Source organism: Myodes glareolus, chromosome 17 (genome assembly GCF_982192425.1).
Source record: "Myodes glareolus chromosome 17, mMyoGla1.1, whole genome shotgun sequence".
In the NCBI taxonomy this organism is placed as follows: Eukaryota; Metazoa; Chordata; class Mammalia; order Rodentia; family Cricetidae; genus Myodes; species Myodes glareolus.
This window is the reverse complement of record NC_142042.1, coordinates 58,862,786-58,933,612: the sequence shown is the minus strand read 5'-3', so window position 1 is coordinate 58,933,612 and position 70,827 is coordinate 58,862,786. Positions and strand designations below refer to the sequence as shown.

Genomic DNA, 70,827 nt, shown 5'->3' with positions numbered 1-70,827 from the left:
TGTTTCAGTGGAAAGTACTGCCTGCCTGGGAGACATTGCTTTGAATCAGTAGTCCTGGCCTCTTCGGGTAAATGTGTTTCATGGTTGTTTGTAAGGATTGTGGCTTTCTGCTGAAGAAGAAATGCTGGCCTCACATGGGCTGAAAGGGCTCATCGAGAAACCTGAGATTCTTATTTATAACTTGCTCATGAACCAATGCGGGTGGCAGAATTGCGTAAAACATAAACACTCCTTGTGCAAGACTTCATCTTTGATAATTGATTTTTCTTTTAATGTTTCTCTAACACTTAACAGAGATCCTCCATGGATTCTACTTTTTGCAGACTCTGAAAGACTGAAGGATCCAAATCCCAAAGAAAAGTGAAAATGTCTGGTCTTCTTTACGAAGTATTCAGAGTCTTCTAAAAAGACATAAAAGTGCAAAGCAAGTCTGGGAGAGGTGCTGGGACAGGGGGATTGTAGGATGGTCAAGATTATGTGCCTGGGAAAACCCAGGGAAACCCCTTGATTTGAATAATTAACATTAAAATTACTGTAACAAAAATGAGCATGAAACTTGGGCTCAAGCCTAAGGAGATGACTCTTTGGGAGAGAGCTCTTGCTGTCCAGACAGGAGGACCTGAGTTCAAATCTCCAGCACCCTTGTAAAAAAGTATGCCTATAACCCAACACTGTGAGGAGCAGGGATTGGGAGGTTATTGGAGCTCACTTGCTGCCAGCTTCGATCCGGGTTCAGTGAGAGACTGTGTCTCAAGGGAATACTGTGGGGAAGCGATAGAGTGAGACACTCCACTCTTCTACTGCCTTCCAAATGTATACCCCCCCATGATACATACCACACACGTACCACACATGCACATCCACACGCTCTCACACCCCAAAAGAGTGGGTTCACTTAGGTATTGGGAAAATGGAGTCCTTTGGGGTCATGCTCGTGATCCGGTCCTTTCGACAATGTGGGCAACTGATAGACAAGTCATTTACTCAATTGTACTTGAGTACTTGACTCAACAAGGTTCCTTTCACTGTGGAAATTACCACGTGATGGGGTCTGGCTGTGATTTCCTCCCATTTTTACTTTTCTTAGTACACTTCTGTACATTTTAGCAATCTCAAAGGACCAGTTAATCTAAGAAGTGGCATCCCAGGACACTGATGCATGTGTCTCATATAACTTGATCTGGGGAAGTGTGGTCACCCCAGACAGGGCAACACTGGCAAATCAAGAAAATTCCACTCATGTCTGGCTTGGAGGAGTAATAGGTTTCTTAAAGTTATCTACAGACACAGGAGTAACTCAGAGGCAGCTGCATCACTGAAAAGCCCCCTCCAGCATGGGTGACGATAACCAAAGCTGCATTCCTGTGCTTGGGTAACAATAAAGGCCCATTAAGGGAAACCCTATGGTTAAGAGAACAGACTCTCTGGCCTGGGTGGAAACCTAGTATTCCAGTTGGAGGGGTTGATCCTGGCCAAGGAACCACCTCTCAGGAAGGGGGATAACCCCTAGGAAAGTGGACCCACATCAAAGAGATAGGTGGAATAATTACTGCTTTAATGGGATGTTGTGCACTTCCTTCCCAGAATTTCTACCCTGTAGTGCAATTATTCACAGAGGGCAGCCGTACTGTTTTGTAATGTCGCCTGCTTTTCTGAAATACTCAGAATAATGAGCCTTCTCCTTTTCTTTCTATTTCTTCTCTAAGCATGTTTTTCCTCACTCCTCGGGTGTCACTCTTTCTTTAACACCCCTTGAAACCATGCGGGTGACCTCCAGGTCAAGTGGCAAGTCCCTTCTACTCTCCTCATTCATGGTGGGAACTCAAGGAGGGACCTGGGAGCAGAAACTGGAATAGCAGCCATGGAGAAATGCTGCTTTATTGACTTGTTCTCTATGACTCACCCAATCTGCTTTCTTATAGTGGTCTAGACCAGCTGGCTAGGGGTGACACTATTCACAAAGAGATAGACCCTTCCACATCAATTGTCACTCAAGAAAATGTACCACATGCTGATGTGAGAATTTACAAAAGTCTTTATTATTATTCAAAGGGAAATACAGACTCACAAAATACAGGATAAGGTGGAAGTTGCTGTGTAGGTCCAGCCGCCGGTGTCCTGCTGCTCTGCCCAGGGGAGATGTGAGCAGTCACACAAGCTTGCTTCTACTTTGACCTCCCAAGAGAGTGAGCTAGACCCCTCTTCTTCCTTATAAGAGATCATGGGTCATATCTGCATGTAGAAGCCATATCACATCTGCACACAGAAGCCCTGCCCTAAGGCCCTATTGGCAGAAATGAATTCCCACAACACTTCTCCCTTTTGTCTAAATGAGAAGGTTCAGGTTCTAAACTTGATACAAAGTTATAAATAATAAGAACAATTATCAAGTATTAACCAGGAGAAAGGGTAATAGTGCACACCAAAATAGAACTACAACCAAGAACAACATCAAGCAAGAAGCAGAGACACTCCTTCCTGTGGTGAGCTCTGAATGCAGGCATCTGCCTCTCCACATAATAGAAATGTGTGTAGCTATTGCCTCTGAACATTTCCTCCTGGAAGGTGAGAGGCTTGGAGACTCAGGAAGCTAATAAAACTCACAAGGCTCAGAAAGTCCAGAAATTTACAAGGCTCGTAAGACTCCCAGGCTTTAAGAGTGGGAGAAACTGGCTGCAAAGAGGAAGTGCCTATGCACGTTGTAGAGTGAGTCCCAGGTGATGTCAGGGAAATCCACAACGTCCTTTCTTGGGGTCTTTAGTCTTATTAATAAAACCAGACTCAGATGAAAACTTGAAGACTGTGCTAGGTAGTTTTATGTCAACTTGACTCAAGTTAGAATAATTTTGGATGAGGGAACCTTAACCTAGAAAATGCCCCCAAATATAAGTGACTAAGGCCCAGGAAAACAGATTTAGGTGTGTGCAAAAGGGTAACAGTTTTAGTCAATGTATTTTCTTTTTATGATTAAAAAAATTATTTTGTGTAAGAGTGTTGTGCCTGCACGTTTGTATGCACACCAGATGAGTTTCGTGTGCCCACAGTGGTCAAGAAGAGGACATTAGATCCCCTGGAACTGGAGTTATGGGTGGCTATGAGCCACCATGTTGGTGCTGGGAACTAAGCCTGGGTCCTCTGTGAGAGTAATAAGTGCTCTTAACCACTGAGCATCTCTCCAGCATCAAGAAATAAAGGAATAAAGGAGGAAAGGAAGGGAGAAGGAGAGGATGGAGGAATGAACAGAAAATTTCTATAATAATAGAATAAATTAGATTAAAAATTGAAACACTTTTTCAAATGCATTGGTAGAAACATCAGGTAATCAGGTTGCCATAGAGAGGGGACCTCTCTGGTACAGGCTTCAGATGCTACTTGCTGATATTCCTTATTCTCCTCTCTCTGTCTCTCTCTGTGTGTATATGTGTGTGTGCATGCATGTGCACACATGCCACAATGCCCATGTAGAGGTCAGAGGGCAACCTCAGGCTTCAGTCTTCACCTTGTTTGACATAGGTCTACCTTGTTCAGTGCTGCACATACCAGGCTTGCTTGCTAGCCAGCTTCCGGAGCCCCCACCCCCGCCCCCCCACACCTCCCAGTGAGGTGTGCTGGGTTTGCAGAGTCTGGCACAATTGTATCAGCTTTTATGTAGGTTCTGGGGAATCTGAACTCAGATTGCCAGTCTTGTGTGACAGGAACCTAATCCACTGAGTGATCTCTTGGCCCCATTTTTAGTTTTCAGTTTGGTGAAAGGTGCTGTGTGTAAAGACATATTTTAAAGTTTTTGACAGCCATATGGGTATCAGAACAGACAGAGAGCTGGGCAATAAGTGGTTTTCAAGGAATTGTCCTGAGATGATTGAACTCTGATCTACAACATTTCAACTTTATAACCACCAAGTTCAGTCATCCGGACTTGTGGAGTACTTTATCCTTTGTTCTTAGTATGCATTGATTATACCAAAATGAGTTTCATTATATTTTGATTATATTTACTCCTTGATACCATCCTGTGCCTCCCCCTCACATACACACACAATCCAATGAGTTCCCCGCCTCTCTCTCTCTCTCTCTCTCTCTCTCTCTCTCTCTCTCTCTCTCTCTCTCACATACACACACACACACATACTAGTGAGTTTCTTCATTAGAGTTGCTTACTCTACCACTAAAGAAAATATCTCTCCCTGCCCCATTAACCACTAACTGCAAGGAGGAGTAGGGCCCCTGAACCTTCCCACTTTCATGATGGCATATTAAGAAACCAATCTTGTACAACCTTGTACAGATAATCACACCTTCTGTGAGTTCAAGAGTGCAAAGGCCATGTCACATCTGGAATCAGGACTTCCCATCTTTTCCCTGGGATCTTCCTTTCCTCCCGTCCCCCTCCCACCATGTCCCCCAGCCATGGAGGGGTAATATTGATGTACCCTTGCTGCTGAGCATTCAACAGTCGCTCATCCTCAGCACTGTGGCCAGTGACGGGTCTCTGCAGCTACTTCCCACTGTAAAGAGGAAGCCCGGAGATGATGGCAGTTTCATCTATGAGGGTAAGCATAGCGGTTTAGAGTGGTCTTGCTAGGAAAGTAGGGTGGCCTTTAGAATCTTGAAATCGGGTACAGCCAGTTCCCCTCTACCCAGGGAAGTCTAGCTTACATGCCCCATTCTCTAACAACCCTAACTCTGCTGGCCCACTTTTAAAGGGGCTACCTGCACCTCTGCTGGGCTCACCACTGACTCTATCCTTCTTCCCTATCGTCCTTCCCTTCTCCTACTCAGCTGGAATAATGGCACTGTGTCAGTGTAAATGCCTAGCTCTGTAGAGACACTTTGACGTTTGCTGAATCAGACCTATTGAACTTCTGACTGTGGCTGAACCCAACTTTTGATCCCCTTTATTAATTTTTTTTTTTACTTTCGGTTTTTCCAAGATAGGATCTCTCTGTGTAGTCCTGGCTGTCCTGGGACTCACTTTGTAGGCCAGGTTGGTCTTGAACTCTAAGATTCAAGTGCTGTTATTTAAAGTGTCTACAACCTCCTCCTGGCTATCCACCTTAGTCTTGCATCTGGGCAGCTAAGTCTGGTTAAAGGAAAATACAACTTAGTGCTGGATGTTTGACTTTGGGTTTTCAAACATGCATCTCCTGTGTGGAAGGAAGAGTGGCAAGTTCAGGAATGGCGTCATCGGCTTGCCATTAAGAAAGGACTTCAGTAGGAGAGAGGATCACGTGACCACGGGGAGCATTATGAAGAGGGATAGAACACCAAATCAGAGACCACATGATGGGGTCTTAAAGGGATGGAGAGACTTCCCTGTAAGGGAACAGGCTTAACACACAGTTTAAAGTAAAGGGATAATTGTCATGGAGAACACGATAGGGGAACCTGAGAGAGAGAGGAGGAGGAGAGGACAGGAAGAGAAAGGGAGGGAGGGGGAAATGAAGGGAAGGAGGGAAAGATGAAGGGAGGGGGAGAGAGAGAGACAGAGACACAGAGACACAGAGAAAATGTTCTCTGAACACCAGAAAGCTTTTATATTTTCCCAGGAGGTGGGGAGCCTGGCCACAGCTCAAACCCAGTTCCGGGTAAGCATCAGAGTTATTTGGAGAAGGAGCAGAGATAAGAAAGAACATTTGTTTACAAAATCCTTTTATATTTGTAGGAGGTGGAGCTGTGCTATATGGAAGGTGTGGCTTTATTTCACACACACACACACACACACACACACACACACACACACAAAGAGAGAGAGATCTAACAAAGCTGTATTTAAATTCTCAAATCCTTATTCCTAGCTGAACACTTTGTGTTTCCCCAAGAACACAGTAGCTATCCAAAAGAGCTGCTCCCCTCCCCCTCCACCCCTGCTCCACCCTCCTGTTACTGGAGAGGAAAGGTGCCTGCTTTGGGCTTCTGGCCAGTCACCACTTACACAGTGACTGTGCCACCTCTGTCCACACAAGGGCCGTTCCCCAGCTCTGCCCTCTCCCTCACATCCAGGTCCCATTTCCTACTGTGTTGTTCTGCTGCTGTACAACTCCACCTTCTGAACTCCCTTTGCAGGCCTCTGTGTTTTGCCGTTTGCCACCTACTCTATATCCTCCTCTGTAACAAATTCATTGTGCTACAATCTCTTTGGTCTTTTGTCCCTAGTCCACCATTGCTATTGAAATCTCTCTTATAGAGGTCCCAAGTGACTTCCTTGTCATCAAATCCAGTGGCAGGTCCTGAGCTTTCAGCATCCCAGACTGCTGGGGCAACAAAGGGCAAGGTCACTCTCCCTCCTTCTCAAGGAACTACCAAACCAGACAGTTCCACCTCCATCCTCTGGCTGCTTCTCACCCTCCAACCTCTGCATCTAGAGGAATCCAAGCAGTGATATCCTCCTGATGTCACTAAGATGGAAGAAGCTGAATGGGAACCTTGGGCTTTTATACAAACAGACAGGATTGCAAACACACAATGTAGTAATTTGATAAAACTAGGGAACATAAACATTCAATCTAACAGAGGTTTGGTTTGTGTTATCAAAAGAAACAGCTCTCACTTCAAAGGAATAAAGGACATGGTTTGTTCTGGAACAAAATTTAAATGACCCTGACCTGAGGACATACATTTAGGTCTCCCCAAATATAGCATCCGACATGGAGGTAGTTTCATTGACTTGGGTGGTAAGAGAACAAAGAAAGTTATAAATCAATGCATTTTTAAAATGCATTAGTAGAAACCTCAGAGAGAAAAGTTATAGTAAGGTGGGGGAGCTCTGCTATTGGCCTTGGATGCTGTCTTCAACACTCTTAATCCTTTGGTAAGTTAGTACATTCCAAAGGCTTCTTTCCTGCCAGATTTAGGTCTGGCTAGTAGCAGGGTGTTAGGTCTGACAAAGAGGGGCAAAGACGGGCTTATTAGGGTGCTAGAGACTACCCAGGATAAAGTGTTATGAGGCTCTGGGGCTGCAGCGTTCAACCCCGTCACATTACCCAAGTTTCAGTCGTCAACCTGTGTAGACAGATTCTGTCCTGGAATTCTCCTTCCTGTAAATGATGAATGAGGCACCGCCACAAACATTGCTACAATAAAGACAGATTGTTGCCTTCAACACCCTAAAGAGTCCCTTTACATTTTTTAGGGACGTACCTAGACTCAGGAAGACGTTGACTTCAACACAAGAAAGAATTTCTGGGCGAGTGAGCATGAAGCAGAATCGGGGCTAATCAAAGGACAACTGGTGTAGGTGGTTGGGGGGATGGCTCTGTTGGTAAAGTACAGACCAGAGTCCAGATCCCTGGCACCCACATAAATAGCTGGGTGTGCTGTATGTCTGCAACCACTGTGTTGAGGGTAGGAGGCAAGAGCATCCTTGAGGCTTGCTAAATAATCTGTTCAACTGAATCAGCGAGCTCCAACTCCAGGGAGAGATCCTGACTCAAAACAGAAAATAGAGAGTGACAGGAGGGGGAAAGATGCTACTTTGACCTCTGACCTCCACCTGTACTCCACCACACACATATATGCACATGCAGAAGAAATAAAGGGTTTTTTTTTATTTAACATAGATTTTTTTAAGCACAAGAATTCAGGGAAAGAAAGAAGTTTGGGAAGAAAATAAGACACAGCAAGGGCAATCAGTATGGGTTTCTCTAAGAGAGTGTTGCAGCTCATTGCCTTTAAAATAGTCACATATGCCACTTTGGTGAGGTTGCCAAGGAAACAGAATGAGATGACAGGTCAAAAGGACAGTTGGCATGACTTTGAACAGGAAACCTTCTAGCATTAAGGGATTCAGGAAGGTATCTTCACTGCATGGCAGAGTTTATAATAGTCTTGTTTGAGATTCCCACTTGGGATCTTGGAAAAGAAATGAGGCCCTTCTCTTGATGTAAAATGTCTGTACAGAGAAGGGATAGCGTCTCCTTGTCGGTAGTCCTGGTGCCAACACATCACAGCAAATGACAATGTGGAGAAAGCCTGATGCTCGGCTGGGACAGACTTTAACCAGAGTCAAGGGCAAGGACCTCTTTCCCTGCCCGTGGTTCTCCAGTCTTTGTGTCCTGCCTCAGAAAACACTAAGATTCCATCAGACTAATCAGCTTTGTTTCCCTCCCGCTTGTGAGCATGTACAGAGGAGTCTGTGTCTGCCAACTACTTGTGACAAGCATTTGTGAGTGTTATCGCAGTTAGTTTTAATAAGTATCTGAAGTTGGTTCTGCTGTTGTGTCCAAGTTACAAGTGTCTGAACAAGGTCCAGATTATGGCTGAGCTGGGAGACTGAAATCAAGAGGAAGGCAAGAGCCTGAACATGACAAATCTGTGGGAAGCCAGCATGAAGGCTGATACCGCTAACAATGTAGGAGGTACTAAGAGTAGAGAGGAAGCAGTGGTTCACGTGCTTAGATGCATTTGAGGGGAAGTGGAGCAAGACTCTTACGGGACTGAAAGAAATGGGAGACATTGGGTGGGCGATGGCTTGGACTTTAAGAAAGCAGGTTTTTGTTTATTTGCTTTGACTCAGGGTCTCATGTAGTCTGAGTTGAATACTTATCACGGGGTACTCAGGGACGCTTGATCCTCCTGCCGGGTGACAGAAATGTGCCACCACATTTGACTTGACACTAGGAGGCTTTGAAAGGATGCAGAATGTAAGTACTCAGTCCTAGAGGTATCAGTGAAGAACCAAGAGGCACATGCCTTGTTCCAAGTACTGAAGAGCCCTGGGTGTCTGTGCCAGAGGAGCGGCACGTGGAGAAAGAAAAAAATCCAAACCGCCTTTGGAGAGAGCCACGGGAATGCCAGCTGATTCATCCATTGGAATGCCCAGTTCTCAAACAATAAACAACGGACATTTCAGAGAAGAGAGGGCAATAAAGAAGTCTCTTGAGGACAGAACTTTGTAGAAGGTTCAGTGGACGAGCATGAGCACCAGGCAGAGACTGAGCTAGATGTGAGCCAAGATACATGTGGTGGGAGGGAAGACGGAACATTTGACTCCAGGGATTGGAAGGAATACAGAGGAGAAGCACATCCAGTTGAGGTGTAGGGATGCGGGAGGAGGCGTCTACTGCCACGGACGTCCTTGAGTCTGGCAACCTGAGTTCTGTAAACTTTGTGGGAGTGAGAGAAGCCCTTGTCGTTCTACAGCCTAGACCCCAGGGGGAGTGTGCTAAGAGCTTGGAGATCTATGGACAGGCTCTTGGTAGGGTTCTTGCCACAAGAAGACTGTTGCAGGTAGGTGCGGCCTGAGCGCAGTCTAGCTGGATTCAGCAGTATGGAGACAAGAACATAAAGGTGACCTAGGAGACTCAGATTTAGGAGATATCTAGAGCTTCTGGCTTCAGGGAAATAAATGAACCAGAACTACCCTGGTTCTTGTGACGCTTTCACAGAGTTGGATTAGATGTTCGGGTTAACGGCATCAACTGCTAAGTGAAGGCATGATCATTGCGAGGGATAGAACCTGGTGCCCCAAGAAGGGTGGGGCAGACACTCACCTAGAACCTCAGATTGTAGGAACTTCCGTCTTAAGTAGCAGAGGTGCTGGGGAGGGGGACTTGGGTTTGGGACCCCACACCTCTGGAAAAGCACACATCTGGAACCCCAGTTCTGGTGAGGCAGAGCCAGGTGGATCCCAGTGACTCTTTGTTCAGCTAATCTAGCCCAATAGGCAAGCTTCGGGTCCACAGAAAGACACACTCCATCTCAATACCTAAGGCGGAGAGCTGTAGAGGAAGTGACGTCAGCCTCTGGTGCAGTCATAGGTGTGTGCATGCGGCAGTGTACCTGCGTGCACAGGTGTAGTACACAAGGTCAAAGATACGGTGGGACCCCACTCTCCAACTTAGCAGAGCTTTCCCTGACAACTTAGCCCTGACAGTCTCCCGGCTCCCGCTAGCACCTCTCCTTTTTAGGAGAGCCTGAACTTCAAGACAATCTCCTTTTGAGGGACCCTGAAGCTCTCCCACAGCACCGGCTGCAGCCCTCTTGAAAGCCATGTAGAACTGTGTGAGCATATGGTGATATGTAATATGATATGATAAGCAATAAAGATAAGAAGAAAATAGCCGGCTCCACCGATCAAAGTCAGCCAGCCCCTCACATGTGAGACAACACCTATTCTCAGCTGCTGGAAAGGCCGGTATTAAAATATTTTACCTGTAATCACCGCCCTGTGGGTGGCTGAGGAAGAAAGACTGATTTCTAGTTTCAAGGCCAGCCTGGGCTACCTAGAAAGAATACGACTCAAAAAAAAAAAAAAAGTCACTCAGCAGGGAAGTGAGAGGCAGGGGGAGACCAGTTGGGGTGACTGTTAGTTAGGATCACGCTTCTATGTGTTTCCATGGCTGGGCTGACAGCGAAGGACATCTCAGAGCCAGCCAGCCAGAAAGCAGCCAGGAGCAGGGCAGCTATGTACTTGTTAGAGATGATGTTTTCCTTTGACTTGGTTCTGAGACCTTTGGCCTAGTTTTCCCGAAGCAGGCAGAGGCCTCGATAAGCTGAGGCGGAGCTTCCGGAGGCTGGAGTCCTAGAGACTTATAAAGCCCAGCCCACAAGTGCTGGGCATCTCTCCCAAGGTCCCCCGGACTGCTGCTGGCACTCTGCTGATACCCAAGCGATGCAGCGTCTTTTGGCTCCAGCCAGGAGGGTCCTCCAAGTGAGAAGAGTGTTACAGGAAGCTTCGCTTACACCTGCTCACCCGCTCTCAGCAGCCCAGCAGAGGTGAGTCGCCTGCGCTGAGGGTCAGACAAGCAGACAGAGGACCTGTCGGAGAAATCACTAGAATCCCAGGCAAAAGCTGGTGAGGCTTGCACTCAGCCCTAAGCACACAAGTTGGCTTCAAAGGCGCTCTGTTGCCTCTGCACTAGACAGCGCGGGCCAGCTGCTGAGCTGGAAACATCCGAACGTAAATCTCTGTTGCGGGTTTTTTTTAGGAAAAAAAGCATCCTTTCCTCTGCCATCTGCAGGAGGCAGCAGAACTCCTCGGGATCCCACGGCTGCAACCTTAGCTCAACTGCTCACTTTAGCTCAGGGCAGCAAGACCTAGAATGTACCAAAAAGAGAAAGCTGTGTTTCTCCATGCTTCAGTTTTATGAGGTGAAATATAGAAGTTGTGTGTGTGTTTGTGTGTATGTGTGTTTGTGTGTGTGTGTAGGGGGTACATGTGCTTGTGCAAGAAGAACACTCATGCCTCTATTCTTTGTAAACACCCTTTAGTCTGGTCCAAGTACTTGTGGGTGCCCAGAACTAATGGGATACAGCTGTGCTTCGTGCTTTGGGTTCCCAGCTGCCCCTGAATTGTTTTCTCCTTTGCTCGCCTCTCACTGAGATCATAGTGCCAAGGCTTCCTTTCACTTATACTCATGAACACGGAATATTTAGGAAAGCCCTTTGCTCTTGTGTCTTCCCTTGCCTGCTCTCCAGGGGGCCTGGTATAGGTGTGGAGGAGCGGGGACAACGCCCTTCACCTTTTTCTTTTCTTTATGACCCCGCCATCCTCTCCGCTCTCCCACCCCTTGCAAAACGACTGGATTTCAATAGAACATTCCAGTTCAGAATCTAGCTTGTTTCTGCATTTGTGAGGAAGTGGTAGATGTGATTTACTAATTTCAGGACTGAACAAAGGGTGACCATTCCATGGCCTCCCCTTTTTGAGACAGGATCTCTCTATATGGCCTTGACTGACCTAAAACTGACTAGATAAACCTTGACTGATCTAGAACTCACTATGTAGACCAGGCTGGTCTTGAACTCATAAAGATACATCTGCCCGTGCCTCCAGCGCACTGGGATTATAGGTATGTGCCACCAGCCACCACGCCTGGCACAGACTTTCCCTAAGCAACAGTGGACCACTACCCAAGCCTCCTTCCTCATCAACGCTCTGTGGTTCCTTGGTTCATACTCTGGAATCCTTATTCACATTTCCCCTTTGGTGGCCTCGTGTTTAACCCCAGTGCCCGCTGCCTGAACTACTAATGTCCTTCCAGGTCATCTTTGCTCTGTAGCTCACCTCTAATCCAACCAGAATCAGTTTTAAGTCCACCCCAGAATAACTGCCACCCCAGCATCCGCTTCCCTGCCCTGATATTAAACGCCCAGGTCTCCATGTTTCTCACCCATAATCACTACATACCTCCTCTGTGAAGGCTTCCTAGCCTGCTCACACAGCCCCACTGTGGCCACTGCCCCTTCACCCCCTCCTGTCCTTCACTGACAGAAAACCACTCTTCTGTCACTCAAGATTGACCTTGGGGGCTGGTGAGGTGGCTCCTCAGGTAAAGGTGCCAAATCAGAAGAGTTAAGGTCAATCCCCTGAATGTGCATGGCAGAAGGAGAGAACAAACCCCTGAAATTTGTCTTTGGACTGCCACACATGTGCTGTGGTACATGTAATCCCCCTGCTACACATGTAATCCCCTCCCCCCTCCCGTAACATTTAAAAAACATAAACAAAGGAAACAAGATTGACCTCAGATTTAGCCTCTCCCATGAAGCTCTCCTTATTTTGCCTCTCCAGAGAATCTCTGCTTCCCTTGTCTACATGATTTTTCCTGGATCCCTTTCATGGTCCGCATCCCCCTCGGGTCTTGGCAAGTGAACTATAGCCACCTCCTTCCTGCCCTGCCCTCTTCTCTGTGTAACGCCTTCACACAACACCGCCCTTCTCTGCATGATGCTGAGCATGGGTGACGAGCATGAGATAGTTAGCTCTGAACCCCCAGGGAAGCAGGAGGGATGAAGCGAGTTAGCGCTTGGTGCGGATTCTTGTGCTAGGCAGCAAGAACAAGCTACTTTAAATTCAATAATTATCATCCTCGGGGAAAGCATGGAATGGGGACTCTTAACCAAGTGCCTGGGTGCTCCTGGAAGCCTTTGTGCGGTACTTTGATCTCCAAGGGTCTGAAATTCACGTCCAGAAAAATCTCTACCAAGAAGGAGAGTTCCTGGTTCCCTGAACTTCTCCCTGGATCTTGTCTTTATGAGAAGCAAGGGAGGCAGTCAGCCCAGATAAGGCAGAAAAGAGACATGAACCTGAAGGGAAAGTAGCCACGCTGGCAGCTCCAAACACTAGCTAACCATTAGCTCTTGGTCCTGGGGACGCTCTCTCATAAATATTTGAAAGTTCAAACTCCAGTTATTTGGAGGGCACCAAATAATTAAGTTAGCTCCTACCCTCTTCCCGTCAGAGATCAATGAGGTGAATCGCTCTGCTTTGGTATCTCTTGACCATAGGATGCTCTTTTGTCTCACTGGGGTCCTTAAAAGTGACTCTCCTTGTGGGAGAATTTGGGGACCACAGAGGTGAGGTGGGGAGGAACACTCAATATGAGCCAGAGCCTCTGTGGTACAGAGAAAGCTTTGTAAGCCAGGTGCCCAAGGCAACAACTAGACAGTATTCCTAAGACAAGGAACACTGGGGAATTACTTCACCAGTGTTTATAGCGAAGAAGGGCACTGGCTTCCGATCCTGTAGGATGGGCGCTTGCAGCTCAGAAGGGAAACTGCACACTTTCACCAGAGGAGGGACACAGGAAAGAGAAAATCCCTCTTCCCTCTTCTGCTGAAACCCTGTACTCTCTGGTCTTCAGTTAGAATTGCACTTTTCATCCTCTGGGCTCCCACGGGTTGGCCTGCTCCGCTACACAAGGAGCTATAAAATGCCTGTCCCTCTGTGGGCACAAAGGGTGCCTGCCTTAGTCTCTGGTGAGTCAGCTCTGCATGGGGAGTGTCTGATACATACTGAAAAGTCCCAATCAGAAGAAAACAGACTGGAAGTTAGGGAAAAACTTCCTTTAAAAGTAGGAAAATGACCTGGGTGCATCGGCCCACATTTGCAATCTCAGCACTCCGGAGGCTGAGGCAAGAAGGTCATGAGTTCAAGGCCAGCTTGTGCTATGTGGTGAGACTTTGTCTCAAAACAAAACAAACACAGCAACAAGTGGGAAAAGGATTTGTGTGCTCATGTGTGGTTAAAAAAAAAAAGAAAAAAAGGAGAGAAGAAGACAGAGAGAGGTACACCATAAAAACAGGCAAGGCTTCTAGATTATTCCAAGAGCTTTTACCATATGTGAAAATAAAACATCAGATCATAACAGCTCAAAGGGATGGACACAGTAACAAAGCCGACCTCAGAAAGGGATTGCTCTCTTCTACAGGTAGTTGGGTGTACTCTTTTTATAGACACACAATAACTGTCCATACTTAGAGGTATGGTATGACATTTAAGTGCTCATGTGTACACACACACACACACACACACACAAAAAAAAAAAAATCTTGCAATGACCAGATCAGGGCAATTGACTTATTTATCTTTACGGACTTTTACTATCTCTTCAGGTTGTGAGTATTCAAAATCTTCTCTACTCACTACGTTGAAATAATTACTGTCAATCATGATGATTCTGCTTGTATCACAGGACACTGAAAGTTGCTTCTGGGACTGGAGAGATGGTTCAGTGGTTCAGAGCACTGGCTGCTCTTCCAGAGGCTTAGGGTTCAATTCCCAGCATCCATATGGCAGCTCACAGCTGTCTGTAACTCCAGTTCCAGTTCCAGAGGCTCTAATACCCTCATACAGACATATATGCAGGCAAAACACCAATGCACATTAAATAAACATAAATAAATTATTTTTTAAAAAGTTGCTTCTGGGCGAGGATGTGGTTCAATGTGTCCCAGCACCATGGAATAAAACATAACAAAAACTGAAACTTATTTCTCCCATGCAACTGCACCCCTGTGCATAGCAGCCATAGTGTCCCCATCCCTGTTTTCCCTTACACTACTCCAGGCCTTTGTATCTATGTTCTAGTCTCTACTGCTTTGAAGTCAAAGTCTTAGATACTACCTGTGAGCAAGAACATGCAATGTTTGACTTTCTCTGCCTAAAGAATGTCCCATCCATGTCGCTGCAGCAACAGAATTTAATCTTCATAGGTAAATCATATTCCAGCATGCATATATGTTTGTGCGCACTTTCATCTGTCAGCAGACAGTACAAAAGATTCTCTATTGTGGTTCTGGTCAATCGTTGCAAGTGTCTATTGTGTGTGACATGCAAGACATCTGTTCAGTTCAGCTCCTTTGGGTATGTACCCGGTGTTAAGATTCGTGGATTAGGTGGTAGTTCTCTTCTGGGTTTTAGTAGTAAAACAGTGCAGTTTCCGTGTGTCTGTATCAATTCACACTCTCATCATCTCTGTACGAAAGGTTTTCCTTTTAAAAAGAAATCGTGTGTGTGTGCAAGGCATGTGAGAAGGTGTGTGTACCACGGTACACATGTGGAGGTCAGAGGATGGCTTCCAGGGGTTGCCGTGTGGGTTACTGCCGAGACTGAACACTGTCTTCAGGGGAGAGGCAGAAAGGCGCCTCCCCCAACCGAGCCATCTCGCCAGCGCTGAGAGTTTCCTTTCTCTGCAGCCCTCCCTGCATTGGCTGCTCATTTCCTTATAGAGCCATTTTAACTGCAGCGAGGCTCCATCTTGGACCTTTGTTCCGCATCTCCTTGCTGAGGTGTGCTGTTGTGTGTGTTTGCATCTGTTCTCTATCTGTACATCCTCTCTTGAAAAACGTTGATTCCAGTGTTGGCCTATTTAAAAACAGAAATATTTGGATTTTTGTTGTCAAGTTGTTTCAATCCCTGATATGTCCCGAGAGTTGCGCCCTTCAGATGAACAGATTGGAGGATTTCCTCCCATAGGAGATTGTCTTTATTCTCATATCATTCCTTGTGCTGTTCAGAAGCATGTTCCACTTTAAATAACCACATTTGTCTTGCTCTGGGATGGGGGTTCTTAAGAAGTATTTGAAGGACTAGCGAGCTGGTTTGGCAGGAAAAGCTGATAGGTCTGATGACCTGACTTCCTTTCCCAAAGCCCACATTGCGGAAGGAGAGGACACCCACACACATACATAAGTAAATACATAAATAAATAGATAGGTCAGTAATATAAAAACAGGGAAATTGAAGTGAAGGATCATGAATTTGGGTTTGATCTAAGCAACCTAGTGACTCCAGTCCAGGCTCCAAAGTGAATTCACATCTCAAACAAATCAAATCAAAACAAGATAAATCTTTACCCACCTAGATTTGCATGTGTCCTGCATTTTCTTCCAGTAGATTCATGATTTTAAGTCCTACATTCGGGTCTCTCACTCATTTTCAATTTATTTTTGTATAGAGAAAGTCAGGGTCTAGTTCTACTGTGGGTGGATAGATCGTTTTCTCAGCAGCACTCATTGGAGAGGTTCATTTCTTCAAGGTGTATTCTTTTTTTTTTTTTTAAAGTATTTATTTATTTATTGTGTATACAATATTCTGTCTGTGTGTATGCCTGCAGGCCAGAAGAGGGCACCAGACCCCATTACAGATGGTTGTGAGCCACCATGTGGTTGCTGGGAATTGAACTCAGGACCTTTGGAAGAGCAGGCAATGCTCTTAACCTCTGAGCCATCTCTCCAGCCCCTTCAAGGTGTATTCTTGACGCCTTTTGAAAAACTCAGCTGGTTAGGAAAGTGTGAGTTTATTGATTCTGAGTTCTTTACTCTGCTCTGTTGGTTTATGTGTCTGTTTTTATTTCAGGGATGTGTAGTTTGAGCTATTATAACTTTGTAGTGTGTGGTTGTTGCTTTGTTTGAGAAGGGTTTTGCTATATAAGAATTGGCCGACCTGGACCTTGCTCGGTAGCCTAGGCTGGCTTCCTCTCAGTCGCCCATGTACTTGGATGGTGGGGTGCACATCAATGCCCAGGTTTGTACCTCTTGAAGTCAAGTCTCCTAACACCTATCACCTTTGTTCATATGCATATATATATGTGTGTGTGTGTGTGTGTGTGTATAGTAGGAGTACTCTTTTTTTTCTTTTTTAAAAATTTGTGAGTGTGTGAATTTAAATGCTCACATGTGCATGTGTGGATACGTGTGTGTGTGCACACATACCTTATAAAGGGGTCAGAGGTCAACACTGGGTGTCTTCCACAATCTCTCTCCATTTCAGTCTTTGAGACAGCATCTTTCACTGAACATGGAGCTTTCTAGTTCTAGCAAGTTGTCTAGCAAGTTGACTAGACTTGCTGGATAATGGGCCCCAATGCTGCTCCTGTACTCAACATGCTTAATTAATTGATTAATTAAGCTAATGGACTATCAGGATGATTTATTATTTCAGGGACTACTTCTATTTCATTGTTCCTTTCACTGTTTTATTTTCTATTTTGTTTATTTCTGCTCTGCTCCTTGTTATTTCTTTCCTTCTCGTACTTTTGAGTTGGTTCTTACTTTTCTTGTTCCTTGTATTGCATCATTAAGTTGTTTATTCATAATCAATTTGTTTGGCACAGCAGTGTTGCCATAAGCTTCCTTCTAAGTGTTGGTTTTGCTGTGTCTCATGGGCTTTGGAATGGAACAGTTTCACCTGTCTTGAGATTGTTGTCCAGAAACAACAGCTGTTAGGTGGAACGTGCTGCCAAGATTTGTTTCATTCGCTTGGTCTACAGCCCAGGTGAACTCTATTGTTTCTTTGTTGACTGTCTCCATGATCTGTCTATTGATGAAAGTGGTGGTGTGTGGGTTTCACCCGAATCTGTGCCTCCCTCCTTTCAGTACGGATTGTGCGCCTTCCGTACCTCACCACGAGCTTGGGGCAAGGGTCTGGAGGTTAAACAGAGACACAGAGAGAGAGAGAGATCTGGGTCATCCGCCAAGAAATAGCCGAATGCCAAATTTATTTAGCTTCCGCCAGGTTAATATACTCTTTTCCCCAGAAGAGAAAACTCCCTCCCAGCCAGATGTGAGAGCACAGAGCGAACAGCCTGGTGCCTGTGAGGAATTCCTCCGCAGGCAGGGGGTGCTAGCAAGAGGTAGTGACAGGCAGTTAAGAGAGGTTTAGGCGCCATGGGAACCCTTCTTTGCAGGTGGGAAATTACCATATCAAAGATAAAACGAGGCTCAAGGTTGATTAACCCGGCTGGTAGGCCAGCACAGAAGCTAGCAGGAAGCTTGGCTGGTTAGCATAAACAGTCCTTTTGCGTTTTGTGCCTCAAGGAGCAGGGGAAAATCCTGGGATCCAACATTGGTAGTGGTAAAATCCCAATTATATATTAGGATCTGTTTTTCCAGTTCTATCTGAAGTCTTACTTTATAGAATCCATGCCCCTGCACTGAATGTATATGTATTTACAGGTATTTCCTCTTGCTGAATTTATCTATTATTCATTTATTTATTCATCTATTTATTCCTCTTGCTGTCCATTTATCATTAGACACCAACCGTCTTCATCTCTTTCTATAGACTTTATTTACAGTCTATCTTATCTGACATGCATATAAGTACTCCTGTTTGCTTTGGGGGTTCTTTTTATGTATCTTTTCCATCCTGTCACTATTGGTTTGTAGAGAGTGTATCAATGGGACTTGGTTGTAGTCCAAAGCCAATTTATATCTTTTAGATGGGAGAATGGAGTCTTTTTTTTTTTTACATGTTTTGTATGGCCTGTGCTCCTTCCATTTCTTGTTCATCAATGTGGTTTGATGGTTTTCTATTCTGATAGATTTCTCTTCCTCCTTTTACATGTATCTGCTCTGCTATTGAGTTCTGCATTTTCAGATGTCTTCATAGTGTAGTTATTGTCTGTCACCTCAGTGACAGAATTTCCATAAGCATTCTTTTAGAAGTTATTGATCAGTGATGAATTCCCTGCTTTTCCTTATCTTGGAAAGACTTCATTTTTTCTTCATCTCTGAAGGATAGTCTTGCTGTGTATAATATTCTTGGCTAGTAGTTCTTTTCTTTCAGAACTTTGAAAATATCACCCCATTCTCTACTATCCTGCAAGGTTTCTGCCAAGAAATCTGCTCTTGATCTAATGAACCGTTCCTTATATATAACTTGAGCTATTTCTTTTGCTGCTTTTGGAATTTCTATCTTATACTTCTCCATTTATTTATTTGCTATGTGCACACACATGTATATGTGCATGCTATGGCTGTGTCTGTGCCGCAGTGTGTGGGAGGAGGTCACAGGACAATCTGGAGGAGTTGTTTCTCTCCTTCCATTATGTAGATCCTAGGTCTTGAATTCAGGTTACTGCACTGGGTTGACAGCAAGTGTCCCTACTTGCTAAGCCATTTTGCCAGGCCTGTCTTAACTCAGCTGTGCTTTGCTAAGTCTCATGGGCTTCCTTCATGCATTTTCATATCTTCTTTATTTTTTTTTCCACTGGATTAATTTTTAAGAAAGCATGCCTTCTTTATGCTCAGAAGCTGTCTCTTTTGCCTGCTCAGTTGTATTTTTATGACAGTTATTACTATTCTCCAAGCTGAAAAACATATAATAATTGCCACTCTCTAATGATCAAGCATTCAAATATATGAGCCTATGGGGGCCATTCTTATTCAAACCACTACCCCTGCAACCCCAATACTTAGGAGGTAGAGTCAGGAGAATCCAGAAAAACTAGCCTGCCTGGGGGTAAAATGAGAGATCCTGGCTCACAAATCTCAAATCCAAAACAACAACAAAGACACACACGTAAACAAAACAAAACAAGCTCCTAGAAGTTAAAATAATAAACAGAGAAAAGGTAGAAAGGCTTTTGCATTTGTTATTTTTTTCCTTTTGCTATGACAGGGTATCCTAACAGAAGCAACTTAAGGGAGGAAGCAGTTGTTTTGGTTCACAGTTTTAGGGTTCAGTTTACCATGGTGGGGAGGTCACAGTGACAGGAGCTTGAGACAGTCAGGGATCAGAGGGCACGGAGTAGCTATGCTCAGCTTGCTTCTCCCTCTTCATAAAGCCTAGGGCCCAACCCAGGAGAAAGTGCCCCACTCCTCCAGGGTGGGCTGTTGGAGCCTGCTCCAACAAAGTCAACTACGGTACATGGAAGCCGGTGTGAGGTTAAGGAAACGGCAGATTGAAAGAAATTGAGACAGAAAACATAGGATAGATTTGGGAGGTCGGTTTGGTAAACACCAGCCAGCCCAGAGTTTATTTTAGAACTTGCTCTTACACCAGTTAAAGGCAGAAGGCAGAACAAAGAGTGGTACAGTCAGTCAAACACCCCCTGCGCTGTCCTTGGAGAAAGCTCACACAGTTTTTACCAGCCTGTGTCTTGTTAGATAATGTGTTCTTTTTTTATGGGCAACATGCTCTTTCCCATGGGCTTAATCAAAACGTTTTTTACAATTCTCAAGGAGAGTGGAACAAGCAAACTTGAACTCAAAGACTTATAAGTCAGAAATAGACTCCAGATGGAAACTGAGTCACATGTGGGTTACCAGAGTGGGCCTTCCCATCTCAATTAAACCACCAAGATAATTCCTCATAGGCAGGCCTGAAAGCTAGCCTACTCTCAAAGATCCCTCACAGACGGGTCTGGAGGCTTGTCTTCTAGACAATCCCAGATCCTAACGACTTGATCATCAACACTGACGTTACACTCTGAGAGTCTAGACAGACTGCCCTTTGAAGAGCGATCACAGAACTAGCGTAGCTGTACGAGTAGGATTTAGGATGAGTTAAAGGATAAAAGGGTCAAGTCAACAGATACAACTACTAAATTTTCACTCCCTTGCTAACACAGCTTCAAAACATACTAAAACATGAATGAACTAATTACCCCATCATTGCTTTTGCAGCACCTGTCAAAAGGCCATTAGTGGATTTACGGTTGTTATTTTAACCACAGGTTTTTCACAATCCCTCCTGCTCCCCTGGCCAAAACAGACACTTGGCCGAAAGACGTGGGCATCCTTGCCCTGGAGGTCTACTTTCCAGCCCAATACGTGGACCAGACTGACCTGGAGAAGTTCAACAATGTGGAAGCAGGGAAGTATACAGTGGGCTTGGGCCAGACCCGGATGGGCTTCTGCTCGGTCCAGGAGGACATCAACTCCCTGTGTCTGACCGTGGTGCAGAGGCTGATGGAGCGCACGAAGCTGCCGTGGGATGCTGTGGGCCGCCTGGAAGTGGGCACGGAGACCATCATTGACAAATCCAAGGCTGTGAAGACGGTGCTCATGGAACTCTTCCAGGACTCAGGCAACACTGACATTGAGGGCATAGACACCACCAACGCCTGCTATGGTGGCACTGCCTCCCTCTTCAACGCTGCCAACTGGATGGAGTCCAGCTACTGGGATGGTATGTGTTTCTGGGAAGCCGGGTTCTTAGAGTAGAGGCTGGACACTCTGTTCTGCTTGTCAGCTCTCCGGAGGGCTTTATCCTGGGAAGGAAGGGAAAGGCAATTTATTTCCCCAGCTGCTGCTATTGCCCAACAAAAACAACGGGAACAACCAGGTAGATGTCCGTGTAGCGGCTCCTTTATTCTGTGCGTTATCCCGTGGCGAGAGTCCTGCACCTGATCACAGAGGAGAAAATGGAATGATCGGTGTCTTACTGCTTCAGTTACTTGTCTTGCGTCTGAGTTTCAGAGATTTTAGCTCATTGCCATCGTGGCAGGAAGCATGGCAGCATGCAAGCCGACGTGGTGCTGGAGATTTTGCTGAGTTCTGCGTCCAGATCTATAGGCAGAAGGAAGAAAGAGACTTGGGGCTTAGCTTGAGCTTTGGTAACCTCAAAGTTCACCCCCAAAGACTCTCTCCTCCCAAAAGGTCACATCTCCTAATCCCTTCAAATAGTGCCACTCCTTGGTGGCTAAGCATGCAAATACAGGGACCTATAGGGCCATTCTTAGTCAAACCAACACATTAACCTCCCAGCGCCTCCAAGTTCTTGTTTGCCTTTCTGCCTTTCTGGGCTGAGGGAAGGACTGAATGCAGTACTGACTGGGGTGTGAGGGATCTTGGAGGTCTCTGTAGTTACTGAGTTTGAAACTAAGCCAAAAAGCACGGAAAAACAAAGTGAATGCTAATTACAAAATTAATTTTAAGGTCCTGATGTGGCGATGGATCCCAGGGAATATGCAGCCCAGCATTCATTACTTTAAATAAAGAGACCAGGACTGCAGAGAGGGCTCACTGGTTAAAGTACTTTTAAAGTACCTTTAGGGCAAGCACAAGGATGGAGTTTGGATCCTGGATCCCAAGTTAAAGTTGGGTGGGCACACACGAAAAGAAAAGAGATCGAACAGTATAAAAATGAGGGGCTGGCCAGACGACTCTTTAGGTGAGGGTGCTTGATGCCAAGCCTGGTGGTCTGAGCTAGCCCCAGTCCCACGAGGTGGAAGGAGAGAATGCTATCGAGTTGTCCTCTTGTTTCCTTTTGGCATGACTTTTATAAAGGGAGGAAAATAGATTTTTGAAGAACTTAATCATAAAAAGAAGTCAGCATTAAAAGGCACACACTGAAATTAACCAAACTCAAAGGCTATTCAACTCGATGGAGTTCTCTATAGTTAGAAGAGCCACTCAGAACAGACTGCAGATTTTATACTTCCACAGTTGAAAGTATTTTTATGCATGTATCCACCACCAAAACCAGAAACTCCACGAGAGAGTTAGAACTGTAAAAAGAATTTGCTTTGTAACTCATGACCAGCACCTGCATTCAGTCCTTCTTCATCTGTTGCAGAACAACTGTTTTGCACACTGTGAATCTTTTAGCACATTTGTTTGCAAATAGACAAATATTATTAACTAAATTCCACATCTGAGAGAAAACTGAAAAGGTTTGCATCCCGATAAACCTCTCCACCAATGCAATAATCCAAATCAGACTAAACCAAACCAAATTAGAAAAAGCCCAGGTTTAATGGATGCCAGGGCTCCTGGGTTGCCTTCCAGCCCCAGAAAGGAGATGGGGAAGGAAGACCGGGAAACCACGTGCTTGTTCTCTGTGGGGACAGTTTAAATACCCTGTGGGAGTGGTCTTGAGCAACCCTGGGGAGGGGTCACCCTTTGGCAGACTTTCTTGGAGGCGGAGTCTGGACTGAGGCAACTCCCAGGGGAGGGGCTAGGGATGAAATTTTCACCCAAACATTCCAGACTCTTTGGATTTATTGATGCCAGGGGTTGGGGGTGACACTTCCAATCAAACAAAAACATGTGTCTTTTTCTTTCTGAAATTGTGTGACCTTGCTTAATATTATACATTTTAAGTCTATCCGTTTCCCTGTAAACGTAGAGATTTTGTTTTTCTTTTAGGCTGAATAATGTCCTATTTGGTATATAAAAATTTCCTTTATCCACTCAGCTATCGAGGACATTTAGGATGATTCTTCTTCTTTGCCACAGAGAAAAACGCAGCAGTAGACGTGGGGTGCAGATACCTCTGTGCGAGGGAGTGGAGTTCTCTGGGTATATGGTCAGGAGTGGAACACTTAGGTGATATGCTAGTTCTGTCTTTACTTTTTGAGAAGTCTCCAAACTTATTTCCACAGCAGCTGAATAAGTATTCCCCTCTCTCCACAATGTCTCCAGCATTTATTGATAGATTTATTGACGATGGGCACTATGACTGGGTGCTAAGGTGGCATCTCAAAGTCTACCTGATGACTAGGAATATCAAACACTTGAAACAACAATTGGCCACTTGGGCTCCTTTTTCACGTTTTTGAAAAGTGTCTATTCCGTTTATGTGCTCAGTTGTTGACTGGGACTTAATTTCCTTGGTATTTAATTTCTGTGTTTTTTGGTAAATTCTTGATAGTGGCCTACTGTCTGGAGTTTAGCTGGTAAAGATTTTCTTCCAGGCTGTGTGAATATTTTAGGTCATTTTTCTGTTACACAGCTTGTCTTTTTTAAACAAGACTTCTGTGATGAAGGGGAATAATTTTCTGTTGGTTATACGTATTGAAAATACTCCTCAGTTTGTCTTTTGATTTTGTCTCTCCCTAGAGATTTGGTTTTTACGGTTAAATTTAAAGGTCTTTTCCTTAATGATGTCTAAGTGCTTTTCTATAGTTTCTGAAATTTTCATATTGAGAGTGAAAAAAATAGATGCATACAAAAATGTTATTTTATTCTCCAGTGGCGCACATGTACAGTGTGAGGGAAAACCCTAATACTTTCTCTTGGGGTTGTTACAAGTAGTGAGAGGAGGCCCTTGGACTTCAAGGAGTTGGCCTCCTGATCCTCAAAACTTCATCTTACAGTTTAATATCTTAAGTTCTGTGGGCCTCGATTCCTTCCCTTTTTGAGGAGGCCATCACTAGGCTGTGTGACTCAGTAGGAGATGCTTGCTTGCCTAGCATGCTCAAAGACTTGGCTCAACCCGTAGCAGTGCCTAAACGCAAGGGGGAAATGGGTCCAGTCAGAACAGAGTTTAAGTTTCAAATTCCACATCCCCTAGGTCAATGGTTCTCAACCTTCCTAAGGCTGTGACCCTTTAATACAATTCCTCATGTTGTGATGACACCAACCATAAGATAATTTTTGTTGCTATTTTATAACTGTAATTTTGCTATTCTGTTATGAATCATAATGTAAATATCTGTGTTTTCCAGTGGTCTTAGGTTCATTTGTTTGCAAAGGGGTCGAGAACTGTGGCCTTAGCTGAACGCTCCAGATAAGTTTCTCAGGAGGCCGTGTCTTCAGGCAGACATGTTAGCCTACCCTCCTCCCTCCCGATGCCTTGTCCTTCTATGGTTTAGCAGACACATGAATATGTAGGTGCTATAAGTTGGTTGGTACAAACCCAAACTGTCTCCACAAGTGCCAATTAACAGAGCTTTGAGTGACTTTGAAAATGGAATCCTGGCCAGACATGGTGGCTCTTATTTGTCATCAGCCACTTACCAATGCAGGAGGATCTTGAATTTGATCCAACCTGGGGTATGCAATGAGACCATGTCTCAAAAACACTACAAAGAAGTATGGAGAATGAATGGCTCAGTAGTTAAGAGCACTTGTTATTGCAGAGGACCTGGGTTCAGTTCCCCGTCCCCACACAGAGCTTACAACTAACTACCTTTAACTCCAGTTTCAGAGCGTTCGACCACTTCTTCTGACCTCTGCGGCACACACAGAGTGCAGACACATGCATGCAGGCAAAACACTTATACACATAGACTAAATAAATCTAAAAAATAAAGCTTAAACTCTAAAAATAGAAACAAAATTTTGAAAAAATAAATAATCCTGGGGGCCAACAATATGGCTCGGTGGGAAAGGGGCTTGCCACCAAGCCTGATGACCTGAGTTCCTTCACCAGAACCCACGAAGGGAGACATGACTTGCACAAATTGTTCTCTGACTCCCACATATTTTTTGTGCTGTCTTGCATACATGCGAACATACATTCACTTAAAAATTACATCAAAAGTCTGGAGGTGGTAGCTCACGCCTTTAATCCCAACACTTCGGAGGCAGAGGCAGGTGGATCTCTGTGGGCTTGCGGTCAGCCTGGTCTACAAAGTGAATTCCAGAACTGTTACACAGAGAAACCCAGTCTTGAAAAACCAAAAAAAAATGCATAAAAATTTTAAATGTAATTCATATATATGATTCTGAGTGAGTGAGGATTCCATAGTGAGACTGTAGGGGCACTGAGCACCGAATTTATATTTCAAATGGACCGTGGTTTCACTAGAGTTTATGTGTGCTATTTTATTTTATTTTAGGTCTGGTTCCATCTATTTCCAGCATACGAAACCGTGCTCGGCACACAGCTGACCTCACTCTACTCTAGGTTTGGCGATGATGCCCTGATGTCTGTCTTTGCAGGTCGCTATGCCCTGGTGGTCTGTGGTGATATTGCCGTCTACCCAAATGGTAACGCCCGGCCGACAGGTGGCGCTGGAGCTGTGGCAATGCTGATTGGGCCCAAGGCTCCTCTAGTGCTGGAGCAAGGTGCGTAATGAACATTCCCATGAGGCTGCAGGCGGTACGTTCATATCATCGATCCTAATCCCAAACTGTCACACACACTCCTCAGGGCCGGGGGATGGTGGTGGCTCTCCTCTCAAAATCTGGCCTGGGGAGCAGCTGCTTAAGTGGGAGAGAGAAGCCAGAATCTGTGGTTTCATCATACCTGGCGGGGGCGCGGACCGTGTATGGAGTGGGCGTGCCAAGTGCGGGTTCAGAACCGTAGGGAACCATGGTGAAACTAGCAGTGAAAGACCTTCAGCCATAAAGTCGGGCTTGGAGAATTCTGGCATAGGCGACAACAAAGCCGGGAGTCTCTTTTCTCACGGTCTCTCCCACCCTTTCTGCTTGAGGCGGCCTGTGTGCGAATCTCTGAAACCGTCTGTGCCTTTGCAGGGCTGAGGGGAACCCACATGGAGAATGTCTATGACTTCTACAAACCAAACTTGGCCTCAGAATACCCATTGGTGGATGGGAAGCTTTCCATCCAGTGCTACATGCGGGCCTTGGATCGGTGCTACGCAGCCTACCGCAAGAAAATTCAGAACCAGTGGAAGCAAGGTACGGGGCTGGGAGGGCAGAAAACGGCCGCTGCTCATGGCCAGGAGTCTTCCTTCATCTTTCCCTGGAGGGAACACTTTGTAAGGCCTGTGGGACGAGTGAGACAATGTGTAGAGGAATGAATGAGAGAGCCTCACATGAGTCTGCTAGGAGTGGAACCCATTTCTTCAGGAAGCTGAGCCTCTGGGAGAGAGGATCTTCGTAGCTCATTGTCACACGGCCTCTCACCCCTCCACCTTCTTTTCTAGCTGGAAATAATCAGCCTTTCACCCTCGATGATGTGCAATATATGATCTTCCACACGCCCTTTTGCAAGATGGTCCAGAAATCCCTGGCTCGGCTGATGTTCAATGACTTCCTGTCATCCAGTGGTGACACGCAGAACAATTTATACAAGGGGCTGGAGGCCTTCAGGTGGGTCTTCTTTAAGTGGAAGGCTTGGGAAGTGTGAGCGAGGAGGCTCCCTCATTCCTCGGATGTGGACTTCCCTCCAGGAGAAGCAGCCGGCAGTCCTCCACAAAGCAGAAAGAATGCTAAGCCTTTCTTTCAATAGAGGGAAGGGATGGGGCAGCTCTGCAGGGGCTCTCCATGTATTAGGTGAGGAAAAGAAGATAAAAAGAAGGGTATGTGGTTATGGATTTGGTTTTTAGTTTTCTAATGAACTAGAAAGTGTGCATAGATGTCACAATGAAGTGTGTGTAGATGCTGTCTCGGTCGACAGGAAGGTGACTTTGAGCTCTACAGATGTTTAGTATTGTAATAAAAAACCATACACCCCAGAGCTTTCTCGCCTGCCATGTTCCTGGCCTTCTTGTCAACTCTCATGTGACATCTTGCTCTGCCTCACAGGGGTCTAAAACTGGAAGAAACCTACACCAACAAGGAGGTAGACAAGGCGATTTTGAAGGCCTCCCTGGACATGTTCAACAAGAAAACCAAGGCCTCGCTTTACCTGTCCACAAACAATGGGAACATGTACACCTCGTCCCTCTATGGGTGCCTGGCCTCCCTTCTCTCCCAGTGAGTACTGCCCCTCCCACCTGCTGTTTCCAGTTCGTAAGCTGCTAGGCCAACCAACGCTTGCTCCTTTCCATGGAAACATTTGGTTTGAGAGAGAAACTTTTACAATAAGGGGGGAGACAAAGGATGGATAGAAAGATTACAACTTGTCCCAGAGGTGGTTGGGGGGCAGGTTTGCTGTGTTGAACTTCTCCAGCGAGAACATGTATGCATACTGGGGAATATGCCAGATTTACCCAGGTGGATCTTTATCTCATCAATTTAAAAATCTCTATACTTAATACAGCACGGTGGATTGGAGGCTGGCTTCAGACCCCATAACTGGTTCAAGCCTGTTTACCACTTATCTTGAAAACTAACTCCCCGGACCTGTGTGAGCCTTACTTTCTGCACTTGTGAAATATCTATGTAACAATGGCTGCTTCCTACAGTTCGCTTTTATTCTTTAGATATTTCTTTTTTTTTACTTTTTATTTATTTATTTAAAATAATTTCTTGTTTTTTTTTTTAAAAAAGATTTGTTTATTTACCATGTATACAGTATTCTGCCTGCACGTATGCCTGCAGGCCTGAAGAGGGTCCCAGATCTCATTACAGATGGTTGTGAGCCACCATGTGGTTGCCGGGAATTGAACTCAGAACCTTTGGAAGAGCAGCCAGTGCTCTTAACCTCTGAGCCATCTCTCCAGCTCTTCTTTGGATATTTCTTGTAGTATAAAATGTACTTATGTTGTATCCACGCTCCATCATATACTGCAACTCCCCTTGGACCACCATTTAGCTACCTCTTTTTTATTTTTATATCACTCACTGAAGCCAGTTAGTGCTTCCTGTATCATATGGGGATAGGTTCATCCGCTGGGGCATAAGCAACCTACCAAGTGCCACACCCCGAAGAAACCGACTCCCCTCCGCAGCCGTCAGCTACCAACAGCTCTCCAGTTAGGAAGAGGCAGCATGAGCCGTCCGTCTCTACCCATGCAGAAATTTTGATAGGCTTGGCCGTCCGCAGGCAGCCAGAGTTGCTGTGTGTTCATGAGTGCAAAGGCCCTGCCATGTCCAGGAGGCATGATTTTGTAGCAGTCCAACCTGACTTCTAAATCTCACAATCTTTCTTCTCCCTTTTCTGTGATCGTCCCTGAGGGGTGTGTATGTGTGATACAGATGTATTCCCATCAGGACCATAGTGACCCAAATGTTATTGGAGTAACCAACAGCTTCCTAATTGGATTTAAGGTCAGCTCCGTAGGAGGGAACTCATGCCTGGTATTGTAAACCTGTCCAAGAACCCATGACTGGGTAGGTCCTAGGCCCTACATGAGAACCTACAACTACTTTGCTAAATAGACATGGTATCAAAGACTCTTCTAAATACCTATCCATATGCTCATATATTAGTGCAGCTCTCATCCCTGCCTCTTTTTGCAGTGGATCGTGATCAATATAGAGATTAACAGCTGGTCAAAGTATGGAGGATGACCGACTATGATATGCTTTCCAGTTTTCATGAAAATTGCCTTAAAACATTACGATGCTCAGAAAGCACTCAAATGCAGTTACCTGTACTGATTTTTCCTGTTTTGTGGTGTTTATAAGGAAACACTGCATATTATATAGAAAAGATGCCTAGAGGTGAACTTGATCGAATTACTGATGGGGGATGCTCAGAAAACTGAGTCATAGGAATGTGTGCTAGCAAATGCCTGCACTCCCAGAACTGTGGAGACCTGGGGAGAGGGAACGTAGGGTTCAAGGTCAGCCGGGGCTACGTAGGTACACACACACACACACACACACACACACAGCCAAATGATTGCAGTTAATTTGTGATCCCAGAGAGTAGATACATAGATCCACAACACACACACACACACACACACACACACACACACACACGCATGCACAAGCTGAACCATTGTAGTTAACTTGGGAGCCCTGAGGGTTAGTCCACTGGTCTGATCTGCTACACCCAGAAGCCTCTGCCCTCACAGTTCTGCCTTCACGCTTTGGGTTGTGGCCAATCCCATTTTGGCAAAGCTTCTTCTGGTCCTATATCTGGATCCCACCAAAGGTCCCTCTTTGTGCAGGGCACGTGGAGCATACTTCTAGCTGCATGAGGTGGGCAGTGGATGAGATAAGGCTGACACATAGAAGCTTTATATGAAATGCAGAATACAATGCTGATGTGGATTCTTCTTTTCACTTGCAGACACTCTGCCCAAGAATTGGCTGGCTCCAGGATTGGTGCCTTCTCCTACGGCTCAGGCTTAGCAGCAAGTTTCTTCTCTTTCCGAGTGGCCAAGGATGCGTCTCCAGGTGAGTCTCATCTTCTAGCAGGTACTCCCGAAACTGGGCCACCCTGTGCTTCACCCCACCTGAGGCTGCTGTCTTAACAGAGCTAAGCTGGGGTTAAGAGCAAAGAAAAGTCCTGCATAAGGTGAAATGCATGCAAGCACTTCCTCGGCAGCAGAGGGAGACACAAGGAAGCCTGTTAGACAAAGCAACAGGTCCTGGAGGGATGGACTGGAGGCCTAGAGAAAAGGTGATGGACCTGAAACAGCCAGTGTCAGCTGGCTGCGGTGTGATTGCTGTGACCTAGATCAGGCACCTAAGCACCATGATGGGGGGTCAACCCCCAGACCCTGGCTGCCTATTAGCACCAGTGACAATGACAACTGGATGTTTTAATATTGCTTCTGCTTCCCAGGTTCCCCTCTGGAGAAGCTGGTGTCTAGTGTGTCAGATCTGCCCAAGCGCCTAGACTCCCGGAGGCGCATGTCCCCTGAGGAATTCACAGACATAATGAACCAAAGGGAGCAATTCTACCACAAGGGTAAGAAAGGGGGCAGGAAAAGAGGAGAGCAATTCACCCCAGATTGCACATCAGTGCCTGGGAACCATACCAGGGAGGGGGGGGTTCATCAGACCTCCAGGATGTGATGGGCCAGGGTCACACTTTTTATGATGTGCTTATGAGGCAAGACCTTGAGCAACTAAGCCATCTTCGCAGACGGTCTCTAACAGCCACGCAGACCTCAGGGACCAGACCCAAATGGCAACTTCTCTGGTCCCTCTTCTGTATGATTCTACCTTCCATATGGTGTTCTAGGGGTGGTTTACAGCCCCGGCAGCTCAGTCCGGAGTGCTTCCCTTGCGACTGTGGGCATTCCTACTACTGCGCTCTCCGCTGCACGCCTGCGTGACTCTTTGTAAGTCCTACTTCTTCTGTGTCCCACAGTGAACTTCTCACCACCCGGAGACACAAACAACCTCTTCCCAGGGACTTGGTACCTGGAACGAGTGGATGAGATGCACCGCCGAAAGTATGCCCGGCGCCCCGTCTAGAGGAGGTGAGTGAGTTTGTCCGGCTGGTAGCCCAAAGGCCTGGGGTCTTCCTTTGGGTAACAGACGCTGTAAGTCTGGACTGTGAAAGTCAGACCTCTTCGAGTGTCTAAGTCTCCTAGAAGCTTGGTAAATCAGAGCCCACAGGAGGAAGTAGACAGCAGCCAGAACTGCAGATCTCATTGTTTCAAAACAATGAGAATCAGAATGGGAAAAAAAAAAAAAAGACAAGAGAGAAGGCAGATCAGCCCTTTCCTTCCTAAGAGCCTGACAGCATCATGCCTCAAACACGGAGCAGGGCTCCTGAGCTGTTCGCACTGAATCAGGAGCACCAAGCTGGGCTGACATGGAGAATTGAGGTTGATATAGCAGCCCATGGAGCCAGTGTTCCGACCAACCCACCCCGATCTCTCATCACCAGCACAGCCTGTGACAGGGACCTGCCTGTCCCCCAGTCTCGGCTCCTGTTGCACCGGTTGATAGGCTCCCCAGGCATGGCAGCTCAGAACTGGGAAGACAGCAAGGGTACCAGAATCTCATAGCACAGGGGGGCTTATATGCATAGCTGTCTCTGGCAAGGGGCAAGGCCTGGGGTCTGGGGAGCCCAGGGTGAGGGGTGACCAAATCTGTTTCTCCTCCCTACAGAACCATACAACACAGTTCCTTGGGAATGGATCTGAGCTGCTGCCCAAACAGTGTCTGCGTAAAATTCCACCCACGACTAGCTGTAAATAATGAATAGACACGGTAGCCCCATAGGATCCGCAGTGAAAGGCCACCACGCTCAGTGGCTCCTTCGTGACTCTCCCTGATGCAACCACTGCCCCAGGCTCATGCTGCTGTGGACCAGAGCTCCCCTGTGAAGAATATGGGAGAAAGGGGGACCGCTGACCCCCATGGAAGCAGCTCAGTTGTCTTCTCCCACATTCAGACAGCCCCACCATGTTACGGCTCATTATCGGACTCCAACGCTGTCGCATTTTATGCTCACTACTTAAAGTTTCCCAAGAAGTTCTAAATTTTATATCTTGTTCTAAAAATATATGGCAATAAAAAGGAGGGAAGAGACGATGTACATTTCCTAGAAGTCAAGACCTGCGCAGAGAGCAGGGCACGCATCCCTTCACCCCACCCCTTCCACTCTAATTCTCCACAAGTCTGCTCAGTTCCGCCAAGTACTATGGTAGATACCAGGCAAATAAAGTGACACGGAGCTCCCCCTGCTCACTTCTCTATCCTACAGACACCATATCCAGGCAGGGCCATCAAGTGCTTGGTACATCAAACCCCCTTGGGATATGTGGCCAGTGTTACCTAGACCAAACATCAAACAAAACCCATAAGGTTGGCCAGGTCCCACACATCTCAGCACTTGGGAGGCTGAGGAAGGGTGAGTTCAAAGCCAGGCCAGCCTGTGTTATGTGGTGAGATCTTACCAAAAAAAAAAAAAAAAAAAAAAGATGAGGCAGAGGTAGGTAGGATACTCTCTGACTTGGGTAAAGAGGATATAACTTTACCTCAGAAAAGCAGCATGGTCTACAGATGTGAACACTGAGGACAAGGCAGGAGGAAGGGGCCGGGGAGGGCTAGGAAGGACAAGGGGTTGTAGACCTTCATTTTCTTTCAGAAAAAGCTTTGGAGAGAGGTTCTGTAGAGGGAAGCCAGCCAGGGAGCCTTGGGGACACAGAAGCAAGGTGACGACCATGCCACATTGCTACTAGTAAACCCGGGCAAGACCCGGGCTAAGCAGTTAATCCCCGTCCTCAGCATGCAGCATGGGGCCCTGGGCCAGCATCCCTTGCAGGACCATGCTCCCTTCTTTGGTCACTGCAGTGCTGTCTGTCTACATGGAAGACAAATCAGTGGTCACCCAGTTCAAGACAGGAACGCAGAACCCATGAAGAGCTAGATCTCTGCGGGTCCTGGCAATTGGGACCCCCCTTCCCTGTATTCCATCCTTGGTTTCTGGCCTACCTTTACCAGGAGTCATGTGGATACAACTAGAAATGACCTCAGAGAGATGGTTTAGTGAGTTAAGGCACCTGCTGCCAATTCTGATGAGTCAAGTTCCACCCTCTAGGTCTCACAGGATAGGCGAGAACCAGTTCCTGCAAAGGGTCCTCCTGTAACCAGACTTGGAGTCACAGCCTGTACAAGACATCAAGTTCTGATTCTGAAGAAGCCACATGTACCCTGTGGCATGCATGTTCTACCCCCCAATAAAATGTAATTTAAAATTGTGCTGGTCAAGTGAGTGATTGCTGTCACCACGCAGCAGCTGAAGGCCCAACTTCAGGTTACAAGCAGAGCACACAGGTGATCACTGTCCACCCTCCCACCACACACACACACACACACACACACACACACGGGTCCCTTGCGCTTTTCCTCGTCTGCCTTTTTAGGGCCCCAAGAGGTCCTCCAGGAGTTAAACTTCACTCTGAAGTTACAGGAGACAGATGCCCCAGGGAGAATGTTTCAAAGAACGACACTGGTTGGGCAAACACTTTCTTTCACCTCACAAGATCTATCCAAAGTGACTCCCCAGATACAGGCATCCTCTGCTCAGTAGGTCCTCCTCCAACCCAGGAGAATCTCTCCATCCCTGTAGCACATGACCTGAGTACTTAGCCACACCCCAAGACTTCTGGTGCAGGACGGAGCACCACTCATCCTAAAAAGAATTCCCGATCCAGAGTGCAGCTCAGTGGAGAGGCACTGCTTAGCATGAAGGATGCCTTCGGTTTGGCAGCCAGAAATGGGGGAAATAAAAATCAACCCTTCCTTTTCTATTGGTGGGGAGGTTCTATGATTAGCCAAGGGCCACACGCTGCAAAGAAATGCTCCCATAAGACCCTCGTGAAGGTGTTTCCAAGTCAGGTCCCAAGCACCCTAGCGTGCACTGTGCTTTGTCTGGAAATGGGACTCATTTTCACCGGCACGTGGCATGTTTAACTTCAGCTACCTCTACCTGCTTTCCAGCTATGGGTGTGGCCCCTCTGGGATACTCTTCATTCAAACTGACAGTTCAGGAGCCAGCATGTAAGGCCAGCACAAGTATTTTCTTTTCAGTAAGAAAGTGGGTGGTCCGTTATCAGGATGCCCAGCGAACAAGTGCTGGACGGCACTGGAGAGTGTGCCAAGGGGCTGCCTGACTGCTCCGAGGAGCCGGCGGGCCCACGCGCCAACCTCGTGTTCATTTCCTGAGCTCTCACTGCTGCACTACGAAGCATCCTGTCCCTCTCACGGAGGACCCAGCCGAGCTCAAGGTCGTCACCGGGGTGTTCCAGGTCCTCCAGGCCCGTCCCCTTCAAGGTCTACTGCACGGAGATGGGAGCAGGCCTTTGCTGCGGGAGCTCAAGCCTGGCAGGAAGCCAAGGCTGGGACGTAGCCTCTCTGTGCCAGGCAGGCTGGAAAGGAACCCTTCCCCACTGCTGGACTAGCGGGGCGAGCAGCTCTCGAGAGACACAGTCGTTTGAATGGAGTTCATTCTGCCGCCTTCCGTGAAAACCAAGTGAAACACCATTCGACTCACACTAAGCTTGCTGTGTGAAGCTACTAAGAAAACACGTTCCTTTAGCTCACAAAGTCTGTCCAAAGCAACTCCCCAGAGGCCAACATCTGCTGCTCAGAACCAGGAGAACCCCTGCACTCCTGCAGCATGGGAGCTGTGTGTCTAGCCACACCCACGAGACTTCTGGTGCCCAACTGACAGCAAAGCACCAGCCAGGGGCTGGCAGACACCGTGCTGAATTTTACTCCTTAATTGCACTCCTAACATGAGAGGATTCTGAAACACTCTGAGCTACGTTCCTTTGAAAATGCTTCTGGCTAATCTTAGAAAGGAAGGGAGGGGCTATCTTCAGGGCACCCAAGCTCAGGCCTTTTGTACATCCCAACCTTCCTCTACACACAGTTACTGGTCAGCTGCCCAAACCTCCAGAGGCAGCCCGTGGGTGCCCTCTGCTGGCTTTTCTGGATAATGACCGCACAGATTTCTGGATAATGACCGCATGTAGTGTTCGACTCTTTACTAGATGTTACTTCAGGCAGGTGGCCAGGTTCTGCCCCAGGAACCTGGATCTCTTCTCCCTATAGAGCACAGAAAAGCCCGAGGGGGCCGGTGCCTCCGAGTCCCAGGTTCAGAAGCAGAACTGGAAGGCTTCAGACACGTGCGGCTTCCACGCATCCAGGCTGGGCAGCAGGGACGAAAGGCCCATGACGTGCCAGGTCTCTCCATCTGACACCTTGGAGGTTTGGTAGGAAAGCAGCTGTACACCTGCCTCTGCCAGGAGGCCTGGGGGTGGGCAGAAAGGAAAGCCCGGGTTAGCATGGCACATGGGGGAAGGGGTGAGAGAACCAGAGTTCAGAGTAGAAAGATGTCAGGTTTCTGTGACCCAGGCCAAAGGGCGGAGGATGGGAGGGGGCGGCGCTGGTCTCCACAGTAAGGAGCTGCCACGGCAGGACAGGTGACTTTCCTCTACATGCCAGCCTCTTCCCAGCCTGAGGATCAGGTGAGGCGGGGGAGCTCATACCCTGACTCGGGAGCTAGGCCAATAGCCAGGGAGCAACATAATCATAAAACCGTCCTCTAGGCGGCTGGCAAAGATGATGAAATAAAGTCCCCCCAGGGTCTGGGGATGCATCCTCTGCCAAACCTGGATGAGACCTAGAACCCTCAGAAGTCCAGGTCCTGGGAGACCAGAGCTGCATGCACCTCCTGTGCTCTGACACTGTTGGGCTGGTCACCAGAGCCCGTAGAAGGAACAATCCATGAGGCAAGCTCCAGGGATATAGTGTGTACTGGAACATGGCGAACCTGTGCCATGACCGGGGGTAACTGGCACTCTGCCCACACTACTCTGTGACCTCAGATGAGCCGCTCACTCTCCCTGGCTGAGCTTTTCCTTTCTAATATTGTGGAAATGGCTCTGTAAGATCCTCCATGAGGTACATATAGATATGCCCCGAGGCACAGAGAAAGGCCCAATGCCAGGAAAGACCCTATCTCCGCCAGCCTCCCCCGCAAAGCCTCCTCACCGATCATAGTGGGCAGCATTACAGGGTTGGAGGGCGGAGCTCGGAACATGAGCAGGGGCTGGCCCCGGCGTAGTGGCACCTCTGGTCTGAAGACAGCTCCGTTGAGCATCTGCAACATTGGGGTGGTACCCTGGACCAAGCCCACAGCTTGGTAGGGGGCACCTGCCAGGGCCACAGTCAGGAGGCCTTCCCCGCTGCCCTGCTCCCCTGGGGCTGCCGGGCTGTGGGAGGTAGTGACCTGCAGAGAGAAGACAGAGGCACAGTTGAGCAGTCCGATCACACCCATGTGCAGGGAATCAAGCCCGGCCACCAGCTCAGCAGTCTGGGGACAGAGACAAATGGGGAGAGACTCATGTCTCCAGACTTTAGCTTCTCAGAATAGTCAAGATGCCCCCTAAAGGGAGGACCAGGTGTCTGCCTGGCTGGCCAGGAAGGGTGGGAAGTGGGAAGCAGAAGACCAAGCACTGAAAAGTTTCTGCATCAGCTTCTTAGTCAATAGCCTGACTAAGATGCAGGAAAGGGTTGGTAAATGTGGCAGGACCGGGAGGACACTGTTCTTAGGACTCCGGCCAGCTTCAACTGGCTACCACATAGTCTTTGATTCCAAAGGGGAGCGAGAAAGCCACTAGAGGAAAGCTTAGAGGGTGAAGGAACCTGTTCCCAGGGTTTGCAAGCATCTCTCGGCTCCATTATTAGATGCAGCCTAAGTCAGCTTTTTTTTTCCTTCAGTTGTGAAAAGGAGGTGCCTTATACCCTCCCATTCAGGCCATTTATCCATCTATCCATAAGTTTTGTAAGTATGAGCTCACTCCATTACACTCAAACATATGGTGGCTCCCTTCCCAGATGAAGGCATTAAGGCGGGCTCTCACCGATAGGCAGACAGGTGGCAAGAAGCAAACCCAAAGAGCGAAACTGGGAACAGGCTTCTAAAGTGCGGGGTAGAGCTAGCGCACAGGGGCACACGCCTGTAATCCTAGCATTTGGGAGGTAGAAGCTGCAGGGTCAGAAGTTCAAGGACAACCTGGGTTATACAAGACTGCCCCCCTCCCAAGGGGTGGCAGAGCAGTGCCCAGAGTAAAGAGGGTGCGCACATTGAGGCCAGCCTCTTGGACCAGTAGCTTAGCGTTCACCAAATTCACATCTGCCTGCTTTGATGCTTCCCTCAGAAGGCCGACAATGACCGCAGGGCTCAGGCAGTTCCCAGCATTCTTCAGAGATGCTCCTGGGGACACAGAGAGTTACCCGAAAGTTAATTGTTCACTAGGCACCACAGGAGTGGGCAGGCGACCACTGGCACTTAGCTCTCAGCAACAAGGCTCTTGTTGCCCTGGGGACCCCAACGGCAGGCTGCAATGGGCACTGTAATTCCTTGAGGGTGTTAAAAAGCCAGCTGGGGCAAGCCCAGAAGCCTAGGATATTTTAACCAATTTGAGAAACTCCCTTCCAAAACTGAGACCATCCCAACTGATCTCCTTGGCCTGCCTGTCTTCCCAGAAGATGCTTGGAAAACTGTGTTCTCCCCAAGTGGCTGGGGATGAAGGCCCTTGCAAGCTCAGAAGCAGACCTGCGACACTGAAGTGACCATGTGACCAGTGTCCTGCTATGTTTTATCAGGGGTGTGTCGGGGGAAGGGCTTGAGAGTCCAAGGCAGTGGGCGTGGCATCCCTGGCTCCGCCTATCCCTGATAACCTTGGCGTTTTGGGTTTACCTGCTCTGTCCAACCTCATGATCTTGCCCCAAGTGTCAGGTGCCAAACAGGCAATTGGGGATGCGGGGGAGGCCCGGTACAGGATGAAGGGAGGCACCAAACCCTGTCTGCAGAGTGGTGGACCCACTATCAAGGCAACCGAGCCGCACACAGTCACGGATAAAACCAGACTCACATAGTTTAGACTGGTTTAGATTCTCTAAAGATTCCAATATCTTTTATACGAAACTCTCTGGTCTTGCTTGCATGGGAAACTTGTCTATCCTAAAAGCACTGCATAAACATGATCTGAGAAAATTAAGTATGTTTTCCTGGGGAGCTTACATACATTTTTTGCCCACCTCTGTCATGGGTGAGCTGTACCCAGAGCAGGCCCCTGAGTCTGCCACTAGCTCTGCACTGAGCACTGGACACACAGAGCAGATATGAGTTCACAGTCCCTATTCCCCGTCTCTCCGCAGGGCCCCTAGCTCATGCCGCAGGCGCAGCCGGACCTGGACTCACCTTGTGTCACCACCTGGATGGTCCCTTTAGGGGAGCCAGCCCAAGCATGCATCAGCGTGCCCAGCGCTTCTGCCAGACCAATCCAAGGCTTGGTGTGTGGAGAGAAGGCACTGGTAAGGGCCTGGGCATTTACCTGCAAAATGAGGGGGACAGGGTAAGGCTGAGAACCTGCTCAAATGAGGAACTAAATCAAGGCCACATGGCCAACAGTCAGCCTGCCATGGAGGGGCAACTCAGGAGATGGGTGACAATCACCCAGCAAACAATGACTTATCCCCTTGTAGGTGAGAAGAGCTACAGAGCCCGAGGGCACACAGAGGAAAGTTTCGGCTGCACTGTGCAGCCAGAACAGGGGCCGGAAGCCTAGCTTCTTCTATTGAGCAGCACTGGTACTGGCGCCCTCTGTGGGAGACGGACTTCCTATATGATGGACAGGGGTCTGTCTGGACAGCTCAGTAAAACACGGAAGTCAGGGCTGGAGGGATGGCTCAGAGGTTAAGAGCATTGCCTGCTCTTCCAAAGGTCCTGAGTTCAATTCCCAGCAACGACATGGTGGCTCACAACCATCGGTAATGAGGTCTGGTGCCCTCTTCTGGCCAGTCACAGGTATAAGGAAGCAGAGTAGTAGTTCTTAGAGAGGGCGATCTAATTTGCCCTTTTTGGGTTGTTTCGAGAAGGAGCTTTACTCTATAGCTCAGCTGGGCAGACCTCCTGAGTGCTAGGCTTATAGGGTGAGCCACCATGCCTGGCTCGTTTTATTTTCTATTCTGATTATTTGAAGCGACTGCCCATACTTGTCACTGAACACTATGCTCGGCTACCATAACATATAAAACCAGATTCAGACAGTTCCAATGAGCCTCTAGTATGCTTCAAACAGCCACCTATGTTGAGTATGCAGAGGCATGCTGGGAAATTGAGCAGCCAGAGTCGATTGGAAAGGCCCTGGACATCCCAAGTACAGGCAGGGCTTGGACCTCCCTTCTCCTCCCAGGGACCTAATAACAGAGCTTCCTTGTTCTGAGGTTAAAATTCCTGCTCCCTTTTGTGGCTCCAGATGCTTTGGCTCCCAGTCAGGCATTAACAATTTCTTTGAGGCTACTTAGAAAGAATCTATGCAAGAAGGAATTAATTAGGAATCTGGGTTTTAAATTTGCCCATAATCTCAGCACTAGGGAGGCCAAGGGAAGGGGCTCCCCGAGTTCCAGGCCAACTGTAACTACCGAAGAAAACTCTACAAGTCACATCCCCACCCCACTGGCAAGCAGACAAAAACTTGGGCTTGATGAAAAAAGAATCAAATAAGCAGCTATGAGATGGGAAAAATGTAATAATTCTGTTCTTGTTTTCATAGTTATCACTAGAAGAGTCAGAAGCTGCAGAGATATAGGGAGGAAAAGCGGAGGACTCGGAAGACTAGGGGGCGGACTCAGAGCAGAAAGGCTCAGCTAAGAAACCCCAAAGCAGGCCTCACACCTCACCAGAGGCCACACAGCCCAGCCCCGGGAAGGGCTTGCTTCTATATACTTCTGTGAAGTAAAAGGGTGTGCAGTGATCCATCTTGAAAAATAAATAGCAAGATGACCAGGGCAGAGTCAGGTGCCGCTGGAAACCGGCCTGGCCCCAGGGCTCATCTGTGCTGCAGTTAGAGAACTGGAGAAGACGCAGGACGAGTCAGGGAGGAATTTCCTCTCCTGACACAAACATTTCTTTCCAAAGACTATCAGCAGCTGGGGTAGAGAGCTCAATTTGCTAACTTGGTTGTGAGACAAGGAGATTCCTATCTTACATAGGATGGCAGCCCTCTGTCTTTGTACACCGTGGAGTTTGTGTGAAGCAGCCTGTCAGAAAACATCATGTGATCTCACCGCCACCTCACGATAGGTGGCTACTTCAGAGGGTTCCAATGGAGGGGGCAGAAGCCCGCCTTTGAAGAAGCTGAGTGGGTCGGGCTCTATCAGGTTGCCCAAGGCAGGCCATCAGCTGAGGCGGGAGACATGGTCTGTTTTGTTCAGTCTTCATTCTCTGGTTGGAGAGTTCAGCCAGGACCCTAATCAAAGTCACCTGCTCAGAAACTCACTGGGTAGCCAGATGGGTAGGAAAAAGGGGTGTGGTCTCAAGGGGCCAATGTGGTGTGTAGGGGAAAGAGAAGACGGGCTGGCCGGTGTCACCTGGTTGTCATGGGCTCTGCAGGCTCTCACACCACAACTGGCCCTCAGGGAACCCCCTGATCACTACAGACCAAAGGGCCTCCTGACTGTTTACAGAACGGAGCCATCTAACTAGACAAAGGCCGACTGAGTGAAACTGTCCTTCCTAAAACAGTTCTGTCCCAACCAGTGACTCTCTCCAGGCTGTGAGTCACCCAGGAAGGCACGAGCCCCTCCTCACTCACCCAGTCTTATCCACTGTTTCTTGCAGAGTATCAGTTACATATCTGGGGCATTCACATAGTCAGCCTGTTGGTTCTCAGAGATCTTAGAATTCAGCACTAACCAGATAACAAACCCATGATAGCACATAAGAATGCATGTGGCAGCATACACCTTTAGTCCCAGCACCTGGGAAGCAGAGGGATCCCTGAATTCAAGGCCAGTCAGGGCTACATAGTGAGACCTTGCCTCAAAAACAAACAAACAAACAAACAAAGACACCCAAATGACATGGCTAGCAAAAAAAGGAGGCAGCGCTGCAAAGGCCCAGAAAGCATTGGTGAAGCGGGGAGAAAGCCTTCAGGAAGAGCTGTGCTTTCTTAGTTCTGTGTCCTCTACTGGACCCCCATGTGTGTGTGGGAGGGGAGCAGGGGGTGCCTGGCATTCCCCAGACTAAGCAAGGGGGCTAACTAACACAGCAAAGGTTTTAGAAAGTATCAAGACTGGTGGGTGATGGCAGGGTGAGCTCTGACCACGGACACGCTGCAGTGCTGAGCATACCCCCCCCCCCAACACACACACACTGGGCCCTGCTCCCTCACCCCGGCAACACACCCTCCCTCCCAAGGCATGTGGACAACAAAGGGGCCCTTCACTGGTGCTGAGCCTGGGAAGGCTCACAATCTCTGCAGCGAGGCTACAATATAACGGCTCAGAACCCAGCTCCTGGCTTCAAGGCCTTGGCTATCAAGACTATAGAGGAGCTGCTCCCTGTGAGTCAACTCAAGTACAGCCTTGGGCTCCGTTCCCAGGGCTGAGTCTGTCCACCCCAAGCTGCTGTGTCTGCTCTCTTCCCGGACTCACCCCAGACCCATGTAGAGATACTTACAACTCCTGCTAGAGACTTCCCCTTCACCATGTCCACGAACTGGATGGCGATTTCCTCCCCACAGCGGCTCTGGGCCTCCTTGGTGCTGGCACCCAGGTGGGGACAGCTGATGACATTCTCGTGGTCCACTAAGGCCCGGTCTCGTGGTGGCTCCTGCCCAGAGAGAGACCTTTAAGTTGACCATGGACTGGCTATATTATAAATTCTCTGCTGTTGTTCACAATGAATTTTGAGAATTGCAACGATTTGAATCCCGGCCTCCTAATGGCAGAAGAGGATGGTGCATTATGAGGAAGATGGTCATATACAGGGGAGCTGGTGATACACCATGCACCCTGGCTGGGAATAGACAAGTGTCATGGGGTTCAGAGAGGGCCAAGTGACCTGCCACAGTCTCACAGCTAGGACCTGCATTTACGCCAAAGGCCACGCTCTTTCTCCCGGGCCACACCGAGGATCCCTGATGCGGAGATAGCATCTCTGAGGAGAGCGGGCCAACAGAATTGGTGGAGGTGTGCACTCCGCACTCTATGCTGGAGCTGAACCTTTGCACATGCTGGAAGAGCGGTCCACTGGGGACTGCCATCCACCTCTGGGCTTCTGGCCCTTCCTAGGAAGGGAAGAGAGAGAGAGAAATGCTAATGGGTACTAGGCAGGCCGTGTCATTGGCCATAGGGTTGACTAAAGTATCAGAAACGGCACACTAACTCCTGTGTCCATGTCTAGAACCCCTAGCCTCATCAGTTTATCTCAGTCTTCCCCAAATTACCAGTACAGCAACAGCCTGACCAAGAAAGGGTCCTATTTTAAGCCCGGGGATTTGCAGAAGACCGCAGAGAAAAGGCCTCCTCAGAACCACAGGCCTGTTTCTTGGCAGCACAGCTTCCTCCGTGCCAGAAACAGTGAGCTACTGTCCAGCGAGACGCTACCTTTGCTTGCCTGTGGCCTCTCGGCTCCTCACCTTTCCCCTCCAACTTGACACGGAGGCTGCACTTACCTCTGTGAACACATCCAGGGCGGCACCAGCGCACTGACCAGACTGCAGGGCGCGGAGCAGGGCACCTTCATCCACAATCCCTCCTCGAGCACAGTTCACTACTCGCACGCCCTTCTTGCACTGGGCAAAAGTGCTGTCGTTCAGCAAGCCTGAAAGAGAGAGGAGGCGTCGCCCACTGTGGCGGGTCCTGACCCGCTCTCTCAGCACCGGTTCCATGAAGCCACCTCTCCCCAGAGGTCTCCTTTCTGCTGGATAGGTACTTTGTTCTCACCTGTCTTCAGAGACGCTCTGAGATCATAGACTCTGTACCAGATACGGGTTAGACTCAGGAAGTTCTGGAGATGAGCGTGCTTTGAGTGGGCTCAAGAACCAAAAAACCGGGCTGGGGAGATGGTTCAGTGGTTAAGAGCACTGACTGCTCTTCCAGAGGACCCGGGTTCACTTCCCAGCAACCACATGGCAGCTCACAACTGTCTGTAATTCTAGTTCCAGGAGACCCAACACTCATGGCAAAACACCAATGTACGTAAAATATAAATAAATAAATATTTTTTAAAAAAAAAACCAAAAAACCCCTGCAGGGTGCCATGAAGCCTCCACACGGGACGCTAGTTGCATCTGTGCCCAGCTCATTCCCAGACCCTTGCTTTTTCAGCTAGCTCAGCCTCCTCCATCGGCGGCAAGCACTTGCGACAAAGAGCCACGGTGCTTAGCGGGTCCTCGGTAGGTCCCTGTCTACACTCAATGGCATCTAAACCCACACTAAGAGCGTACCTGTGGTGGAGGGCAGGAGGGGGGTGTGGACAGTGATGAAATCACAGAGAGGCCAGATCTCCTCGAGCGGCAGCTGCTGGACACCAAAGGAGGCCGCGACTTCTGGAGAAATGATGGGGTCGTAGCCTACAGTCTGGTCAGAAGCGAGAGAAAGGAGAAGGCACCCTAACCATCGATGTTGGTATTGTCAGCAACCGCACCATTTGCTAGTAGTAGGCACCACATTAAGCTTAACGGAATCCTCTGGTATAACTCTCAGGACAATATAGGGCGCTTAGGGCTGCTCTCCTGCCTGCTGCAGATCAATGGGAGGGAGCTTGCAGAACTAGCCGGGAGCACAGTCAGACAAGGGAAGGCTGCCTGTCACCAGGACCCAACTTCAAGATGCAGGGGCAGCTCATGTGTGGCTGGACAAAGCGGAACCCGGAAGCTGAGGCAGGAGCGCTGGTGAGGAAGGGCTCAGGGATGACCACTAGGCCCACTGTCCAGGCTACGCCAGCAGGTGTCTAGGGTTGAGGGTGATGGGCTGGGGAAGGAGTGAGCGAGCATTGTCCACAGAGGCCAGAGAGCACAGGTTCAGCTTCTTCCAAGTCCCAGCAAGGGTCCTGCCCAAGCAGCCACGCAGATGTAGGAAACAGGTATGTGGGGGTGGTGTACAATAACCAAGATCTAAGCATTCTCTGCCTGATCTACCTAAGAGGCCTTCCCAGGCCTCCCTCCTGAGCTCAGCTCTATGGGCAAGTCTGACTTTGGAGAAAAATGTATTAGAGCCCTAAGAATAACAAAGGCAGGGCAGTCCTCGGAGGCAGGTGTGCTTGCAGCATCCAAGAAACGGTTGGAGCCAGGAGTCCTTCCTCCGCTGCTACCAGCCATGTCAGGGTCCTCTAGAAGGGTGAGGACTCCAATATAAGAGCTGTTGGAGAGATGACTTCAGCTACCCGCTGCTCTACCATGCACTAAAGCAAAAACTATTTTGAGAGAACCCCACCCTGAATTCTTCAAGAATATCTCCATAGTGGACCCAGATGTAGGTGAAGACAGGGAAGAAATGAGGCCTCCTCCTTGAGCGGTTGCTACCTCTGTGGGGAGGAATTCTTCCCCTTCCTGTGCTTTTTGGGTCCTCTGCTACATGGTGTGGGAAGCACCTGAAATTAGGGAGCTACAGATCCTGCCTTTCGACAGATGATACAAAGACTTCTTTCTTACACTTAAGAGCTTTGGGGAAAGAAAAAGAAAAACACCCAAATGGTTATGAAGAGGTTAACGCTTTGGGGCCACATTTGGCATCATTAGCCTTGTTCTAAGCAAAGCCAGGGAGCTCCCTTCCCCCATTCCAGCCACCAGGGAAGGCTGGAGGAAAGACACGGCTTCTTGGGACCCTCTAAGGAGCACAGCGCGGAGCACCAAGGGCACACATATTTTGAAGGCCTATTCAGACATTTTTATTGCCCTCCGATGGAGTCCATTTGCTTCTGGACAGAGAAGGGAATACTCAGGGGAGAGATGAATCCCTGGCCTCATCCTTACAATTCGTCTTTGTCTGCTGGCGCCAGAGACAACGAGAACAATGACCCCGTTCATCTCTAACCCAGATGTGTTTTCTTCTCATGTGCAGTGAGGGTAGAAAGGAACACCAGAGATCACAAAGCCACATGCGACTGAGTGAGCTCACAGCACTCTGTGATCTTTTCTACTCTTTTTGGACCAAGGTCGACCACTTGTTTGATCCCTAGCACCCCCATGGTAGAGAGACAGAACTAACTCCCCTTGTCCTCTAACTTCCACATACTATAACGCACACACACTCACATGCACACACAATAAAAAAATGCAAGAGTAAAAATCTGAACTAAAATAGCAATAATAGTTTTTTTCTGAGGTAAGAGCTGCCTGCCCTAGAAAATGGCTGTAGTTTGTGTCACAGAGCAGTGGTCGCTTAGGGATTTAATGTGGGCCACGGGTGGAAACAGTGGTGGCCCTGTAAGCCAGAACACGTGAGTGGATTCCCACTTCCTTGTCTTTACTTTTGAGCCTGTAGATGACCTTGCTGGGCCCTCAGTTTCCTGTGAGCACCGCAACTGATGCAGCTGACCTTAGCAAACAGAAGCTAGCCAGGAAACACCAATGGCCGCCGGGCCTCAGGTGCTGAGGACACGGGTCGCAAAGACTCCCTCCGCTAAGAGATGCTGATGGGACCCTGGTAAGGAAGCACAGGGCTCAGCTCTGAGCCGGCCGGGGCCTGGTTACACACTCTCAGAGAGATGCCAGCATAAACAAGTTGCATCAGTAACTACAGCTCTTATTTAGCAACACATTGAAGAGAAGTTCAAGGTAACAACGGAGTATAAGGTCACCAGCAGGCTACAGGCTGACCTGTGTGTCACCCACCTGGCCCTGGAATCCGTTCCTCTTTAATGCTGCTGTTCAAGTCATATTACCTTTTCCACCAAACACAACACTGTTAGCCACTATTTGGTTCGCAAAGGTGTTTTCCAAATGTTTCTAAAGTCCAAATCTGCCTAGTAGCTTTTTAGACCCTCATATAGACACTGAGATACACATTCTAACCAAACTTCCTGTGAGGAAGAGAACCATTCCAGCCTTCCCGCGTTTTAGGACTTAACTCTTCTGTATACTTGGGGCAGAATCTCAGTATGCAGTCCAGCCTAGCACTGAGTTCTTGATTCTCCCTCAGTCTTGAGTTCCAAACATGCTCCACCACACCTGGCCAGATTCTAACTACCTCTTCTTGCTTTCTGGAATCCACAAATGATGCCTGGTCCGGGCTATGGGTGAGGATGGTGGCTAAGGCAGTGCTCTGGGCCGCCACCATGGACTATTTTCCTCCAGCCTGACAGGGGCCTTCCTTGAACCCTACACATTGCGGGGGGATGCAGCTTATTCCCACAGGGATTACGGAAGAGGCCTTTGCTGAGCCCTCAATGTGCATCTCTGGTGGAACAGCCAATAATCCATACCACAGTATTCTCACCGAAGCTTGAAAACATAGTAGGTCCAGTTATATTTTTACCTTAACACCATATGCAACGTTGTGTTTTGCACAGACCTGCAACCTTCTCTGGGCATAGTACACAATCTGTGTACACACAGAGAATGCAATCTGGGGTGGCACATGCCAAACTGGTGCCACTAAGAGGAGGCTCGTGCTGGGAGGTTGATGTGGGGAGGCCGTTATCTTCATGAATGCATTCATTTATTACATAATTTAGAACAGTGCTTTAAGCTGGGCATCCTGGCACATGTCTGCAACCTCAGCACTTAGGAGTCAAGGCCAAAGGGTCCTAAGTTCAAGGCTACCTTGGGTAATTCAGCAAGACCCCATTCTCAAGACAAAATAATAAAAGGGGCTGATGATGTAGTTCAGGGGTATAGCAACTTGTCTGCTTCTGTGAGGCTCCAGGTTCAAGGCCTGGAACCCCAAAACCAACCCAACAAAACTCCCATATGTAAAAATTGTCTAGGTAGAGAAATATTTACAAATCTCCATGCTTTACCAGTTAAATTATTATTTTCAAAGGGAACAAGACTAGTCTGAAAATGAGTTTAATAAGGATTGGTCTCAGGGCTATGAGATGGCTCTGCAGGCACAAGCACTTACTACCAGGGCATATGCCTGGAGTTGAATCCCTGGAACCCACATGGTAGAAACAGTCAGGTCTCGCACTCTATCTGACCTCCACATGTGCACCAGGGCGCATGTGTACATTCTTGCGACCATGTGTATGCACACACAGTAATATAATTTCTTAATGTGATCATTGTTTCCTCGTCTAGATACTTAGAACTATGTTATCTTGCTTTCTGTGGCTTTGAAGACACAGACAGGAGCTTAGATGGTGCAGAATCTCTGTCCCAAGATGTCCACTAAAGCCCAGGAACGTCGCAGGGTGGTCAGGGGGCTTGAAGAGGGAGGGCACCACAAGCCATGTTTTAGGGGTTTACAAGGAATGGTTCAAAACCGAGACAGGCAGGAGTGACCCTTCAGAGACATCCAGACAGAAGAACCCCAATAAAGACAGCATACCCTCAAAGTCCTGGTTGGAGTTAAACGTGGCTAGATATGGCTATGCATGCCTATAATTCCAGTACTCGTAAGTTTGAGGCTAGCCTGAACTACGTAGTTAGACTCTATCCTAAACATGTTCAAGCATGTTATGTGTGACGATACACTCAAAGCTACAGACCAGAAGTAAAGTGAACAGGTTCTAGAGATCTCTTTGAAACAAATACCTGACTGAGAAGAATCTATTACTTCTTGACATTGATGCTCAAGGCCCCACATGGCCAACACCTGCAGGTGGGGGAGCAGCTGGGCATTAGCAGGTGGCTGAGTAGGCTCCCCTCTCACCGCTATTATTTGGGAAACAAAACAGGGCTCTTTGGCTAGATTCAGCTACTGCCAAGGCCTCTGTTCTACCGCTAGAAAAGTCTGGGTGTTGACACCCCGGGGACAATGGGAGTCACGGGGTGGTGGAGAGCCTCACTGCTGGTCCCCAAGCCACTGCATGCCAATGAAATGCTTGGTTGGTTGGTTCCATGCATTCAGCACTGCTGAAACATGGTCCTTAGTTTTTAGTTCATAACTCTTCATGGGATAAATCTGGACCTTGGTTCTCCCCAAAAGAAGAAGGAGGAAAAGGTATTTGTAGTAACTCATGGCCCTCTCTGTCCCCTCCACCTGCAGGGGCTGTGCTGAGATTTATCTTCCTGCTGAGCCAGGCCCAGTTCTCTCAGGGACCTAATATATATACCTGAGGCTTTAGGAAGATGTGTGATTTAAATAAATACGACACTCAGTGTGGCAGAATGGGATGCTGCCCTGGGGTCTGGGACACCATCCCTTCAGTTAGTCCTTAGGCACACTCTTACAAATTGTGGGTGTCAGTCTCCACCCATAACTTCCGTTCTAGCGATAAGATAGGAGGGGTGATGACCATGGGAAGAGCGAGGAGAAGAGAAAGGGAAACTCTATAATAGCTCTTAGTAAGGTTTCCTAGACCTGGAAGGACTGATTGTTGTCAAAACAATTTTCTTAATGTTTAACTAAAGACTCTGGCTGCTGCATGACCCGTAATCCCTGTAATTCCCTCAACAACCACATTAAATGCGGATGCCCGCTGGCACCCATTCAGCTGTCTTTAGCTGTCTGGCCTATCTAAGCAGACCTGTACTGAACACCAACCTTCATCCAGCCAGGAATTTCCTGGCTCCCAGAGTTGGAAAAGAGAGGTCCAAAATGACTTCTGAGACAGCAAGAAAGCTGTCTAGTCATTTCTCATGTCAGGACATGCAAACAAACGTACATGCATTTTAAAGAAAGGATCTTGCTAGTCAACCCAGGCTGGCTTTGAACTCACGAGCCACCTGCCAGAGGCACCTAGATGTTGAGATTATAGACATGTGACACTATGCCCACCTATTAGCATCTTTAATCTTTGCTGGGGTAGTGAGGGAGATAGGAAGGACAGAAAGACAACAACCGCCTTGGCAGTAGGCTATAAATCTGTTTTCTAAATTGTCAGAGAGGAGATATAGCGAAACCAGGAGGCCCTGTAGTATGATGGGAAAGGATGTGTATCACAGAAGAACATTTGCTGGCCCAATAAGACTCGGGGCTACTGATACCCGGGAGCTGAGGGACTGTATTGAGTACTCTCAGCTTTTGAGTTCAGATGTCCCAACAGAAGTTAGTGATCCCTTCCTCCCTGACTTTACTGCTTGTTTGATAAGAAGTCCTAGAGATTCATGTATAGATCTTCCCTCAAGCCTTGCTCTCTCTTCCAATGCTGCTTCAGAAAGGTCCAAGGTCCAAAGAGGAACCTGGAAGCCTCTTACCTTCATCCCAAAGGACTGCATTCGGGTGGCCACCTCTCTTCCAATTCTGCCCAGGCCAAGAATTCCCAGTGTCTTTCCGTTCAGCTCTGTCCCCATGAACTGCAACCAGACAGGCAAAAGGCAAAGGCGCCCAAGTCAGGACCAAGAGTGGGGCTTGGGAGCTGAGCCCAAATGGGCGGGGCAAGGCAAGGCAACAGCTTACCTTCTTCCGGTCCCATCTGCCATCTTTCATGGAAGCCGCCGCCTGGGGAATCTGCCTGGAAGAACACAGCCCGTTCAGTGGGTCATCCTGAATATGGCGCCAGGACAGCACAGCATAGCCACCATCTGTCAGTCATTCTCCTGGGAACCACACTCACTCACTAGGGGCATGGGGGCTCAGGTTCAGGGTCACTGTGTGTAAGGGGAGCTGGGACAGAAAGACCATAGGACATCTGTCTCCAGCCAGGAGGCTGGCAGAAGAATATGATCTACCTCAACCACTGAAGGACAAGGAGAAGGAGTGGGTTTGGGAGGTTTTCTACTGTAAGTAGCTGCCAGACTTGCACAGTTTATGGGGACAAATGCTCCAACAACTGGAGGAACTCTTCCCGTCCTTATCAGGACCACTCTTGATGACTTCTCTTGCTTCCAAGGGAAGGGCGGCTGATCTTTCCTTCTTAAACCTCAAGAGAGCTAACCTGAGGCAGACAGGTGCTACAATCCAAACCCTTCAACTCTGCCCTAAATGATCCTAATGCCTCCAACATGTCCACCACCATCCTGCCTGCTCCCCCGACTCCCCCGCCCGCCCCACTACAGACTAACTCCTTCTACTGGCGCCTGGGCAGGTCTGAGTTGCCATGTTTTGTGTTGTTTTGTTTTCTGGACCAAACAGAGAAAGTGGCAGTTAGGGCACTGTTAGGATTTAAGGGTAAGATGCACACAGTAGGACATGTCACCAAAACCACATCTGGGAACACAGACCTTTTCTAGGCTGGACGCCCTGAGAAGCGCTCGGCCCCACACTACTCCTCTCCTGAATGAAGGCGCTCGCTCCTGCATGCAGGAGGCACTCAGCCAGTCACAGGGGAGCAGCCTCAAGAGCAGAATGCCCACTAGCTTATGAGTCAGGTGCTTCCTCCCCAGCAGGGTACAGATGTCTTGGTTCATGCACATCCTCAATGAGGAAAGTCAGCAAGGGAGGCTGGGAGAGGACAGCCTTCTTTAAACCACAGTGTCCTGCCTACTCCTTTAGATAAGCTGGCCCTGGCAGGGGAGGGAAACCAGCACCTCAGGAGTAGGGGCCGGAAGTGGTATTGGGGGACTCTTCTTTGACTCTAACAGATAAATATACCACCGAGATTAACAGCAGAAGCAAAACTAGCGTCATGGGCTTGTACCATCCTCCCGGGAGAGACCCAGTCCGGACATCCTGGGAGACCTGGGGATGCTCCTAGCTGAAGCTTTTCTGCTGTGTCTGCAGTCCTTGCTGCTCCCTAGCCCCATCCTCCCCTCACTGACCAGTGCAAAGTCTGCGCTGCTATGAAGGACTCCAGGGAGAAGTAGAGGGAAGGTCAACTCCCCCAGCAGGAGGGAGAAGATAGGAAAGAAAGAACTTTGCAATCACAGCAGGCCTCAGGCCCCAGCAAGAGCGCTAGCCACTGCCTGGCTCTTCAAAGGGACAGGTAACAGCTTCAGGCCCCATTTTGCTAGAAAACCCATGTCACAGAAACAGGAGAGAAGCCTGTTAAGTGGGTGTGTCCTGTCTGCCAAACAACTGCCTGGAGCCTTAGGGTGAGTTCGTATGTATTGTATAGGTACAATATAGGCCTAGAGGACAGAGTCAGGTCAACGCTGGGGGCCACGCCCAGCTGCTCAATCCAGAGTCTCTTGAATGGGATTTACAAGAGCTAAACTCCCAAATCTCAAGGCTTAACAAGTTGGCAGTAATCTGGGCACACATGGCACCTGAGGTTACAGGGTACAGAGAGCATCTCAAGGTTTGCGGACTAGAGAAGGCACAGTACCCATTGGGCATGAGGCGTGGTCGTGAGTCGGAGGAAGGGAGGGGAAACTGTGTACACTCTCTGGCGCTTGGAGTTAGCATCCAGCCTCCCGTGCCTACTTCCAAATGACCCGAGAAGCTCCGGGGCATCTGTGTGCCCCTGCAGCTGTATCTTTTCCCTAGGTCTGTTTGCTTGTGGTAATCATTGACCTACCAGAGGGTGTCTGGGTCACGTGAGAAGTCAGGGACTTACCTGGCCAGGCACATGATCATCCCACAGGTGAGTTCCGCAGCACTGAGGCTGTTTCCGTTAGGGGTGCTAAAGACCCAACAGAAGAGAGGTCAGTGGGCTCAGATAAACCCAGTATTACTAGGCTTCCAGCCCCGAGTTCCCACTCTGGCTTCTCAGATCCTCTGTGGCCCTAAGAACCAGGCTACCTGGGCCGCCCGCAGGAAGCACCTCCCATGATGGGAAGGTGGGTGGATGGGTGGGTGGTTCAGCTCAGTACTCTTTCATTTCAGGGCCCATCCATCTCCATGCCCCTCTGATCCTTCCTGGGGAGACCTCTGAGCAAATCTCTGACTTTCAGGCCAGCCTGCTGTCGGATAGCCCTCATCGTCACTTTTCCAGGCTTGTACTAGGAACAAAGCTCATGTCTTTATTTCCACTTGGTTGGTTTCTCCTTCTTAATCTATTTTGAACTGAGAAAAAAGCCTACTCCTCAAGAACAACAAACAAAACACCAGAATAATGTTGACAACTCCCCAGACCTAACACCATTCATCCTCCTGCTTCCTCTACTGGGTGTGTTCATCTCCAGAAGGTTACAGGAGTTAAGAGACGCTATTGAAAAACAAAAGGACTCCAAGAGCTTGTCATTGTGAAAGACAACAGAGTTTCCAGCTCTCCCACTAGCAAGCAGCCAGGGCTGGGGGAAAAGCGGGGCTGGAGGATTGTGCAGGACCAGGTAGAAGGGGTTATCCTTTAACATTTCCACATCAGGTACTGACTGACCTCTGTGGGCATACGTACGGTCAATACACCCCTACCCTCCTGGGGCAGGGGGAGGCACAGCAGGACTGGGAGTCAGCAGAGTGGGCCTGGACTAGCTATACCACCCAGGAGCCTGCAGCAGGACAGTGCTCTAGTGGCTTGCTGGCCATGATCTTTGCCCCGAGCTTCTACAAACACAGCGCTAACAGGGACCCCTCTCCTCTGGGGCCTAGGGTGCTAGAAGAGAAACTGGGCTCTTCACTTCAGACCGGTGCAGGAAAATAAAGGAAGAGACAACATGAGACGTCACTCTACCAAGAAAGCACATGCATCTGTACAAGGGGCAGGACCACAGAGCTAGCAAAACGGAAGAGCCAGGCTCGGGCTGGAAACCAGGAAATCTTTACCTATGGTCTTCCGATTCCTACTCTAAGCTACAGATGTGTGGGTGAGTTCCATATCCAGAGACTGCGGACCACAGCCTTGGAAAAACCAAGCTGAACTGGTCACCATCATAGGGACCCAGGGCCCAGCTCAGACAGCGCTCCGAAAGGCCTAACGCCTGGCTCCTATTTCAGCATTTCTTCCCCTCTCTTTTATTGGTCTCCGCACCCATCCTCAGCTTCCACAACTTACTTCATGACTAGGATGCCCTTCCTCGTGGCGGCCTCCAGATCCACATTGTCCACGCCTGTGCCAGCCCTGCCCACCACCTGGAGCTTCTCGGCTGCATTGATGACATCAGCAGTGACCTTAGTGGCTGACCGAACGATAAGGCCTTCGCAGTCCTGGGGAGGGGAAGAAATATCCAGGTTTATATAGCTGTTCTGTGAGGTACCTGAAGCCTCTGGTACACTCCCGATGGGTATGAACGCCGCTCACGGGTAGCTCTGCCTTCTTGGCGTACTGTCGAATTACACCCTGCACAGGTTTGACATGGAGTTTGACATGACTCTACAAGTGCCGTGCCAGCACACTCCAGCATCAGCCTGCTGGCGCGAGGCATTTGACTCATCTTTCCCTAGATGGTCCCTCAATAAGTACCTGTAGCCAAGGGATAACCCATCCAGTGTGACCAGACACGTGTCCTAGTCAGCACCACACACACTAACAGTCCTGGATGTATCTTTGCTCCAAAGGTGAATTCCAAAGAAAGAAAAGGCAACGTCTACACATGTCGGTCTAGCCTGGGCTCAACTCTAAGCTGTGTTGATCCGAGAGGGATGTGGGTTCCAGTCTCAGGTGTGCGAGGCGCAAACAAGACAGGCAGGTAGAGCACCTGGCCATCCCTTTCTTCATCGGACGGCCGAAGAGCAGACGTGGAATCCACGCCTCGAGCCCCTGGGCCAGGCAGCTGGAAGGCAGTCTGTAAATGCTGAATGAGTAAGCAATATGAATGGAAGACATGCCTGCCAAAACGAAAAAAAATGCTTCCTGAGACAAGAACCCACAGGAAGCGGGGGAGGGGGGCTTAAGCCTAAGTGTCGTCCTCTGCAGCTGCTCAGAGGCTCAATCAACAGCCACTAAAAATATGCATGCCATGAATTCACCATCGCAGCTGGGCCAAGAGACCCCCGACTTGGCGTCATTCAAAAAGACACGCTGTCTTTCCTGAGGAAGGACATTCTTCGACCAAACAGAACAGGAAGCCCCAGGAGAGGTAGCAGGTGAAAACGCCCGCACCCTGTCCTACATGGGTGGCCTCAGGCCAGCACAAAATGTTGTAAAGGTGCTAAGCCGCTGGTTATGGGGGCAGGCACATGTCTGTAACCTCAGCACGTGAGGGCCTGAGGCCCGAAGAGTACATGTTTGAGCCAGACTACCTAATTATTAATCAGTAAGTAAAAATAGATCAAACAAACAACAACAAGGCAAATGTCAATAAAAAAAAAAAAGCACCAAAAATAAAGAAACAGCAAGTCCCAGAGGCCAAAGTTCAGGCAGGTCACTGTGACAAGTCACCCCGTTCCTTATCCCAAACCTCCTCCACAGGTCATGTAAGAGGGCTGGAGGAAGGGCCCTTCACATCCGGTTTCCCCAGAGGCGTTCTCTGCCAGGTCCTATGGAGACCTTCCTGCATCTCTCTTCCACTCATGGATTCTGAAGACGGAGACAGGCCCCCAAAGTCGGCTCGAGGGTGAGCCCCACACTGCATTGACTGTGCACAAGCTTGGAACTGAGGAACAAGTGTGGACAGGTTAAAGGTCAGAGCTCTTTTCTCTCCGCTGGGGAGAGAGGGGGTGAAGCTTGTGCTGTGGCAAAGGGTATTGATGCTGGGGGAGGGGTGGCGTAAATGCTGGAATGGACCGACTGCTCCGGAGTCCAGAGCAGTTGTAGAATCTATAGTGACAAAATTCAAGGCCAGTCCAGGCAACATGAGACCCGGCTTTAAAAAAAAAAGTATAAGAATAGTTATAGAATCACTTCTCTGTAGCTACTGATGCTTCAGGTACCCACATTGGTCTGGTCAGGGCTGTGCCTGCCCACAGAGCTCCATTAGGCCACCCGAAGACACTTCAAGCCCTTCAGTGGCTGTGCTTTAGATAGCAGGAGATTCCACGAAACCTTCCCACGTGTCCCAAGTTCATTTTGCCGCCTGATCCCCTAAAACCCAGTCAGTTCTGTAAACCTCTACCACCATCCCCCAGGTCCCAGTGTTTTCTTTCTTCCCCTAGCTAAGTCACTAGTAGGTAAGACGACCAAGAAACCATCCAGGCCCAAAAGTTCGATGACAGATATACCAAAATCTGCCAGCACTTGCCCTAGTGGTACACTCAATACCAGCATGTGCCAAGAGGGTGCCCCGACTTCTCTCTAGCACCCTAGCCCAACACTAGTCAGGGCCCAGTCAGAAAAAGCACACTGCTCCTGGCACACTGACCTGCCACACTGGCTCCTCCGAAGAAAAGAATCCCCTGCCTCTGACTGGATTTGACAGATGTCTGTTCTCTAACACCTCCTTATTGCTCTGACCCTTATTGTGGGAGGTTGTGTCTCAGAAGTTCAAAAGAGCCATCTCATCCTCTTCCCCTTCGTTCTGAGACACGGCTTCGTGAGATCAGGCTGGCTCTGAATTTACTATGTAGCCGGGGATGGCTCTGAACTTCTGATGCTTGTCTCCATTTCCTAAGGGATGGGATGTCCAGCGCTCACTACCACACCCATCTTATGACATAGTGAGGATGGAGGCCGGCGATGGATGCTAGGCAAACTCTCTACCAACCAAACCTCCATCCTCAGCTCCAGATGCCCGGTATTCAGCTGCTCTCCCCGTGGCCTGCAGACCTAAAGACTTAAAGCAACGGGGTTTTTTTGTTTGTTTTTTTTAATATTTATTTATTTTGTATACAATATTCTGTCTGCATGAATGCCTGCAGGCCAGAAGAGGGTACCAGACCTCATTACAGATGGTTGTGAGCCACCATGTGGTTGCTGGGAATTGAACTCAGGACCTTTGGAAGAGCAGGCAATGCTCTTAACCTCTGAGCCATCTCTCCAGCCCAAAAGCAACGTTTTTTAATTCAGCATTTATCTGTAATATTTTTGGCACCCCTCCCTTTTCTCCACAGCCCCGTTGGGGGGCTCAGTGCTGCATAAGTAAGCCATGTTAGCATCTCCATGGGCTGCTTCGCATTGCTCTCACCACCACACCAAGAACAGACCCCATCATGCCCACTTTCTTGGTCAAGGAACAGGCTTCGAGAGGTAACCTGAACTAGGTCACTGTTATAGATCTAAAATCAGCCCCAAGAACTGGTGGGCAGACAAGATGTCAAAACGATAGAGTCAGAGCCACAGCCAGGGAGGGGCCGAAAACAAACTGGAAAATACCTTGGCTCGGAGGAGTGGGGAGTTGATAGTGATGATTTTTAAAAAAAGGGTACATTACGTCGGCGCTGGTGGCACACACCTTTAATCCCAGCACTTGGGAAGCAGAGACAGGTGAATCTCTACGAGTTGGAGGCCAACCTGGTCTACAAAGAGTTCCAGGACAGCCAAGACGGTTACACAGAGAAACAAACAAACAAACAAACAAACAAACAATCAAAGGGTACTTTACATTAAGCACTGGGCCTCTCAACAGCCTAGTTCATGGTCTCCATGTTACAGACAATAATCCAACCCTGGAAGAAGCTGGGTCGGGCTCAAGCCTTCTTAGAGTCCAAGTTCGCAGCCATTTTCCAAAGGCAGCATCCACAGAGACACTGTCAAAATGCTACAGTCCCTCCAGGAAAGCCGCTGAGGTTCCCAACAAGGGTCTGGGGTCTTCAACTACTCACCCAACCAGGCTGCCATGAAGACACAGTTCACAGTTACAGAACAAAGACAAAACAAAAACAGAACAAAGAGGCCTCTAGGTCGTGTCCTCTAGGTCGCGGCCTCTAGGTCATGGACTAGCAACTATTGATGATGAAACACTCATTACATCAACTTGATCAATAAGAGTGACTAAGGAACTCCAGTAGATTTTGGAAAAGGGGAAAATGTTGGAAGGATCGGGAGAAACATAACAAGCATGCTGGGAAATCAACAGAAACAGGCACCTAGACAAACAGATCCATGGCGTGGCAAGGTGACGAATATCCAGGCACTGGGAAGACGAGAGCAGGGAGGTTGTGAGTTCAAAACCAGCCTGGTGACAGAGCAAGCCATGGTCTTCAAAACAAATAGCAACACTAACACTCACAGAAGCAGGAACTTACAAAGGCAAGAACCCAAGAGATGGGGAGAAGAAAGACTGAACAGCAGTACTGAGAAGATTTAGAGGGAAATGCTTAGATTTTAAGAATCCAGATGAACTAAAGAAATTTAAAATAAAACACTGCAGAGAAGTGTATACTGGGATTTCTTAAGCTCTTGGGATGACAGAGTCTTCTATTTAAAAAAAAGACACACATTCAGAAACTGTAAGATCATGGCCATATTCTAAATGTAAACCTCTATATGGAAAAATGTCTCATAAAAAGAATGAAAGACGGGGCTGGAGAGATAGCTCAGTCGTTAAGAGCATTGCCTGCTCTTCCAAAGGTCCCGAGTTCAATTCCCAGCAACCACATCGTGGCTCACAACCATCTGTCTGTAATGACGTCTGGTGCCTTCTGGTGCCTGCAGACATACACACAGACAGAATATTGTAAACATAATAAATAAATAAGCAAATATTTTTTTTAAAAAAAAGAATGAAAGACAATGGCCTTGACATGGGAAGAAAACCCAGTGCACCACCAAAAATAACCACGTGCCTTCAAAGCAGAACTCAACTAAACATCCGTGAAGGCACAGGTTGGCAATGCAGACCTGTGCAAAGACACAGCAACGCCTGAGTGTAAGGGGAGTGAAGCCAAGCCTAGCTGCTGGGGTTTGCACTTACAAGTCTCACACACGGCAGCCTGAAGATTGCCACAGATCTGAGACTAGCCTGGGCTACAGTGTGAGATCCTGACAGTAGAAGAACCAAACAGGAGCTCAGCTGGAAAAAATGCTTGCTCGGCAATCCTGGGATCCTGCACCCAGGTCCCTTGCTGGGAGGAAAAAAACTGACCTCTGAAGGTTGCCCCTTGCCTGCCCCTCCCCCACTCTGCACCTCCAGCTCCCGTGCACAGGGAGATAGAGATAGAAAGATAAAATTTTTAAACAAAAAAATTGTAAATTGAGCAGGCTCAGGAGGCTGCTGGCCTTAGGTACTTGATGAAGCCGCGCCTCAAAAGAGGGAAAAAAAGGTGAATTTTAAAAGTTCATTTCACGTGGCTGGAGAAGAGATGGCTCAGCGGTTAAGAATATTGGCTGCTCTTCCAGAGGACCTGGATTCCATTCCCAGAACCTATGTAATGGCTCACAGACATCCGTGACTCCAGTTCCCAAGGATCCAATGCCCTTTTCTGGCCTCCTCGGGCACTAGGGCACCCACACAGTCCACAGCCATACAGACAGGCAAAATAAAATACACATAAAAGTAAAATTTGGGATGTTCATTTCAGGTTTCCTATTGGTGAAGAGAAAACTGACCACTCCCCGATGGTGAGCATGTGGGGAAAGGAGGGGGAACGCTGCCCCGCAGTCTTTGCGGAGGGCAACTGGGCAGCGGCTGGAGGCTTAGAATCCTCCTCTGCAGTCGCAAGCACATTTTAGGTAATTGCTAACACACCAAAATATTAAACCTGCCCTGGAACTGGCCAACCCTGGGAGAAGGGTCCAAGTCCAACTGACAAGCACAGATAAGGAGCCACTTTCCTACCCATTGTCTTTTCTGTGATCCCAAACCCAGACCCTGCCCTGTTCAAGGTAACCTGCCCAATCATCTCCCCCCCCCCCGCCCCCGACTTCAGTACTCCCTCCAAGGCAGCCCCAGATTGAGGACGTCCCCACCCCCCACCCCCCGCCGGAGACAGTGGTTGCAGAGGATGCAGGGGTCCCAGTGGTCCACTTTCTCTGACAGCCCCCAAGGACAAGCATAGCAACAGTGCTCTCTTCTCGCTGGCTGGGTCTGTTCTGTGGGGCCATCACCCTGTGCCAGCCAGCTTTTGGCTCTGATGAACCCAAGGCTTCTCTGGTAGAACTGGCACACATGTGCATCCACAGCTGGCATGTCCCAAGAACCCAGAATCTACATTAGAGCCAACACTGGTCAGAGTTTGCCTCCTACAACATCAGCTAGAAGCCATTTCGTTGACTTACTCAGTACAAACATACAGGAGTCCACCAGTCAACCCACCTTGGGCTAAGTGCTCACCACCACCCCAACCGCCGGCATGCCTGAACACCATTGACCCTTCCCTAGGACCATAGCTCAACCCTCACAGATCCCTTGGGGGCACCCCTCCCTCTTCTGTGTGTACAAACCACTGGACAACCCAAAGGTTCACACCTACCAAACTCCTAGTGTAGTGCTGGCTTACAATGCTTTCCTTCATGCATGATGCATGCCTGTAATCCAGGACTCTACCCCAGTGCTCCAACACTGGGAAGGGGCAGAATGTAAGGTTAAGGCCCTCAAAATCAAATCCTCTTACCCCCTCCCCCCAGCCCCAGTGTCTGCTCTTTCCTCTCTGACACTCGCCAACTGGGAATGCAAGCAACCCTGATACAAGCGCCTCCATGGCTCTTTGCCTACATTTCACCAGAATGCGCACGTTCCACATTTGCCTACACATTTCGTCACTCCCAGGCTTTAGCCCGAGGAAACACTGGTCTGCTTGATTTATGTCTGTCCCAGAAAAAAAAAAAAACCGACACTAACTCAGTGGGAACCTAGCCCCACTCCCTTTCTTCAAGTTCACACAGGCTTCCTTTCCCAAGAGGATGAGCTTGGCCTTGTGGGTAATTCTATTACTGTTACCACTTAGTGCATAGGGTACAGCAGCTCTCCAGGTGATTCCTCTGTTGGGTTGTAGGGAATACAGGTATGCCCGGGCTGGCCTGGAGCACAGAGGTTCACCTGCCTTCTGAGTGCAGGGATTAAACGCAGGAGCCATTACCCTTTGCCACCCTTTTTTTCCTTTCTTTTCTTTCTTCCTTTTTCTTTTCTTTCCCCCCCCCCTTTTTTTTTGAGATGGTCTTGCAGCAATCCTGATGTTCCAGCTTCTCAAGTGTGGGAGGATTACACAGGCCTTCTCACCACAGCCAGGGCACACTGTGTCTCACTGACACCCAGCTAAAAATTAACCATTTACAGAGGACTCAGTTGTATGCATGCGCAACACACACACACACACACACACACACACACACACACACAGTGAGACCCTGTCTCAAATAACGACGTTAACTCGGTTCGGGAAATAACCAGGCTAGCTAACAGATAAAAAAGATTCCCCATCAAAATAATAATGATGTTATGTTGATGAAAAAAAAAGAAGATTATCTCTAATCTGTGTCTTTATATTCATATACTCACATACACACATGTCGGGTACCCATACATGAAGAAGACACTCCCAGCACTGCTGCCTCTATTGTGTTCTACAAGCTGATCATGACTTAGGAAACTCAGGGCCCGCTGTGCTGTGATTTGATGACTGGCAGTCGGTCACTAGCGGAGAGAGAGACTGGTCCTCCTTCCTGGGCTGAGGGCAAGCAGCCTGCCCAGGATACGAAGCGGCACAGGCCAGCTCCAGCAAAGGGGCAAACCCTGGCTTCTCTCTGCAAAGATTAAGATGGGGGAGGGCAGAAAGGAGACACTGCCAGGAGGAGATAAAGTGAGGAGGGAGGGTGGAAGTGAGGGGTCCTTCTTCTAGGTAGCCAAGATTGATTGGCATTCTGAACTGGGTATTGTGCCAAGGCCGACTGACGGCTGAGAGCTCTTCCGGGGGCCAGCCAGTCAAGTCAGCCGGCACCCACCTCTTCCTGCCTGGCAAGCATCTCCGTTGCTTGAAAGCAGCCTGCATTTTTAGCACAATATTCCTGCTCCCAAGCTTCCAGGTTTTTGGTGAGGCCTGGCCTGCCCCTCCCCCATCTCACGCGCCCCCCCCCCCCATTCCTGCCGCTTTATTGGCTATAACATTTCAAAACAGCAAAGCCTTCCAACTGCAGCCAATGGTTCCCCGAAAGCCTTTCCACAGCCTTCCTGGCCACTGCTTAGATGTTGAGCCAAGGTCACTGACACCGGGTGAGAAGGATGAGCCTGCAGCAACTGCTCCACTGACACTACTACCCACTCTTAAGAGTCGCATCCTGAGCCACGCCCACCCATACAGTCCCAAGCAAGTCCCTTCTCCTGCACTTCCCATTCCAGCAGGTGCCACCGCTTGTCTCAAAACTGTCGCCTGAGCAGTTGCCTCAGTGATGGGCCCTGCTCGCCAAGAAACCTACAAACTTTCCTTTCTTTGCTTTTCTCGTCATGCTTTCCGAACACGGGCTCATTCTGTAGCCCAGGCTGGCCTCGAACTCACAGGGATGCTTCCGACTCAGCCTCCTTAATGCTAGGCATGAGCCAGCTAGTTCTTTTTTTGTTCTTTTTCTTTCTTTTTGAGACAGGGTCTCAGGCAGCCCAGGGGATCCATTTTGAGGAGCCTCCTCCTTCCCTAGGCTTCCCAAGTGTTGGGGTTACAGCTGTGTGCCACCGGGCTTAGACTCCTACAAGTTTCTTAACGACCAGGACCAGAAGAGTCTGCGAATAAGGGCTGCTGGGCAGGCACTCGGATAACAGCTCCCCAGAGGAACGGGATTGAAGGCGGGGCAGGGTCCTGGGAGAAACCGACAAGTCAGCTCAGACAGTTTCCAGGGCAGCCAGAGCAACCCCACTTGGTCCCTGAGGTTAAAGGCCTCTCAGCCTGCCCAAGAGGAGGCGTTCATTCGCTCTGGCTGCAAGCCCTGAACGGAGCACATGGAACTTGGGGCGTGGGGCAGGACGGCTGAGAGGCAGCGAAGGAGACAGCATACTTGGATGGATCCGATCCGCAGAAAGGGCAGGAACTGGAGTAAGGTGCTCCCAAAATAAGCCCTCTATATCTGATCAACGTCACCCAGTTTAGCAAAACCTTCTTTCAAGTAAGGGAAAGACTAAGTTATAAGGATCAGAGGTTTGTTCTGAAGACTTGGTAGAAGTAACCCGTGCATGGGACAAGATTCTGATGAAGTGAAGTAGGTCCTGATCGGCGATGAAGCCGACTGTGGAGGCCGACTCCAGGCGGGCGGCCGCGTGGGCGGCACGGGGCTCTGGCTGCTCCCCTGGCCCGCCCTGAATCCCGCGAGCGCTCCCCGGAGGCCCAGGGCCCCGGAAAGCGCGCCAAGGTCTTGCATCAGACGAAAGGCGGTGCGAGTTCGCTGCCACAGATGCCACGGGACAGGCATTGGCATAGCCAGCGCCCCCTGCCCCCATCCCAGCTGCCTGCCCCGGGCGGGGGGAAGGGTCCCCATGCACGAGTCTCCGCGTGCAGCACCCCGAGCCGGGAGCCTGCAGCCTGGGCTGCGGGGCACGAAGGCTCCGGAGCGGTTCTGGCATCCCTCGGTACCAGATGGGAGCAGCTGTACTTAGCAGCGCCTGCGAGAAACACGCGGTTGCAAACAGCACGCAAAGTTTGCATCTTGCAGCCCGGGGCCGTTTCATTCCTCTTCGCCTTTCCTCCCTCACTCTGCTGGTTCCCAATCTCGGAAAGCCCCGGAACAATAGATATGACAGGGGAGGGCAGCCCTGGCACCCGTGAGGTCAGCCGGTTTGACCATCAAGATGCCCAGTGACTTCGCTCGTCTCTGGCTCGCCTTACCTGCAACTCCGCTATCAGCTCCTCCTTGCTCAAGTTCTGCTTCTCCACTACCTGCAGCCCTCCATCTTGCAGGATCTTCCGGCAGCAGGGGTCCAGGCTGTCACTGATGAGCACTTTGCGCAGATTTGCGAAGGCCATTGCTGGAGCGAGGCCTCGGAATCAGTTGCTCTGGGGGGCAAAAGCACTTAGGTCAGGAAGCTGCCGAGAGGGCTCTGGCTCCAGTGACTGGGCAGGGTTCTCGAGCTCCCGCTCCCCCTTTACCCACCCCCTCGTCCCAATGGTCTCCTTTTGATTGGTCAGAAATGCTTAAACTCTGCCGACTCCGCCTCCCCGGGCAGAACCGCCCACATTTTTTTTTTTTTTTGATCTTTCCCTGACTAATTTCTGTAGCAGTGAATCTCTTACCTGCACCTGGTTAGCTTTAACACGCACGATTTACGCTGACTAGCTGATTTATATCTGAAGTAAACGGAGAACTACGCGGTCTCCCCAAGAGAACTAAGGGCCCGTTCACTACTCTGGGTATTTATAGCTCCATAGTTAAGCATAATTAGCATGTGCAAGACGAGGAGTTCAATTCCCGGCAAAACACACACACACACACACACACACACACACACACACACACACATCTCACAGCGTGTGTGTGTGTGTGTGTGTATACATGAGGAGTTCAGAGGACAACTTTTGACAGTTGGTTCTTGCCTTTCCACCACGTGGACTTGGGGAATTGAACTGTTGAGTTAGCCTTGCCTGAGCTCTTTTAAGCATTTTTTTTCCCCTTTAAAGTCCAGGAGCAATGTTAGACATTAAAAGGTAATGCGATACATCTGAGAGGCTAACACAGCCTGGTACAAGCACAGACAGGTGCGAACTTAAATAATTAAAAACAATGCGCAGGCCGGGCATGGTGGCACACACCTTTAATCCCAGCTACCAGTCAGCAGAGGCAGCTAAGTTTGAGACCAGCCTGCTCTATAAAGTTCCAGGATAGCCAGGGCTACCCAGAGAAACCCAGTCTGGGAAAACAAAACAAAGAAACAACGACAACAACAAAAACCAGTGTGGAACTTCGTAAGATGTCAGAACTCTGTCAGCTCCAAATGAGGAATAATTAGTTTAGTTGTTGATAATTCTTTCTCTTCTCTAGTTTCCGTGCTGGGTGGGCATAGCACAGGCCCCCTCACAAGCTTGGTGGATGCTCAGCCAGTGAGCTGCCCCCCTGTCTGTTTGTAATTTTTAAATTATGTTCTTTTTTTTTCTTCTGAGGAGTCTGTGTTTTACATGTCAACCTCCCCAAGTGTTAAACCACATTACAGAGCACACAGTAGGTGGCTTCATAAGTTAGCTTTTGAACAAACCATCTCCTGAACACTTATAATATCAAATAGCTGTTCTAGGCGCTCTTGGTGGGAAGTACAGGCGTACTGCCTGCCCCCTTTTGCCTTTTTATTGCCGTATGTTGATATAATTAATTATAAAAATAAGGTGCTTCATCATGACATTTTCATACTTGGGTACTGTGGACTTTGGTTACCATGCTCAGCCTCTCTGGTCTTAGCAAACTGAGACTACAAAAGGAAATAAGATGCAAAATGTTGATGGTTTATATTAAGCAAGACTGTGATATAACCTGGATTGCGGGTAGAAGCTGCCATGCTCGCTCTACAGAATCAGGGTGGTCCAGGCTAACCTAGAACTGGCTGGCTGTGTGCCTAGGATGACCTGTCTCTGCCTTTCAGGTGCTAGAATTACAGACCAGCGCCCCCACATCCAGTTTATCTGGTGCTGAGTTTGAACCTGGGTCCTCACACAGGCAAGCACTCTATCACCTCCAACATAACCTACTTTGAAGAGGATTCTAAATCACACAGGAAACAAAACAAAACAAAACAAAATGAAAACTTAAGAAGATAGTTAAGCTGGAGATGTAGGTCAGTTGGTAGAGTGTTTGCTTCAAATGATAAATCCCCGGCACCACATAGAAGATGCTGGATGTGGGCTCTTGGGCCCCATCTCAAAAACATACAGGAGACCCCGTCTCAAAAAAAGTATAAACAAATATGTGACATATTAAAAATTAAAAAGGGAAATACCAAATGATGGGTATGGCTGTTGGTTCAGACAGTATCCAGAGAGTTTGGTTTTGTGATTGTTTGATTGTTTTCCAAGATGGACTTTTTCTGTCTAACCCTGGCTATCCTGGAATTTGAGGTGCACGCCACTGCTGCCCAGCTTATTTTGGTTTTGGAGACAGGATTTCCCTTATCCCAGCCTAGCCTAGAGCTTGCTCTGCCTCTGAGGATGACCTTGAACTTCAGATCTTCCAACCTCCACCTCCAGAGTGCTCAGATTACAAACCCAGTTTTTGTTTTTATGTGGTTCTGGGTATCAAATCTAGGGCGCTGTGAATGTTGGGTAAGCACTAATATCAACTGAGCTCCAACTCCAGCCAGAAATCCCATAGCTTCACCACAACTATGGGCCTTCCAGTGGGAGACCAGAGACAGGGCTGGGAAAGGCAAGAGCTGCCTATGCCTACGCCTTGCCCTGAGAAAGAGTTTAAACTTTAAATCTAGGTGCAGTGTAGGCTAGGGATGAGGCAAGAGGATCACTTGAGCCCAGGAGTTCCAGGCTGACCCAGGCTGGGGCAGGGTGTATATAGGCAGAGACTGCTTGTTTGTTTCCAGCTCCCCAGACCCAAATAATGACACAAAAACTTTATTAATTACAACACCGTTTGGCCAATAGCTTAGGCATATTTTTAGCTAACTCTTACATCTTAAATTAACCCATTTCTATGAATCTGTGTATCATCATAAGGCTATGGCCTACCAGCGAGGTTCTGGCTGGCGTCTTTCTCCTTCGGTAGCTACATGGTATCTCCCTGACTGCGTACTTTCTCTTTATATCTGTGTTTGAAATCCCCCCCTGGGTTTGCTCTACTAAGTCATTGGCTGAAACAGCTTCTTTAATAAACAATGGTAATAAAACATATTCATAGCATACAGAGGGGAATCCCACATCAGGTGGAGTAGGGTGGGGTGGAGGTTGGAGGTGAGGTGGCCATGTCCATTAGAAATGAAGTACAATGGTGGGCAGTGGTTTTCTTCTTTAGGAGTTAGATGACTATTTTTTTTTCTTTTTAGAAATGATTAAATCTGTTGAGGAAGCTGAGCTCTGCTTATGCTATATGCAATATATATATATATATATATGTATAATACATATGCATATATCATACTTACTACACAATACCCCACAGTCTTACATCACGGCAAGTACGAATACCTTTCAGAGCTGCATCCAGGAAGTTCTTCTGCTTGTGGTGTTGTCTCCTTCCACGAAACAGGAACTTTGACCTTCTTGGAAGAATCGGGGAAGTGGTGCTGCCCTTTTCTCTAGACTTCCATTCCTTTCCCTTCTTGGCCCCAGTCCCTTGGGAAGGGAGACTCTCCAGGAACTAGAGCTGCCCAGATCCTCTGCCCATGGCTCTTGGAATAAGACTAGCAGGGCTATGCAGACGAGAGGAGGGCAGTAGCTTTAATTTGCTCTTTGGAGCTCAGCTCTACCCTCCAAACCTGCATGGGGAGAAATAAAACAGTTAGTTTGAAGCGTAGAATATACATGGTGGAGCAGGGATTGATTCCCAGCTTCTCGAATGGACAAGAAACTTACTCTAGCCGGGCAGTGGTGGCGCACCCTTCAATCCCAGCACTTGGGAGGCAGAGGCAGGCGGATCTCTGTGAGTTTGAGGCCAGCCTGGTCTACATAGAAAGTTCCAGGACTGGCTCCAAAGCTACACAGAGAAACCCTGGCTCGAAAAACAAAACAAAAACAAAAAAAAAAGAAGAAGAAAAAAGAAAAAAGAAAAAAAAAAGAAAAAACCCTGACTCTAAAAGGGTCTCTCCAAGCTTTTGCCTTCTCATGTCTGCAATGTGAAGTGAATAGTGTGAAAGTGTTTGTCCTGGGGATGAGATAAAAAAGCATTTGAAGGGCTGGAGAGATGGCTCAGTGGTTAAGAGCATTGCCTGCTCTTCCAAAGGTCCTGAGTTCAATTCCCAGCAACCACATGGTGGCTCACAGCCATCTGTAATGAGGTCTGGTGTCCTCTTCTGGCCTGCAGGCATACACACAGACAGAATACTGTATACATAATAAATAAATAAACAAATAAATTTTTTTAAAAAAGAAACATTTGAATTAGGTGTAATATGTAGGACTTTGCTCACAGGTAGCCAGTCAGCCAGTTGGTGAGTCAACGTTTACTTGTTGAAAACTGCCGAGAATGCTGGAAATGGAAGTTCAGCGGGGGAAAAATCTCATGCCAGACTGGCACTGTGGTATGTGTAGGTGATCTTAGCACTTGGGAGGTAAACATAGGAAGATCGGGGTCAAATCAAAACCAATTCCAGGGCTGGTGGTGCACGGCTTTGTTCCCACCACTTGGGAGGCAGAGGCAGGCGGATCTCTGGTCTATAAGAACTAGTTCTAGACTACCAGGGCTACACAAAGCACTCCTGTCTCGAGAAACCAAAACGAAAAAACAAGCAAAAAACAACAACAAAAAAAACAAACAAACAAACAAAACCAAAGTCAAAAGTCAAAACCAACCAATCAACCAAAATCAAATCAAATCAAAATAAACAAACAAAAAACCCAACCAATTCTAGGCTGGCCTGGGCTACAGGAGATTTTGTCTCAAAATATAACAAAATAAGAATTGACTTCGGGTTTTCTATGAGCCCTTGGGCTGAGGTCAAGATCTTGGGCTTGTTGTAGGGGTCTCACTGATGTGCCTTTCAACCAGGCCCCCCAATCAAGGAGAGACCTGCAGCATGACTTGGCTAACGCTGTAAACTGTTTCAGCTTCTTCCCTGAGTGGACTTCTCTCACTTTCTTTACTTTCTTTTTCTTTCTTTCTTTGTTCCTTTCTTTCTTTGTTTCTTTCTTTCTTTCTTTCTTTCTTTTTTTTCTAAAAGCTTTATTTATTATGTATACAGTGTTCTGTCTGCATGTATCCGTGCAGGCCAGAAGAGGGCGCCAGATCTTATTACAGATGGTTGTGAGCCACCATGGGGATGCTAGGCACTGAACTCAGGACCTCTGGAAGAATAGCCAGTGCTCTTAACCTCTGAGCCATCTCTCCAGCCCCTTCCTTTCCTTTCTAACCGCTTGTAGTATTGGGTTCATGAATACCCCCACAGCTATCCTCATTGAGAAGTCAATCATGTAAGATCTGGTGCATTACTGGTCACATTCCAGTATCACGCTAGATTCTTTTTTTTTTTTTTTGACATGGTCTCTCTGCATAATTTTGACGAACCTGGAACTCACTGTATAAACCAGGATGGCCTCAAATTCACAGACATCCACCCGCCTCTGCCTCCTGAGTGCTGAGATTAAAAGTGTGAGCCACAATACCCAGCTTGATCTATATTCAAAGAAGCTTTCTAACTAGATTTGTGATGAGAAGGGGAAGGTGAATGGGTGCTATTCTAATAGATTGGTGGGACAGAGGTATCCACTGTCTTCTGAACTTAGGAGAGTTGCCTGGGATTCTTTACCTGGTTGGAATGAGTCGTACTCCTTCCTATTCTGCAGAGAATGTCAGTTACATTGGTAGATGCACTGGCTGGGGGCAGGGGGGGGGGAGGGAGCTGCTGCTGCTTACAGTGGGACTAATGTCTGCGGCCATCGTATTTTGCCTTTTTCAGTGGGATTCTTTTACATGAAGAACTTGCCATGCTGCCCATGTTTATAAATACATTGGGTGGGATCCAGGGATCTCTTAGATCTTACATTGAAGATACTTAAATACAAAGTGCTTCCATCCTAAGGGAGGGGATGCTTCTTCTTGTTTATATTTTGCTGAGGACAAGAAAGTTAAAAAACAATGCCCTGCGGGGATGGTGAACACAGTGAAGAGGATAAGGTTGGGCTACGTGGTGGGAAGGGTGGGGAAGGGGCTCTGCCGTTAGACTCCATGTTCAGGGAAGGCCTTCCTGAGAAGATAGTGTACGGGTTGAGACTGATAAGAACTTAGTTCTATAAGGAACTGGGGGAGTGGGGTATATGGCTCAGTGATAGTGTCAGCGGGGTGTGGGGGGTAGATGCCGCCCAACCCTGTCTCCAGCAGCCAGAGGAGTCACTTCCTTCCCACTTAGGGACCTCCACCCAAAGACAGTGGTTTTCTACCTCCCTAACACTGCGACCCTTTGGTGACCCCCAAATAGAAAATAATTTTGTAACTACTTCATGTCTGTAATTTTGCTACTGTTAGGAATTGTAATGCAAGTACCTGATACGTAGGATTGCGTGACCCACAGGTTGAGAACCACTGACATAAGGAACTCTGAATCCTTGACTAGGCTGCAGATAAGAATTTAAGGGCAAGATAAAGTGAGGCAAAGTTTATTAAAATTAGGAGGTGTATGTGTTTAAGTATGAGTGTTGGGGGGAGGGAGTTAGGAGAATTACAGTCCATTAAAGTAAATATCAGTACATATCGAATGTACGAATGTACGGTTGCTTCTCCAGAGAATAACACTTTGGTATCTTTACATTGGCCATTCATATATGATCCTGTGGCTTTCTAAGTAAAAATTCTCAAGGGAAGTAGTTTACACTGTGTGTTAAGGGCAAAGCTAAGCTAGGACTGCGGAGCTGGCTCGGCAGTTAAAACACTCATACTCTTGCAGAGGACCTAATGCGCGAAACAATCTCACACCAGTTTGGATTCACAGGGGTATTTATTTTAGGGGAAACTTACAGGACACCCACAGCCAGGAAAGGAGTCTAATCACTGGAGCCAGAGTGGGAACCAAAAACCCGAACCAAGAGGTCTGCTGCTCTTTTTTAAAGAGAAATAGACCACGCCCAGTGGGCTGGTATTTCAGCGACTATTGGTTGAAGGAGCAGAAGGCGCTCCCCAAGCAAGGACCCAAGGCGTGATGGGACCTACCACCCACATGGCAGTAGCAGGAGACCCAATGCTCTCTTTTGCCTCAAGGGCACCGTGCAAACATATGGTGAATGAACATACATCCAGGCAAAACACCCGGATACATAACATAAACATTCCAGTATCAGGGGCCCAATGCCTTGTCTGGCCTCCGGAGACACTGTGTAAACATATGCGCTGGCATGGACATATATGCAGGCAAAACACATATCTACATGAATATCTCTTAAACTTTTGAAACAGTATTTACCTGTAACTCCCTATTAAATCACAATCGAAGAGCAGATCACATACTTGCAACACACAGCAGCACAGACTACACGTTACCATTCCGAAAGGAAGGAAAGTGAGCAGAGTGAGGAAACGCTGGACCAGCAAGACCAGAACACTTATTCAGGAAGCCTATTCTCTGGCCTCTTAGGACCCAGTGAGCCTCTCATTGTTAAATCACAATTTTATATGCAGAACAATTATATGACAAATATTCATTGGCCACTTGGAAGTGGCAGATAACTACAACCCTTCCCCACTTTGTAGTAGATGGCTATATCATCCCATTTATAGATGGAGAGATCGAAACGCTTTGTTACAGTTACTCTAGCCTCACAATTTGGAGACATGTAAACCATTTAAGAGATAAAGTTGTGGTAATAGCAGATCTTCATATCTCTGATTAAACTTTAATTTTAGCCAATGAGGCAGGTGAGCATAGGTAACAGGTTAGGAACCTGGTGTGGTTTATGGAATCCCCACCTCTCACCGTCACCTGTGTGTGCTATGCTCAGATCGCCCCCTCTGAGCAACGCCCCTAGCAATCTTGTACCCCCACTTTCATTGTGAAGAGTCCATCATGAAGGGAATTCATGACAGGAAACTGCAAGTAGAAACGGAAGCAGAGGCCATGGAAAACCCCTTTTTATTGGCTTGGTCCTGTACTGGACAGTCTTATGTCAACCTGACACAAGCTAAAGTCATCTGAGAGGGGGGGAACCCCAATTGAGAAAATGCTTTTGTAAGATCTGACTGTAGGCAGGCCTGTAGGGTATTTTCTTAATTAGTGATTGGTGAGGAATGGCCCAGCCCATTGAGGGCGGTGCCAGTCCTGGTTTGGTGGCCCTGGGTTCTATAAGACAACAGGCTGAGCAATCCAGGGAGAGCAAGCCAGTTAGCAGCACCCACCATGGCCTCTGGATCAGCTCCTGCTTCCAGGTTCCTGCCCTGTTTGAGTTCCTGTCCTGACCTCTTTTGATGACGTGGAAGGGTAAGTCAAATAACCCTTTTTCTTCTTGACTTGCTTTTGCTCATGGTGTTCTCATAGCAATAGTGACCCTCACTAAGACACTTCCCATGACTTACTTAGCCTTCTTTCTGTGCTGAAGAGTTTTATGTCATCTTGATACAAGCTAAAGTCTTCTGAGAGGAGCGACCCTCAAGTAAGACAACATTTCCATAAGATTGGGTGGTAGGCAAGCCTGTAGGGCATTTTGTTAGTACGTGATCGATTGGGGATGGTCCAGATCATTATAGGTGGAGCCATCCCTAGGTTGGTGGTCTTGGGGTCTATAAGAAAGCAGGCTGTGAAAGCCAGTAAGTAGCATCCCTCCATGGACTCTGCATTAGCTTCTGCCTTCAGGTTACTGCTCTGTTTGAATTCCTGTCCTGACTTCCTTCAATGGTGGACCACGACGCTTTTCTCCCCAACTTGCTCTTTGGTCATGGTGTTTCATCAGAGCAATAGAAACCCTAACTAAAACACTCTCTTATACTGTCCTGCCCAGGGGTGCCACCATCACAGTGAACCGGGTCCTGTCTGGAGTGCAGGAGATCCTTTAGGGCATCTCTTGGTGCTACCACAC

At 48.3% G+C, this 70,827-nt stretch overlaps 2 protein-coding genes across 2 annotated transcripts; one reads left to right on the top strand and one right to left on the bottom strand.

The window, feature by feature from the left end:
* The first annotated feature begins 10,547 nt into the window (after positions 1-10,547).
* Hmgcs2 (3-hydroxy-3-methylglutaryl-CoA synthase 2) lies at positions 10,548-31,752 on the top strand. The gene is made up of 10 exons (XM_048447579.3): positions 10,548-10,713; positions 20,682-21,136; positions 25,618-25,743; positions 26,155-26,319; positions 26,568-26,733; positions 27,169-27,339; positions 29,549-29,655; positions 30,047-30,172; positions 30,578-30,689; positions 31,327-31,752. Exons 1-9 carry the CDS (start codon positions 10,610-10,612, stop codon positions 30,682-30,684), a joined length of 1,527 nt encoding a protein of 508 aa, XP_048303536.2. The 5' UTR covers positions 10,548-10,609; the 3' UTR covers positions 30,685-30,689; positions 31,327-31,752.
* A 2,945-nt stretch (positions 31,753-34,697) lies between these two features.
* Positions 34,698-62,261, bottom strand: Phgdh (phosphoglycerate dehydrogenase). Its single transcript, XM_087897714.1, has 12 exons — positions 62,008-62,261; positions 52,442-52,593; positions 51,065-51,130; positions 49,027-49,081; positions 48,825-48,923; positions 42,969-43,101; positions 42,195-42,343; positions 41,198-41,350; positions 37,937-38,069; positions 36,816-36,946; positions 35,722-35,959; positions 34,698-34,978 (listed from the first exon to the last, which is right to left on the bottom strand). The coding sequence occupies exons 1-12, from the start codon at positions 62,143-62,145 to the stop codon at positions 34,824-34,826; spliced, it is 1,602 nt and encodes a 533-aa protein (XP_087753840.1). The 5' UTR covers positions 62,146-62,261; the 3' UTR covers positions 34,698-34,823.
* Between the last annotated feature and the right edge of the window lie 8,566 nt (positions 62,262-70,827).

Coding starts and splice junctions, on each gene's coding strand:
- Hmgcs2 (XM_048447579.3), top strand. CDS start 10,610: ATGCAGCGTCTTTTGGCTCCAGCCAGGAGGGTCCTCCAAGTGAGAAGA. Junction 10,714..20,681: donor CTCTCAGCAGCCCAGCAGAG/GTGAGTCGCCTG, acceptor TTTTAACCACAG/GTTTTTCACAATCCCTCCTG. Junction 30,173..30,577: donor GGAGCAATTCTACCACAAGG/GTAAGAAAGGGG, acceptor TGTGTCCCACAG/TGAACTTCTCACCACCCGGA.
- Phgdh (XM_087897714.1), bottom strand. CDS start 62,145: ATGGCCTTCGCAAATCTGCGCAAAGTGCTCATCAGTGACAGCCTGGAC. Junction 49,082..51,064: donor ATGATCATGTGCCTGGCCAG/GTAAGTCCCTGA, acceptor GTGTTCTTCCAG/GCAGATTCCCCAGGCGGCGG. Junction 36,947..37,936: donor CATCCAGGTGGTGACACAAG/GTGAGTCCAGGT, acceptor CTGTGTCCCCAG/GAGCATCTCTGAAGAATGCT.